The sequence below is a fragment of the Cibotium barometz genome, chromosome 12, assembly GCF_041138505.1.
Source record: "Cibotium barometz isolate CiBa-2024 chromosome 12, ASM4113850v1, whole genome shotgun sequence".
Taxonomy (NCBI): Eukaryota; Viridiplantae; Streptophyta; class Polypodiopsida; order Cyatheales; family Cibotiaceae; genus Cibotium; species Cibotium barometz.
The window spans coordinates 10942950-11015038 of record NC_141057.1 but is presented as its reverse complement, the minus strand read 5'-3'; the positions used below and the strand labels follow the sequence as shown (position 1 = coordinate 11015038).

The window sequence follows — 72089 nt, the reverse complement described above, 5'->3', positions numbered from 1 at the left end:
CTTCATCCGAGGGCTCAAAAGTTACATTGTCAGATGGGCGAGAAGATCTGTGGATGTGTGGAGCCTCATGTAGGGATTTCAACACTGAGAGACTTAAGGATAATCGAAGTGTATCAGACGAGGCATACACTCCACAACCCTTCCCCGAGCATTTAATTGATCCACTAGAATGGAGTCATGTCCTTGCAACGTTATCGACATGTGCTTTACCGAAGCCAATTCAATTTTGTGACTCAGATGGATATGATATTATTCCTATACGAATGGTACAACCACGTGCCCTTCTAGATAATTTGTACCATAGGGATGCATCAACAACAGCTCTGCATGTAGAGGAAGTCTCTGCTAATCCAAGAGCTTTATCATGTCAAAAGGGTGGTGTTTCTACCCTACATAACCCACTTTCAAAATCTACTCTTGAAGCTCCAAAACAAATGATGTGGATAATTGTGATGAGTACTCAAGTGAGGGTCATGGCTGGCATGTTCCAACTAGTCTAGTTGCTGCTCAAAGAAGGCCAGGCAAGAAGGAATTATCAATTTGGCTACCCAAAGATGCGTACAAACTTGTACCATCTAGTCCAGCCGCTAAGCCTCCTAAAAAGCACATCTTTTCCAAGCCTAAACCTCGGATTGTTAATCGATGGGTCCTAAAACATGTTCTCAAAGCACAAGGCTATTATGAGGGTGCAACAGCAATTTGGCTTCCAAAATGCCATGCTTTGCTAGGGGTAAAAAAGTGTTTCAAAAAGATTCCAAAAGCCACCCTTGATTTTCCAAATCAGTGGGTGCAAAAGAAATCAACACAAACTCTTCAAGAAAGGAAAGGTGGCTGTGATAGCACCTACAAATCTACTTGTGTTGATCTTCCTAAAACATGTAATGAATCACCGGTTGTCTCAAATTCTCCTTGTTACACAATTCCACCCTCAACAACTGGTGTACCTAAGACACATCCAACTTCACATGAGTCTCATTTGAGCATAGATTCTAGAACTTCAAAGCCTAAATCCTCTTATCTTGCTCAAATTCCAAGACAATTGATAAAATTCCCACCCAAGAAGGACATACCTAAAACCAAAGATAAGGCATTAACACTACAATTGAAGCTCTTTGGTAGATCAATGTTTACATAGTGTGGTTCCTTATGCTTTAGAGGATTATGTTCTTTTTGAGATAATTTTCACCACCAGCGCAAGGGTAAGTTCAGTGACTCCATAATAAGATCGTCAAGCCAGGGCACTTTTCTCCCACAGGGTTTTTCCCCTCGGCTATATTCGGTGTTTGGCACCAATGGCAAATTTTATTTTTTTTCTTTTCTTTTCTTGTTTGTTAATAAAAATTTTGCAGAGATCTTCGCTAAAACAAGAGCATCAAACACGCCCCACTAGTCCACCTATCATGCACACAAATTAGGAAGGGGGGAGACATGCTACGCTTACAAAGATCAAGGAGGAGTAATCTGCACAAAATCAGCAATGCATCAATGCAAACGAACAACATCAACAGGGCACTACAACAGGTGTATTCAAATCTTAATCTTTACTTCTTTTTGTGCTCTTATCTTTCGAATATATGGTTTGCATGTTCACACAATGTTGGCTGGTTTAAGTTTTTGATTAGTTGTTAAAATATGGTGAGTGAATTCTAGACTCTTAGAAGACTTAGTAAAAGATATTTCTATCTAAAGACAGTGTAGGATATATACCAATGGAATATGCCAAGTTCTTATGCTTTCAAGGTATATTAGTTATACCTAGTGGTAGCTACCTCTTAGATATGAGCTAGGTGCTAGGAGTAATAATAATTTATAAAAAAATTATACCCTAAAAAAATATATATATCCAAAGTAAATTGAGACATGACGTGTCTATAGCCATGAGAAATGCTTGGTAGGACTTGGGGTTGTCTTAGCACCTTGGGGCCGATGCCTTGGTTTCCATGGGGTGAACACTGATGTCTACAAGCTTCAGAAAAAGACCTTTGAGGAATCTATCGCCTTGATGGATGTTGGTAGGACTCTGGGGTACACTATGGGCCCTCGAGACCGATGCCCTCATCTTCATGGGGTACTCCTTAGGTCATAAAAGAAAGAAAAAGGGTCGGTCGCCTTTGAGATACTTAGCGGTCTTTAGATTCTCTTGGCGGAGGTCTCTTGGCCATTGCGTGGGTCTCTTTGGGATAGAACCTTAATCTTTATCACCTTCTACACACATATCAAAAAAAAAAAAGAAAAAAAAGAAAAAAAAAAGAGAGTTCCAATCACCTTTGCTCATATTTAGGAGTAGGTTTGCCACTTAGGAATAACTTACATACTTGTAGGACATTGAGACTGCGGTCATAACCGGCGGTGTACAAAGCACACTTGCCTTTGCATAGCATTATCTACCACTTAAGTCTCACTTTGACTAGTCTTTACTCACCTATTTTAGTACTCATTAAAACTTTAATCAGCCTTGCACTTGTATGCTCACGTGTGAAATTAGTATCTTTGCTGGTTTTTCTTTTCTTTTCTTTTTTTCAATAAAGGACTTTACTTGTATCCATTGTTTTTTTGTTGCAGCTCTTGCTACTACCGCGCTTGAGGACGTGCGTAAAATAGGAAGGGGGGAGTGTTGCATGACAAATGAATATCAATGCAAGGATGCAACAAAAAAGACACTTAGGGCTCTTGAAAAGAGTTCAAAGTTGTAGATGAATGTGGGAGAGGGCTTGACAATAATCCCACATGGGAACTTTTGAGAGTTCTAGAATTTTTGTATAAAAGGTGGCTCATTTGAGAGCATGGACACATTGGGAAAACTCATGTTTGAGCTCTCTTGAGACTAGCTCTCCCTCTTCTTCCATAGAGGTGCAAGCTCTTCTCTCTCCCCATCAACATTGTTGTAAGTTCTATTCTTTTGTTAATTCAATGCAATGAGTTGATATTTGTCTCTCTTCTCATGTCAATTCTCTAGTGTGCATGTTTCTTATTGATAGCTTCAAGGGTTGTGTGCATGCTAGGGAAATGAGTATTTGAGAATGAAGAATGCTTTGATCTTGTGTAAGCAATAGCTAAGCTTTCTTCTTGTTTGGATGTATGGATGAGTGGAATGTGGAGTTGAGTGAGCAATAGCAAGATTGAGCTTGAGTGTGTGTTGAGTCCATGTCAATAGTAGTAGTTTTCTTAGCATTCTCTCCATCAAATGGATAAGCTTTTGTGCACTGGTACGGGTTGAATCCCTAGCTCTGAAAGGGATGCAAATCCCATTGGATTGAGCTAAGTGTGGATCATACTACTCTTGCTACAATTCTTCTCTGTCCATCAATTCTCGTGCTATCTCTGCAATGTGCCCATTTTTCCGCTCAGCAACTCCATTTTGCTGCATAGTGTATCTATATGTAAATTGTCTTTGAATGCCATTCTTTCGCAGAATTCAGAGAACTCATTGGAGAAGTATTCTCCCCCTCCATTCGACCTTAGGCACTTCACATGCTTTCTTGTTTGTTTTTCAGCCATAACTCTGAAATTCTGAAAATTAGTGAACACTTCACTTTTCTCCACCATGAAGTACACTCACACTTTCCTCGTGTGGTCATCAATGAATGTTACATAGTACCTACAACCATCCATAGACATAGTCTTTATAGGACCCCATACATCTGAATGCACAACATCTAGTACATTCCTGCTCACATTTCTGTCATGTGGAAATACATGTTTTGTTTTCTTTCCAAATTGACATGCCTCACAAACTTTATGCATACCTTCAACTTTAAACTTAGGCAGTCCTGTCACAATTTCTTTAGTCTGCATAGATTTCATTCTTTGCACATTTACATGCCCAATTCTCTTATGCCAAATGTATGTATCTACAACAACTCTTGAACCATTTGCAAACATTGCGGCACTCAATTCAAGAATATTTACATTCAATGTAAACACTATGCCCACTCTATTGTCTTTTGCAACCAACCTGCACTTATCTTTAAAGTCTTCTACTACATAACAGCCACCATCAGGGTTAAACTGGACCTGCAAACCCTACTCAATCATTTGGCCAAAAGAAACCAGATTGTTTGTAATGTTTGGAATATGAAGTACATCTGCAAAAGGTACTTCACGTTATCATCCTACATAGACAATGGCACATCTGAAAGGTACTTCACTTTACCATCCTGCATAGACAATGGCACATCTCCAACATGGGCAATCGAATGAGTAGTGTCATCCCCTATTTCAACAACAAAACTTGGTCTTTCAAGAATCTTCATTTCCTTGAACCACTCACCACCATGACTTATGTGGTTCGAGGCACCTTGTAAGATTCCTCCTCAGCCTGAATAATGAATAAGCCTTTACTTCAATCCCTTGTAATCATTCCCTGTTTCTGAATACAAGAAAATATTATTTTTCTTTGTTTTTACCAAGAGAGATAAAAAATTCTAGAGAGTGGTAATTCAATATTGATATATTTTTGGATAAACAAATTCTCCTAATATAAAAAATATGTTTTCCTTATACAGAAAATCAAAATAAAATTTCCAAGGTGAATTAGGAATCAATTAAAAATGATTTAAAAGACCTTAGCCTAAGGGTCAAGATTTTCTGAAATTTTTGGATTATGGTCCAATTAAGGTTCCTATGGGCCAATAAGATTAATCCAAGTGTTGAGATGAGATAAATCCAATGAATAAAATAAAATAACAAAAAATGAGTAAATGACTACATAAGATGAAGAGTTGACTAAGTACAAGTTTTATTAGTTAAAACTATGAGATATTACTAAAAAAAATGAGATATTTTAGAGTAATCATACAATTTTGACACCTTGGTAAGGAAAGGGGGAGACTTCAAGGAGGTGCCTATTTCACACATGTGAATGAGTTTTAAATTCAAAAATATTAAGATATTTTTATCTCTCCTCTCTCTCTCGGATCAAATTGGATAAAAAAGGAAGCTAAACTGGTCCAATTCTTGTCCAAATTCAGCCAAACTAAATTTGGAAAATTCTAAAACTTAGTTGGACTCAGTTAGTGGCCTCCCTCACCTATAAATAGATCCTCATTCTTTTGTATTCTCATCTGTGAACTAGACCATGCCAATATTACATTAGAATAAGCATATTTTCTATTATCTCCTAAAAATCCTTTACAATTTGGAGAGATTGGAGTTTCTCTCTCTCTTCAACCTTCCTGGGAGCTTTCCTCTAAACATACTAACCAATTATTTGGTTGGGGGACTCTTCTGAGAATAGAGAAACAAGTAAAACAAGAGGTAAGTTGTGACTTTATGGTTTTTTCTTTAATCTTCTAAATGTTTTTCACTTCTCAACCCCTCTCAAGCTTGAGAAGTATTCAAATGAATGGTTTTTCAATGCAAATGAAGCCCTCTAATGAATTCTAATGATTAATCATAAAAAGTTTATATTTATGCTTAATTTAGGATATTTTTTAAGTATATCTCTCTCCCCCCCAAAGAATGGCCATTCCTATGACCAATTCTCTATTTAAATGATGCTTCTCATGGAGTAATTCTTAATTCTAAAATCAAACTCTATGCTAGTCAAGCTAGAGGCTAAAGAAATGGTTTTTAATGCTTTTATGTTACATAAATTATGATTTAGATCCATAAATTAGATTTAGATCTATTGATAGTTAATCTATCATAAGTGTATTATGCTTTTCAAAATTATTAAAAATTATTAGTAATAGCAGTGAAGCTATGGAAAACTTTTTAAAAATTAACTCATAAATCATTTTTATGCATAATGTAAAAAGAGGACTTCCTACCATATTCTAGGATTAGTCATCCTATATTAAATGAATAATTCTCATCATATCCATGGAAAATTAATTTTGAATGTTATGCATAAATATTTAATTAGAGAAAAAGAGAAATTTTTAGTAATTTCATTTTTATGAGATAAAAGAGAAAATCCCATTGGAATATTAAAATAATGGATATTTATTTAAAATTAAAGAAGAATTTTAGATAAATTATTTTATGCATGAATAAATTCAAATGATAAAAGAGGAATTCCCATCATATTTGGAATTCAATCATTTAAATGAGAAAAGTGGAATTCTTAGTATAATGGAATTAATGGATATTTTTATTTAATTTTTATGAGAAATTTTAGTTAAAATTATTTTATGCATGTATAAACTTAAATGATGAAAGAGGAATTCCCATCATATTTGGAATTCAATTATTTAAATGGAAAAAGAAGAATTATTGGTATATTTAGAATATTAAATATTTTTATTTAATTTAAAGAGAAATTTTAGATAGATTTATTTTATGATAAAAGAGGAATTCCCATTATATTTGGAATTCAATCATTTAAATGGAAAAAGAGGAATTCTTGGTATATTTGAAATATTGAATATTTTTATTTAATTTAAAGAGAAATATTATGTAGATTTATTTTATGATAAAACAAGAATTCCCATGACATTTGGATTGCACTCATTAAATGAGAAAAAGAGAGATTTCAAGCTTATTAAAAAAAAATAGATATTGGTATTTAGTTAAAAGAAAATTTTTATGATATTTAAGTAAAGAAAGAATTGAAATTAATTTTTGATGTCAAAAGATGAAATTTCACCATAATTCTGCCTAGGGAATTAAGGTTGAGAAATAGAAAGAATATCTTTAGATATTTTATGTGGTTAAATCACTAAATTGGTATTTACCCAAAAATAGATGTTTATCTGAAGAAAATCCTTGTTAGAACTAAATCGAATGATTAGACTACGAGAGGGACGGACAATAAACCTACTTGTCTGTCTCTCGATCTGAATCAAGCAAAAACTTCATGATGATGACCAACTCCAATTCCTAAATACAAAGAATAGACTACCGTTGAACTAAACTAGTTTTCCTTTGACTGAAATCACCAAGAATCTAGTTGGACAATTAGAAAAATGATGGGTAGATTACCCTGATGAGAGATCAAGGATTCTCATTATGAAATTGGGAATTAAGGAAAAAGGGGTTTTGTGAAACCAATCTCAAACTGAGAATTTTAGTTGCATAGAACCTCTGTTTTCATTTAAAGGACTATTTTACGCCAGAATGCTGGAGGAAGCATTTGGCATGTGTTTTACTAAGAGGAGATTTGTTGGCAACAGTTGGCGGGGAGTCATCGAGGGACGTCGCTCGTGGCAAAGCTTGCCGAGGTCTTGACCAGCCTCGATATGATTAAAATGGTGTGCTTTCGATACGATGGATGAGGACTGACAAAGTGGTCCCTGAGTGAGGTGCTAGGACACCTCTAAGGAGGATCCTAGAGGGTTCTGACCAGGTGATGCACGGGCTCGCGGTTGCTAGGACACTCGTGTGTGCATCGAGGAAGATTCGGAGACTAAAAAGAAAGATTTTTGTGAATCAAATTTTGACATTGGATCTCGTTGGTTGGCTAGCTCATCTTGATGACATATTTTGTAACACAATGAACTCAGAATTTTGGAGGATGATGATCAGTAATATCATGATTTCTATTGAAGGATTGTTTTAAAGACAACCGAATCTGTTATGAATGGCAATTTTATATTGGGTGTGTATGTGAATGCCTACCTTAATTTTTGCATGAAACGCCAACTAGGGGGCCTGGAAACTCTTTTCCTCGGGTACCCGGGAAAAATAAAACCAAATCTTTATAAAGGAATCCTACCAATATAGTGGTCGGGTGTGGTTGGCTAACCCATGGGCCAGTTAGGCTGGATCGGAGGATTCCTGCAAAACAATTAAGATACGACAACCTCTCATTATCCTCATTAGTTCTGCTAGAGGATGCATAGCTGTTTTGCTGCACTTTTCCATTTCATATGTCACTCTGCTTCTTATAGCAATTTGCCTACACATGCCCAAGCTTACCACAGAAAAAATAGCCTCGTGTATCATTATGATGCCTTTGCCAATTTTCGTGACCTCGTTGGCTCCCCCTACCTCTAAAGTGGCCTCTTCCATCTATGTGTTGTTGCGAATCTTGGGATTGTTTTTGTTGCTGCTGACCATAATTCTGATTACCTATTCGGCCACCACCTTGGCCACATCCACGACCTTTATCTCGTCCTCTACTTGCACTTGTGTAGAAGGCCTGTTGCTTTGAACTATTTTTGTTTTGTGAAGACTGTTGATCTTCACCCAAGTTCTTCTCTTCAATGATCAACATTGACACCAGATCTATGAAGTTGGGAATGTTCTCCCAAGTCTGAATAGACATCTTGAATGCCTTGTATTGTGGCCCGAGACCACATAGACACACTTCCACCTTATCATCATCATCAACAGAAACACCAATTGATGCAAGGGATTCAACAATGCCCTTGATCTTCAAGGCATAATCATTCAGAGACATATTCTTTTTCTCCATAGTATATGAAACTTATTCTTCAACTGAATCTTTCGTGCCTTGGTGTTAGTTTTATATAGATTCACTAAGGTGTCCCATGATTCCTTAGGTGACTTGGCATCCTATATATGCCCAATCATGGTGTCTTGTATACTAATAGAAAGCTAATTCATGATTTTCCTTGCTCCTTGATTCCAATCCTTAAACTCTTTTACATCATCTCCGATATCTCCGGTGCCTCCTCATGTTCACCTTCAATAATGTAGTCCTAGTAACCTTTTCCCATCAGGAAATTTGTCAGTCTAAACCTCCAAGCATGGAAGTTGTTCTTATCAAGCTTCTTTGCAACAATCTAGTTTATTCCATCATTTGATATCTTTTCTGCAGCACAAATTTACCAAAAATAGCACTCTTGTTTGACTTGCACAAACTGTTGTATTCTTTGCAGCGATACTATACTGCACCCAAACTATCACAACCAGTGACCTCAATTTGCATACATACACCCAATGGCAATTTTGAGACCTCTTTGCAGCACACACACAGTTTCCCTTCCTACAGCTCCAAAAAAAGTGTTCTATAGAGAATCGAAACTTACCCACAGTGCTCGTGAACGCCTCTGCGAATTGAAAAACGGTGGTCAAGATGTGCCCAAAACACGCTTTTAGTCCAAAAAATATAGTCCAATGGACAATATAGTTTCAGCTCTCCTTCCATGTGAAGAAAGCTCCTCAATTAAAGTTCGTTTGTCGGCGCCTCCCGAAGAGCTCCCGACAAGGGTGTAGTAGCCAACACAAAGGGGGAAGAGTAGATGAAGCTCTTACCCTTGTACCGCTTCCTCTGCTTATCTTGCTTGCCGCTCAGCCCTTGGCATGAACCAGGTTCTGATACCATGAAAAGACACAGGGGAGAAGAGATCTTGAGCTCTTGCAAGCACACACATACTCACACAAAAACCCTAGAAGAGAAGGTGAGAGGCTAAAAATTCTTCTTCTTCTTCACACAACAAAAGAGGTCTACAAAGAAGATAAAGTGACTAACACACATAATAGAGTATATACAAGTAATACATAATGTGAACATGCTAAGAGGAGTGGGTAGATGTGGACTAGTCGGTGTAGTCTAGCTGTAGAATCTCTAGCGAAGATATGTCGGTGCCAGCTACCAAACCCGCCACCACTGATGTAAATGTTGAACGGTCATGCAGGCACCTCATGAGTGTCAACTCATGTTGATCTTGACATCTCAACAAGAGTGCCTTGATGTCTCCCATAGCTAGCCACAATCTTTTTCCATGGGAAACATGGGACTCTCTGGGCAAACCATCTCTTAAAACTACCCATGCCGAAATTCGATTGCCTAGTGGTGGACAATGTATACAAAGCCTTAGATCTTTTACAAAAACTGTACATACTATCTCTAACCCCTTGGTTTGTAAGTTTTATGAGGTTCCCATAGGTGAGATAAAAGAAGCAATTGTCCTTGGAAGCTGGGTCCAGAATGCTACAAGTACAATCAACTCCGCTAATAACACAACTACCCTCAAGCTTCATCACGGTAAGGTAACAATGATACTCTGGGATAGGGAGTGCATTGAATTTGATCCTCTGCCCCCACCAAGTGCTTCCATAAAGGGAACTCCCTCACTCCCCACAATAACTGGTAAATCTTCCACTGCCCTTGAACTACCACCAAAACTCAACCTACCACGAATATAGATTGGACTCCCAACCGCATTTAATGGTCTACAACGGTGGTGGCAAGCCCACATATATCCTATGGTCTCCTATTCTTGGAGGCATGGAAACCTCTTGGAAAACCCACACTTACATAAGAAAACACTTACATTAATATTTCACATGAAATGCGTTTCATAAACCCACACTTACATAAGAAAACACTTACATTAATATTTCACATGAAATGCGTTTAATAAACCCACACTTACACAAGAAAACACTTACATTTAGATTTCACATGAAATGCGTTTAATCAGTTTTGGGTATTTCATTCCTAAAATTTCTATAGGAAATAACCAGTTGGAGTGCAGATTTTATGTCATAGATGCAGGAGCACTCCAAGGCCAGATAATCATTGGAAAAGAGTGGATTAATGCCATCAATTGGTGTGAAGAAACGGCCACCATGGAAATTAATGGCAAAAAAGCCACTGTCGTCTTGTGTCCCCAAGAGGAAATCATACACACACCCTCATCCCCAACTGTCCTTCCCCCACACGCCCCATCCTCATCACTCGCAGTCTCCCGTGTGACCACACTCCATGCCTCACCAAAGCTGATCGATTGAGCACTATCGACACCATCCAACAATGATAATCAAACTTCTTCATCAACAATCTCCCTAAACTCTACATCCTCGACCACCCACATAGCAAACACCCCGACCTCTTACCTAAGAATATTCTTGCTGCCCAAGGATTTTACGATGGCTAGAACTATGGATCCCCAAATGGCCATCCCCGTCACCCAAGCATAAGAAGCCAACTAAGCCAATAAAAACCAACCCTAAGCCAAAGCTTCAATGTTGTCTAGTCTCCTACTGTGTGTTTTATGCATCTTTCTATGCATAGAATCAAATTTAATAAGAATAACACTTTTGTAATAATAAAAAAATCCTTTATGCATCTTTTTATGCATAGAATCAAATTTAATAAGAATAACACTTTTATATAAAAAAAATTTCCTTTATGCATCTTTCTATGCATAAAAATTAAATTTAATAAGAATAACACTTTTGTAATAAAAAATTTCCTTTATGCATCTTTCTATGCAAAGAATCAAATTTAATAAGAATAACACTTTTATAATTAAAAGAAAATCCTTTATGCATCTTTCTATGCATAAAAATCAAATTTAATAAGAATAACACTTTTATAATTAAAAAAAATTCCTTTATGCATCTTTCTATGTATAAAAATCAAATTTAATAAGAATAACACTTTTGTAATAAAAAAAATTCCTTTATGCATCTTTCTATGCATAGAGTCAAATTTAATAAGAATAACACTTTTATAATTAAAAAAATTCCTTTATGCATCTTTCTATGCATAAAAATCAAATTTAATAAGAATAACACTTTTGTAATTAAAAAAATTCCTTCATGCATCTTTCTATGCATAGAATCAAATTTAATAAGAATATCACTTTTATAATTAAAAAAACTCCTTTATGCATCTTTCTATGCATGAAAATCAAATTTAATAAGAACAACACTTTTGTAATAAAAAAAATTCATTTATGCATCTTTCTATGCATAAAAATAAATTTTAATAATTAATATCAGTGATATCCATGCATATTCATAGGTGAATATGTACATGGAGTATTTAGAGTATTTCTTTTAGATGAAAAAATGGTGGGAATTACTCTTTTGGAATAACATAAAACAAACTTTCTTTTTCACAAAATTTTAAAATTTTTTACCATAACCTCCTTTGTATGGCTGACCATTTTTCATTTTTATCTTTCTTTACTTAACTTAATTAACCCAATTTAGAATCATAGAACTTTAATTTACATAATAAAATAAAATTCAAGAGAATAAACAATAAGAAGAGTTTAATTAATCACTTAGTTAATCTTCTAGGATTAATAAAGGTTGGAATGTAAAGAAGAGAAGGGGGTGGCCTTTTCATCAAAGGCATAGCATTTGAATTTAATTCAATCGTTTGCAAAACATAAAAATCAAGAAAACCAAACATTTTTCATTAAAATTCATAAACAAAGTAAGAAAATTAGCTTACATGGAGCTTGTAAGCTCTCCTTTGGCTTGAGGGATTAAGGGTTCTACTCTTGTTTGAAGCAAGAGTGGCCACCAATTGGAGAGGATTAGGCCAAAAATAATTGAATTATTAAAAAATTCAATGTAACACCATTAATCTTTTACAAAGGGGGAGGCTTCTTTTTATAGGAAAAAGTGAGCCTCTAACCAAGCAAACTGATTCTAAAATTTTCCAGATCAGTTTGGTCAAATTTTGACCATTTTTAGGTCAGTTCAGCTTATTTTTTGGATCTAGTTTTGAAACAGGAGAGAGGAGAGATGAGAATATCTCATTTTATTGATTAAAAATTGGGGGTAATGATGAGAAAAAGGTGCCTACTTCATGAAGGGAGATCCCCACACACTGAGGTGTCAAAATTCAGTTTTTTAATTCTTTTCTTTGGTCCTTAGTTCACTCTTCATCTTATGTGAGCATTTACTCATTTTTGGGGTTTTTTTTTATTCTTCAATTTATCTCCTCCCTACACTTGGATTGATTCTATTGGCCCCCATAGGAACCTTAATTGGACCATACTCCAAAAATTTCTGAAAATCTAGACCCTTAGGTTAAGGTCCTTTATACCTATTTTCAATTAATTCCAATTGCACATTGGAAAGTTCTTTTTGAATTTTTGTTTTAGGGGAAACCATTTTAGACACTAGGAGGATTTTTATATCTAAAAATATCTCAATTTTGAATTACCTCCCTCTAGACATTTTCTCTCTCCAGGCCAAAATAGGGTAAAACAGGATCTTTCTTTTATTTCAGAGAGGGGAATAATTATAAGATCAGAAGGGGAGGTTCTTACACCTACACACCTCAAAAGCTAGAGGGAGGAATCTTACACATTTCTATGGCCATATTCAATAGATCCGTCCTTGTGGCTATATTTAGATCTACGTGAGGATCTACTATAGGCCTCCAAGGAGCTATTCCCCCCTACCTAGACCTTGTCCTCAACCTGTGTAACTCCATCTATCTAGTTTGGGTCTATTGCTAAGTCTAGAAAATTCCTCATTACCTGGCTCATCTCATTAGCAGCCTCAGCCTGCCTTTGTTGAATTAAGAGTTCGATGCTTTGCAAGAATGTGGGATTATTGATCATTTCATTTTATCTCCTCTCTTGTGTAGAGCCAATCCTCTCCTCCAACAGATGCCCTAGGTAGATTGTCCACTTCTTCTTGCAATTCGAGGTCTTCGTCAGCCTTGGGCTCCTCATTTATGGGTTCTAGGGCTGGTATCCCTCCTTCTGCCAGTTCGATGCTTTGCAAGAATGTGGGATTATTGATCATTTCATTTTATCTCCTCTCTTGTGTAGAGCCAATCCTCTCCTCCAATAGATGACCTAGGTAGATTGTCCACTTCTTCTTGCAATTCGAGGTCTTCGTCAGCCTTGGGCTCCTCATTTATGGGTTCTAGGGCTGGTATCCCTCCTTCTGCCATTCCCATCCCCATGTTATCCATGGCTTCTCTAGATGTTTCTATTTCCTCGCCATGTGGTCGTAACAGATTCAAATTCCCAATTTTTCTCTATTCTGCCATCATTCTTCACATATCAAGCTCTTGCCTCTGTAAGCTCAGAAGGCACAATTGACGCTTTGCTTCTGCCATCTTTATGTCAACTTCTAATTCCTCATATGTGGGGAAGAATATTTGACTCGTCTTGGCAGCATTTTCCTTTTCCCGCCTAACCCTAAGAGTCATTGCATTAAGTCTCAAAGGGTTAGTGTTCTTGGGTCCAGATGTTAGGGTTGTATGTGTTGGTAAGTTTAGTTTTAGATGATGTCCCGCACTCATTTGGACAGGCCCATGCTCGCAAATTGCACTTTATCTTATGTACCATGTTGGAGACCAAAAAATCCCCTAGATATATCAAAGATTCCACTGGACTTCACAAGAGAAGCTGGTTTCCCTTCCTCTCTCCAAGTCCGTAGAACCTTAATCCTTCTTCCATGGATTCTTCGCTTTACTAGTTTCTATAGTGGTCAGATTTCTCCAAGTTGCTACACTCAATTGAGTACTCACCTTTGTAACCCGAACCAACACTTTTGTTGTAGGAAGAACCTGGGTGATTAGATGCACTGTCGTCAGGGGTAAGGTCATCTCCAATAAGTTTCCCTAACCTCAAGTTCATGATAATATGATTCAACAGGCTAACTCACTACTTCAACTGTTATGCTCGAATTTATGTCGGACTAACAATTCATGTCGTGAAATAGTTGAAATAGGAGACTACGTTTTACATTGTGAAATGGTAGGCTCTGCGTTTCACATCGTGAAATGGTTCTCATGTCGTGAATAACTTGTGTTTCACACTTTGAATTTTTGGTTTGGAATCACATTAATCCAAGTTGGAGATACTCCTATAGTGCACTTATGACCCTCTCTTACCTCTAGTCTGACAATCCTTTACTCCGTGAACAACCCTTTTCACGTCGTGCAATAGTAGGTCTCCGTGAAATAGTAGGTCTCCGTGAAATAGCAGGTCTCCGTGAAATAGCAGACTATGTTTCACGTCGTGAAATAGCAGGTCTCCGTGAAATAGTAGACTATGTTTCACGTCATGAAATTGCAGACTGTGTTTCACATCGTTAAATGCAATGCATTTCATGTCGTGAAATGTTTCGTTACACTTTCACGAGATAAGACTTATCCATCTTGTTATGTTAGTCATGTCAGGAGGATAAGGCACACTAACTTTAGTAAGGCAATCTTGAAATTTTCAACGCTAATGGCGGGCAATGTTTCACATCATGAAATGCAATGTGTTTCACGCCATGAAATACTTTCCTAAACTTTGACATCGTGAAATGCTTTCCTGCACTTTCACTCATTGCCAAAAGTCGAGTCAACAAAATGATGTTTTGATTAATTTAGACTATGATTTCCTTGCCCAAAACATCAAGAAAGGTTGTGCCTAGAAAAAGGAATGTAATGCAAGTCACCAGCATAGCCAATGGGTTCTTGTTTTTGTGATTTAAAAAAAAACACAAAAAAAGAGTGCTACCAATTGCTATCTCGTGATAGCAAAATTGGTAACAAAATCAAAAGCAAATCCAAGTGTAGCTTTTCTCTAGGCAATACCAAGTACTCACCCACACTTCCACACACACAATTTTCCACAACTACTCTGATTTCTTCCCTTTCTTCACACAAACCTTATCTACATAGTTTTTCACAATGCACTTTTAGAATGCAAAGGCAATAGTAAATCTTGCATAATGGGAGCTAGAGCTTTAAGAAGATGGAAGAAACAATGATTGTTTCTCTAGTAGGGGCACTAAAAATGTTATGGCCTACTGCACCTCCCAAGAGAACTCCACACATTCACAAATGGAAGAAGCAATAGACAATAACCATCGTAGGGTACTTACCAATGTTTTGAGCTCACATCCCTTGAGGCTCTCCAAGATTGCTTGTAGAATCCAATCCTCTAATATCCACCTCCACTCTATCACCGCGGAGTCGCTCACACCACAATGCAAGGCAATCATCCTCTCACTCTCCCACACACAAACATGAAAGAGGCACATGCACTAGAATACTCTCTCTCTCTCTCTCTCTCTCTCTCTCTCTCATACACAAGACAAGACAAGAGCTCTCATAGCACAAAGGGGGATTGTGTCTTTCCATTATGAGAAATTTCCTTATATACAATTGGCCCTTATTTACACTTGGGCACCCAAAACTTACTAATAACTAAAGCCTTGGCTAGCCAGTATCTCATAATGTACAACCTTTATAGTGCCATTACATAACACTTATTAATGTCCTCAAATGGAGGATCATCTTTGTTAATCCAAAGTGGGATTAACAAACATGGCCGGTGCATTGGTTAGACCGAATGGCATAACTCTGTAAGCATATACACCATGCTCAATGACAAAGGCTGTTTTGGCTTGGTCCTTAGGTGCAATCAAAATTTGATTATAGCTTGAGTATCCATCCAAAAAGCTATAAGCCTCCTTGCGTGCAACTCATTTGAGCACATGTTCTCAATATGGAAAGGGGTAGTGATCCCTACACGTGGTAGCATTCACTTTCTTGAGATCAACACACACTCTAAGTTTTTCATTCTTCTTGGGCACAACCACAATGGGTGAGACCCATTCTGAGTGTTTAATATCATAGATGAATCCACACTCAATGAGTTTATCGATGTCTTCCTGAACAATGCTTGCATATTTGGTTTTCATTGGTGGATAGGGTAACTATTGGATTGGTTTAACTTTGGGTACCATGGGGATGGTGTGTTGTACCACTTCTACAGGAACTCCTTTCATATCATGGTATGTCCATGCAAACAAATCCCTATACTCCTTGAGGAGAGCTACAAGTTCAACCTCCTTGGCCTTATTTAAGTCCTTGGCTATGTAAACAAGCTTAGGATCTTCTCATGTTTTAGCCAAGTCTACTTCCTTGACCTATGCAGGCCCGTCATAGACTCCTCTACTTTCACTTATGGGGTTACGTTTGGCATTATCAAACCCTAACTTGCATTCCCCTATGGTGTATTACTTGTAATGCTCAGGTGTTGTGGATGTAAATCGGGCTCATTTTCCTTTCCTTACCAGCTGCTTTAGCTACAAACTTAGCCTCTCATTCCTTCTATGCAAGTTCACAATTTTGTTTCCTTCTAGAGTGGAAGAACTTGGTTTTGGTTCATCAGAGACTTCCACCATAGCTATATCAATTGGGGGTGGTCTACAATACTAGACCTTTTGTAACCCTTCTCCTCAATCGTCTAAAATTTTGATGTAAGCCATTGGGTGGTAGTGGCTCTTTCTTGCAACCTTTTATGATGATTCATTGCATAGCATTTACATCTCTTCCATCTTTGAAGATGCTCCCTGAAGTTTGGAGATTTCTTCATCCCTTTCTTTCAGATTTGGAGATACTCCCTGAAGTTTCTTTGAATGTTATGAGCTCTATTTTTCTTGTGGGTGACTGAGGAGTTGGTGTTACTTTCAGTCTCAATTTTATACCCCTCATCACTATTGGTGCTTGAGCTTGATTCATCCCAAGTGGACTCAAGTTTACTATAACCTATCCCCTCAGTATTGGAAGGTAGATCATGAATCGTTCATAGGGGCATGACCTTAGGGAGCTCCTCACACATCAAGTGTAACCCATGTAGATCATCTAGCTCCCTAACCACCAATTGTAGCCCAAAATAAGTGACCCGAGGCACCCAAAACATAGTTACAAGGATTTTCTCTATGGTTTGGCCAATTGACCAAGATCCTCTTGTGTCTGCCCTTTAAAGCTCAATTCTTGGGAGCGTCTTTAGGGAATTTCCCTCATCAAATGATGGGATTTACAATATATAGTGCTAGCATCCATTACATAAGTGTGCGGACATAGTTTTCATAGAAATATGTTAACTAATATGTGGTTAACATACTCCCCTTCCTAAATTCGATCGCGTCCTTGTGATCGGTAAGAGGTTGTTGAGGCACGTGGGGAAGTGTCGCACTTGGTTGGTTCTCCTATCTCTCTGGAAATGACAGGGGGTGGGGGAGTTAGTAATATGAAAAGAAGTTAGTGGAGTACTATCAATTAAGTATTCAGCTAGTCTGATGGGCTCTACGAGTTTGCATTCTTGGTTGTGCCTAGTAGTACTCTTTATTTTGTTTTTGGTGTTTTTCTTTTCTTTTTTTGCCTTTGCGGTGGGACATCCTCATTAGAGGAGTCAAAGTACTTGAATGAGTAGACTAGCACGGAATACTTGATGACCAATATCCAAGTGGTAGGTGGTATTATTAAGGAGGGGCTAGTAATACAATGGTGTTAGTAAGCAATTGGTGGCGAGAAGAGAATTCCGAGGGGACAATATCCAATATCCAAGTGGTAGGTGGTATTATTAAGGAGGGGCTAGTAATACAATGGTGTTAGTAAGCAATTGGTGGCGAGAAGAGAATTCCGAGGGGACAAGGAGGCAACACGCATGGAGACTGCTTGCGCTCTGAGATGCTATATGTCGATGGCGGAGATGTACATGAAGCTCTAGCATCTTTATCAAGACATTGTATTGGGTATCTTGGCTCCCATGGAGGTATCGGTTTGTGGTGTTCTCTCTTTTTCTTTTGGTGCTTTGTCTTCTTCTATCATCGGAGCTTTGGGATCTGGTGTTAATAGGAGTGGTAATCGATGGCAAGGATCCATAGTTGTTGAACCGAAGAAGAAGTTATGGGTTGGATGGATTAGTTAGAAGCACAATTATCAGGGTGAAGTAGTGGGGTGATTAAGAAGATCCAAGTGATAGGTCATACCATTGACCAGCCTTGTGCCCACCATGGTCCCCCCATCTAGAGATGTACCTATATGGCTGTCGATGATGAGTCTTGGTGCAGTGTTGTGCCCATGATCCTAATCACCTAGAGACTCTTTTTCTTTTACATGTGTTTATTGGTCAGCACCCCTAAAGAGGTTTTTTACTGAGTGACCCATTTGGTGAGATTTTTTAGCTTACCTTTGAGTGTATCTTTGAGTGGTTGGATAAGCTCTACCATTTCTAGCATTGCCCCTTCGGTGGGTGACGAAGTCGAGGAGCAAAGTGGGGGCATCATGGGTCAAGGCTCCATTAGGGAAAAGGGCTGGGTGAATTAAGCTTTTGAGTGGCCATGAGTTGGGTCCAGGAAAGTTTGTAGGATTTAGTTGAGGAAGAGGGGACTTTCTTGCCTGTTGGTCTCACCAAACCACCGTCGTTGAGATTGGACAGGTATTGGCTTGCTTGTTGGTGTGGTTTGTGGGTGAAATGTTGAGGGTTAAGACGTGGGAGCCAAATGATGGAGTTCTCATTGTGGAATTCTTGGATAGTTAATAGGCACGTGGGCACCCATCATTGCCAAGTGATGAAGGTCCGTGGGGTTAACGAGGCTACTTGGTTTTTGGTCGACGAGGCTTTGAGCTAGCTGTAGGTTATCCCGATGTTGAGGATAGGATTTTGATGGTGGCTTGGGGAGCCACATGTGTGTGTTTTCTTCATGGAAGCCTTGATCTTTAAGCACATTGGTATGCACCTAACATTGTTGGCTTTGTTGTGCTTGGGGTGGCGGTCGTGGGGCCTTTTGTCGTAGCTAAATTTTTTTATTACAAAAGTGTTATTCTTATTAAATTTGGTTTCTATGCATAGAAAGAAGCATCAAGGATTTTTTTAAATTACAAAAGTGTTATTCCTAATAAATTTGATTTTATGCATAAAAGGATTTTTTTAATAAAGTGTTATTCCCATTGAAGTTGATTTTTATGCATAAATAGATGCATAAAGAATTTTTATATCAAAATTAGAATTCTCTTAAACTCTATGAGTATTTGATAAATGAATAATTAAATACTCTAAGAGAGAAATTTCTATCGTTTTATATTTACACAGATTGTAAAAAGAAAATTCAAGAAATCTATCGAGAGCGAAATATTCAAATAAATGATTAATCTATTCCTCATTGGAATTCGTAACTAATTTAGAAATCAGTTAAGTGAAAATTCAAAGAAAGAAATTCAGTAAAATAGTAATTGAATTATCAAACCTTTTTGAGAAAGATAATTCAAGAAAAATCTTATCTGACTCCAACCTTGAATCAGACTATGACCAAGACTAAACTCTTTCTTCATTAGTTTCGAGGAAAGAAGGTGTGACCAGTTTAGAAAAATATACTCTAAACTCCCGCCAAATCTAAAACTAAGTTTGAGACCCTTCGAATTGATTTGTGGATCAAGGTTATAGAATTCAAGGAATTATGGTATAAAATTTAAAATTTCGATCAAGAAGTTTTGGGGATACTGATTCAAGAAATACTCCTTGTATTCAAAAGAAAATCATACTGAAAACTTGCATAGAAACCCTATTTTCTTAAAGGACTGTCTTACGCCAGAATGTTGGAGAGAGCATTTGGTATATGTTTTTCTAAGGGAAGTTCGATTGCAATCAGCTGGCGGGGAGTGTTAAAAGGACGGCTCACGCGGCAAAGCAGCCTGCCCAGGTCTTGACCAGCCTCGATATGGTTAAAAAATGGCAAGCTCCGGTATGATGGACGAGGGCTGACGAAACGGTCCCTAAGTGAATAGATGTGATGAGAATGTAATGTGATGTGAATCGGGAGGTGAACAAATGAGATGTGGTGAGATGTCATGTGAATCAGATAGATGTGAATGAATGGGTGGATGGGATGTGATGTGAATCAGATAGATGTGAATGAATGGATGGATGGGATTTGATGTGAATAAATGTGATGAGATGTGATGTGAATCAGATAGATGTGAATGAATGGATGAGATGTAATGTGATGTGAATGAATGAATGAGATGTGATGACATGTGAATCAGATAGATGTGAATGAATGGATGAGATGCAATGTGATGTGAAACGGGATGTGAATGAATGAGATGTGATGTCATGTGAATCGGGATGTAAATGAATGATATGGGATGTGAATGGATGATATGTGATGTGAATGAATGTGATGTGATGTGAAACAGGATAGATGTGAATGAATGAGATGTGATGTGAATGGATGAGGTGTGATGAGATGTGAATATGGGTAGATGCGAGTGGATGAGATGTGCTAAGGATAAATGAGGAAAGATGTGATGAGATGGAAAATGATGTGATTGGATGAGAATGGGAATACATATGAATTGGATGTGGATTAAGTAATGTGGATTGATGTGGAACAATGTGGAAAGATGAGAGTTCATTATAGAAACTCTATTTATGACCTTTTTTTTTTAAATGACTGTTTTATGTCAATAATGCTAGGGAAGCATTTTGACCATCTTGTGAATGAGGTCGTGGAGACTTATCTGTTAAATTTGCAAACAGTTGACGGAGAGTCAAAGGAGGATGTCTCGCGTAGCAAGGTCAGCCGAGGTCTTGACCAGTCTTGGTTCGATTTAAATGGTGAGCTTCTGGTACGGTGGATGAGGGACTAAGGAAGCGGCCTATGAGTGAAGCGCTAGGTAACTTGCGAAGGATCCTAGAGGGTGCTGACCATACGGTGCTCGGGCTCTGGGTTGCCCAAAGATACCCACACGTGCGTCGTGGAAGATATTGGAACAAGGAGTAAGAGTTGTTTTCTGAATTCGGGCATGGATCTGGTTGATTGACCTTGCTGGTCCTCAACGGATGAGTCCATGGCTCTTTTATATGGATCTGTTGGTTGATCTTGTTGATCTTCAATGGAGATTCCATTTTAAATTTTATAAGTGAATATATTATCGTGTACTATGAGCTAGGAACTATCGGCCCCAAGTGGACAGGTGGTGAGCATTCTGGTGCCAATGATGCCATAGGTACACCGAAGAAGGAAAAATTAGAAATTAGGATTCAAATGGATATTTTGGAGGATTATGATCAGTGATACTATAGTTTCATTAAAAGATTGTTTTAAAGACAGTTGAATCTGTGAAAAAAGGCAATTTCATATTGGGTGTGTAAGTGGTGTGACTAGTTTTAAGTTTGCATGAATATCCGGTTAGGGGGCCTTGGAACTCTTTTCCCTGGTACCCGGGACAAAACCTAACCAAATTTTTGATTTTTATCTTTCTTTATTTAACCTAATTAACCCAATTTAGAATTATAGAACTCTAATCTACACAATTTCCTAAATTCAAGAGAGTGAACAATAAGAAGAGTTTAATTAATAACTTAATTAATCTTTCTAGGATTAAGAAAGGTTGGAATGTAAAGAAGAGAAGGGGGTGGCCTTTCATCAAAGGCATAGCATTTGAATTTAATTCAATCATTTGCAAAACCTAAAAATTAAGAAAACCATAGATTTTTCATTAAAATTTGTAAACAAAGTAAAAAAATTAGCTTACATGGAGCTTGTAAGCTCTCCTTTGGCTTGTGGAAAAAAAAAACAATTTCCATTATGCATCTTTTTATGCATAGAAATTAAATTTAATGAGAATAACACTTTTATAATTTTTTTTCCATTATGCATCTTTCTATGCATAGAAATTAAATTTAATGAGAATAACACTTTTATAATAAAAAAATTTCCATTATGCATCTTTCTATGCATAGAAATTAAATTTAATGAGAATAACACTTTTATAATAAAAAAAATTCCATTATGCATCTTTATATGAATAGAAATTAAATTTAATAAGAATAACACTTTTATAATAAAAAAATTTCCATTATGCATCTTTCTATGCATAAAAATCAAATTTAATAACTAATATCAGTGATATCCATGCATATTCATAGGTGAATATGTACATGGAGTAATTAGAATATTTCTTTAGATGCAAAAATGGTGGGAATTACTCTTTTGGAATAACATAAAAACAAACTTTCTTTTCCACAAATATTTGGAAAATTTTGCCATAACCTCCTTTGTATGGTTGACCATTTCTCATTTTTATCATTCTATTTTTAACTTAAATTAACCCAAATTAGACTCATAGAACTCTAATCTACATAATTTTCTAAACTCAAGAGAGTAAACAATAAGAAGAGTTTAATTAATCTCTTAGTTTATCTTTCTAGGATTAAGGAAGACTGGAATGTAAAGAAGAGAAGGGGGTGGCCTTTTCATCAAAGGCATAGCATTTGAATTTAATTCAATTAATTGCAAAACATAAAAATCAAGAAAACCATAGATTTAAAATTTGTAAATAAGTAAGAAAATTAGCTTACATGAAGCTTGTAAGCTCTCCTTTGGCTTGAGGGATTGAGGGTTCTACTCTTGTTTGAAGCAAGAGTGGCCACCAAATCACTTTGGAGAGGATTAGGCCAAAAACAATTGAATTATTAAGAAATTCAATGTAGATGGCTCAGGATAGGAGTAGAGTAACAGTGCATAAACACCATTAAGCTTTTACAAAGGGGGAGGCTTCTATTTATAGGAAAAAGTGAGCCTCTAACCAAGCAAACTGATTCTAGAATTTTCCAGATCAGTTTGGTCAATTTTTGACCATTTTTGGGTCAGTTCAACTTACTTTTTGGATCTAGTTTTGAAATAGGAGAGATCAAATATCTCATTTTATTGATTAAAAATTGGGGGTAATGATGAGAAAAAAGGCGCCTCCTTCATGAGGGGAGATCCCCACTCTGAGGTGTCAAAATTCAGTTTTTAATTGTTTTCTTTGGTCCTTAGTCCACTCTTCATCTTATGTGAGTATTTACTCATTTTTTTTGGGGGGGGGGGGTTCTTTTATTCTTCAATTTATCTCTTTCCTACATTTGGATTAATCTTATTGGTCCATAAGAACCTTAGTCCAAAATTTTCAGAAAATCTAGACCCTTAGGCTAAGGTCTTTTGTGCACATTATAATTTATTTCTAATGCACCTTAGGAATTTCTTTTTAAACTTCTGTTTCGAGGGAATTTATTTTAATAAGAAGGGAAAATTTTCCATCCAAAGATATATAAAAACTGAATTACCTCTCTCTAGAACATTCTCTCTCTCTAGGTTAAAACAGGTAGAAACAAGATCTTTTATTATTCTGAAAAGGGGATTGATTATAGGGGAAGAAACTAGACATCTTGAGGGCAGGGGAGGAATCTTACATCCTCTCCCACTTGAAAAACGTGAGATGTCCTCATCTCACAAACTGGGGGTGATCCCGCATCAGTTCGGCTTTTTCTCCTAGGTGGCATCTTCAAAAGGATAGAACTTCCATTTGACTAATAATTCTCTCAGAATTCTGTTCCTGAGAACCTTCTCTCGAATATCAAGGAGTTCTTCAGGTTGGAGTTCCATCTGTCCTTGGTTTGAAGAAGTTAAGAATTCAACATTAAGCATATGATTCGAGCTCGGTACATACTTCTTAAGTAGGCTGACATGAAATACATTATGTACTTTGAGATGAGGAGGTAGAAGAAGTTCATAGGCTAAGTCACCTACTTTCTTTGTATCTGGGGGATAACTTCTTATACTTCCCAAGAGATAGAGAACTTCTTTTTTGCTGCTCCATGTCGCATTAGGGAAAATTTGGACTCACTTTTGGGCCTTTTAAGCTCTTTGAGATTCTAGGGAATATTCCATAAGGACCACGGAGGGTGAGGCTTCTGTTACAGAACTTTTGAGGTTACTTTTTGGTGGGGAGGCCATAACTTGAGCACAAAAACTCCAAATTTGTCGGAGGTCGGTGTGTTAGAATCCTCTCATCAAGATCTTTCCAATGATATGTTACATGATATAGTTTTGAGGTACTATGGATAGAGTTATCTAATCCCCCTTTTCGTAATAGAATGATGACTTGGCATTTCTTAGAGGGCCCAAAAATGAGTCCACAAATGTTTTCACTTGTTAAGATTATGTTTAAAATGAACTTCATAAATTGAAAACTCATAAATTGAACTGGATTTTTAGATGGATACCCCAAATCTGTCTAGCATTCCTGGACTCTCCCAGAGTCAGGATATGATCGCTTTTGCCTTTGAAAATCTCATCAACTCCGCTACAACCCGAGAAAGCAGAGTGAGACTCGCTCGTCACTTTGAGGATCTATACTTTCCCGATCCAATAGAGCAACGTCAACATATGTGGTTCTCTGGAGGGCGAAGTATTCGCGTCAATACCAATCAACAACAGAGACTCAGGCAGAATATCTCGCTAGCCATGATCTTGATAAGGCTAGGAGTTATTCATTATGTACAACTCTATAATCACTCACCCCGAAATTTTAGAAATTTTTGCCGTATTTTTAGACTTCTTAGCTGCTTTATTCCTAGGAGAAGAATTATAGAACCATTATCAGTGATGAATTGTGTATATCATAGCATGTCTTCATCGCAGTATCGCCTTTTTATGCGTACGCGATTGAGGCAGTGACTTTTGGAGCCAAGACGCTCTATGTATATATCAAAAACTTTTGATCATAAATGATGTTTTGCAAAAGATTCCAAATTGTTTTTGTGGTTGTGCATATTAGTTAACAAAATTATAAGAGTGAATCTTGTTTTCAAGAATTATGATGGAATATTTATTTGTTTAAGAAATAAATTTCAAAAATTAAAGTCATAAATCTGTTGACAAAGTTAAGTTGACAAAAATACTATTTTGTCAGAATCATGAGGCGCATGGCCTGTGCTAGGCAGCCGGATCCCCTTACCGATGATAAAGAGTTAGATCCGGACGTTCGTAAAGCCCTACATCGATCCCAACTGGTCCCTTCAAGGGTGAAGCAGAACAGTTAGGAGAAGAAGTGGAAAAATGGATTGAGGCAATGTAAGAGTATTTTGATGTAACCCCAGTTATAACGAGAAGAGCAAGATGGCTCTCGCCAGATTGAAAATTGTGGAAACGGCCAGGGTTGCATGGAGGAACCATTGCGAGACAAACCGTCTCAACCGAAATACCCAGACGTGGTCAGATCTTAAGGCTTACCTCAGGAAGAGGTTTTGTCCTCCGGGCTTCCTGCAAACCAAAATGAATGAGTTCTTGGAACTGAAGCAGGATAGCCGGATGATTGAAGAATACCATCAGGCATTTGCCCTTCTCCTCAAATATTCTCCACTTTTGGATGAAGAGGCCAGATTCATTCAAGGGATGAATGAGCCATTGGACACTGTAGTGAAAAATGCCAAACTAGTCTCAATGGTGGCAGAAGCTGTCAGAATAGGACTTTGCTAAAGCGTTTGTTGTTAAGGTCCCGCCGAAGCCTCCACCCTCAAACTTTAAAAGATTCCAAACCCCGGGAAGTGCTTCAAACTTTCCACCCCCAAAGAGGCAGCAAGGCCCGAATCAGAATCAAGATGCTGGGAAATGGAGAAGTGAAGGAAGACCCTTCCCTCAGAACACTTTCTCAGGAGCCCCACCTCTTTCAAGGATTCAGAGGGATGAGCTTAGAAGTGAGAACAGGTGTTTTGGGTGTCAGGGTTTCGGTTCACCAGCTTAAAGACTACCCGACTCCTACCATGTCAAGAGGATAGGGAAGTCAAGGACCCAGAGTGCAGAGACCAGCCCCTTCATATATCAGTCAAATCACGGTCTCCGTCTCGCCAAAATCAGGGCAATCCTCAACCATCTACCTTTGTTCCAGAGTAGTCTCAGAACTCCCTCCTAGAACTGGGGTAACCAAAGAGAAAGAGTTCCGTCCCAATCTGTAGCAGCCAGAGCAGTTATGATGGCAGAAGTAGTGGAAGAGGAAAAAGGACAGATTTATGCCACAATTGAAAACCAAGGGCCAAATCGTCAATTCTCTGTCATCCATACTCCAGCTCAGTATAAGGGTAAGCCATTCAAGCTTTTGATTGATTCAGGCAGTACGCATTCATTTATTTCCCCAGGATGCTTGCAGAAGCTAGTCTTAGATCAAAAATCAGGGAAACCTATGCAAGTTGAATTGGCCAATGGGAAGATTCTTTTCACTCACCATGAGACAGATAGTATTCAGTTTAATCTAGATGGGAATGTAACTGAGTGGCGGTTCAGAGTCTTACCTATGGGAGTTTTTGACGGAATCCTTGGAATGGATTAGCTCCACAAAAATCAAGCTGACATTCACTGTCACAATGGAACCATTTCCTTTCGTGACCTTCACGGGAACAAAGTTCAAGGAAACTGGAATTTTTGGATCCCCAAATCTACAATTAGTAAAAGCTTCTAGGTTACTGAAAGGACTTAGAGAAGCAATTCATTTATGTTGTCAAATGAATCTGGTAGACACAAAGTTAAAGGCTAAAGAACTAGAATGGTTAAGTGAGTATGATGACTTATTCCCAGCAGAGCTAACTGAGATGCCTCCGATTCGAGAAGTAGATCATGAGATAGAATTGATCCCCGCCAGTAGCCCAGCGCACGTACAAAATTCCAGTCCCTGAAGCCATTGAACTCAAGGAACAGCTTAGGCAAAACTGTTAGAACAAGGGTTTGTAAGACCTAGTGTTTCACCTTGGGGAGCGCCATTTCTCTTTCAGAAAAAGAAGGATGGAACATTAAGGCTCTGTGTGGATTACAAAGGTCTCAATCAGCTGACAGTTAAGAATAAGTATCCTATCCCAAGAATTGATGAGCTTCTGGACAGGCTAAATGGAGCCCAGATCTTCACAAAGATAGATCTCAAATCAGGGTATTACCAGATCAGGATTAATGAGCAAGATATCCCGAAGACAGCCATCAATACTCGCCATTGGCACTATGAATTTACTGTCATGCCGTTTGGATTGACAAATGCCCTAGCTACATTCAATCGCTTAATGCAGGACATTCTCAGAGAATACTTGGATGATTTTGTTCTTGTTTTCTTTGATGATATTCTGATTTACTCAAAGGATACAGCTGACCATGAAGCTCATGTCCGTAAAGTTCTTGAGATTCTAAGGAAGCACCAACTCTTTGCAAAAAAGAGCAAATGCACTTTCTCTGTCGACCATGTTAAATACTTGGGCTTTCTTACGAATTTTCTAACGGGTTCAAGAGATTAAACTATCCTTCACTTGATTAAACCAGATAGAAGGAAAACTATCACTGACTAAATTTGAAGAAATCAATGCTTTTTCCTAACCAATATCAGGCATAGCCGTTGATCTAAACATCTGAGGAAATCAACGCTTTTTTTCCTAACCAAAATGCAGAGCCGTTGATCTACTCATTTGAGAAATTCTTCAGGTTTTTTTTAAAACTACTCAAATTCTAAGCATATTCCTATTATTTCAATTTAATTATTAAAACTCCACTGATTCCAGCCTAACCCCATCCGGCCCATGGGTTAGCCACCACCCAACCACTGGAATCGGTAGAATTAGACAATTACTCACCCACCCATAATTGAATGCCTTTCTTAACTTTTGCTTTCGAATACAGATATGCACACACTCCTCTTTAAAACTTTAACATATAAAATAATCCATTGACAAACAGTTATTAGTTACAGATATCATAACTCAAAATTTCCATCCAAACCCTTGTTTCTCAAAAAACAGTATCACTCTGGACTCTCCGTTTTGAGACCCACTGGTCAGCACAATGAGATCCAGTAATAACAGATTAAAATAATCATTTCATCCATCATACATACCTTCCACGACATACGCATGGGTGTCCTAGGCACCGCGAGCCTGTGCATCGCCTAGTCAGAACCCTCGAGGATCCTCCTTAGGTGTCCTGGCACTTCACTCACGGCCGCTTCGTCGGCCCTCACCCATCGTACTGAAAGCACACCATTTTTCAACCATACCGAGGCTGGTCAAGACCTGGGCAGGATTTGCCGCGTGAGCCGTCCTTTAAACACTCCCCACCAGCTGTTGCAACCAAACTTCCCTTAGAAAAACATATACCAAAAGCTCCCTCCAACATTCTGGCGTAGGATAGTCCTTTAAGAAAACAGGGTTTCTATGCAAGTTTTTAGTTTGATTTTCTTTTGAATACAATGAGTATTTCTTGAATAAGTATCCCCAAAATGGAATTATGAATTTCATACCAAAATTCCTCGAATTCAGTAACCTTGATCCACAAATTAATTCGAAGGGTCTCAAACTTAGTTTCAGATTTGGCGGGAGTTTTGAGAGTATTTTTCTAAACTGGTCACATCTTCTTTCCTCGAAACTGACGAAAGAGTTTGGTCTTGGTCATAGTCTGATTCAAGATTCGAGTCAGATAAGATTTTTCTTGAACTATCTTTCTCGAAAAGGTTTGATAATTAAGTTAATATTTTACTGAATTTCTTTCTTTGAATATTGACTTAACTGATTTCTAAATTAGTTATGAATTCTAATGAGGAATAAATTAATCATTTATCTGAATATTTTGATCTCAATAGATTTCTTGAATTTTCTTTTTACAATCCGAGAGAATATAAAACGATAGAAATTTCTCTCTTAGAGTATTTAATTATTCATTTATCAATTACTCATAGAATTTAAACATAGAATTTAAGAGAATTCTAATTTTGATATAAAAATTCTTTATGCATAAAAATCAACTTCAATGAGAATAACACTTTTATTAAAAAATCCTTTTATGCATCTATTTATGCATAGAAATTAAATTTAATAAGAATAACACTTTTATAATAAAAATTTTTCTTTATGCATCTTTCTATGCATAAAAATCAATTTTAATAAGAATAACACTTTTGTAATAAAAAAATTCCTTTATGCATCTTTCTATGCATAAAAATTAAATTTAGTGAGAATAACACCTTAATAATTAAAAAAATTCCTTTATGCATATTTCTATGCATAAAAATCAATTTTAATAAGAATAACACTTTTGTAATAAAACAAACTCCTTTATGCATCTTTCTATGCATGAAAATCAATTTTCATAAGAATAACGCTTTTATAACTAAAAAAATTCCATTATGCATCTTTCTATGCATAGAAATTAAATTCAATAAGAATAACACTTTTATAATAAAAAATTTCCATTATGCATCTTTCTATGCATAAAATCAAATTTAATGAGAATAACACTTTTATAATAAAAAATTTCCGATATGCATCGTTCTATGCATAGAAATTAAATTTAATGAGAATAACACTTTAAATTTCCATTATGCATCTTTCTATGCATAGAAATTAAATTTAATGAGAATAATACTTTTATAAAAAAAATTCTATTATGCATCTTTTTATGCATAAAAATTAAATTTAATGTGAATAACACTTTTATAATAAAAAAATTTCATTATGCATCTTTCTATGCATTGAAATTAAATTTAATGAGAATAACTTCTTTATAATAAAAAAATTCCATTATGCATCTTTCTATGCATAGAAATTAAATTTAATAAGAATAACACTTTATAATAAAAAAACTTCCATTATGCATCTTTCTATGCATAAAAATCAAATTTAATAATAAATATCAGTGATATCCATGCATATTCATAGGTGGGAATTACTCTTTGAATAACATAAAAACAAAATTTCTTTTCCACAAAATTTTAGAAAATTTTGCCATAACCTCCTTTGTATGGATGACCATTTCTCATTTTTATCATTCTATTTTTAACTTAAATTAACTCAAATTAGACTCATAGAACTCTAATCTACACAATTTTCTAAACTCAAGAGAGTAAACAATAAGAAGAGTTTAATTAATCTCTTAGTTAATCTTTCTAAGATTAAGAAAGGCTGGAATGTAAAGAAGAGAAGGGGGTGGCCTTTTAATCAAGGCATAGCATTTGAATTTAATTCAATTAACTACAAAACATAAAAATCAAGAAAACCATAGATTTAAAATTTATAAATAAGTAAGAAAATTAGCTTACATGAAGCTTGTAAGCTCTCCTTTGGCTTGAGGGATTGAGGGTTCTACTGTAAGCTCTTCTTTGGCTTGAGGGATTGAGGGTTCTACTCTTGTTTGAAGCAAGAGTGGCCACCAAATCACTTTGGAGAGGATTAGGCCAAAAACAATTGAATTATTAAGAAATTCAATGTAGATGGCTCAAGACAGGAGTAGAGTAATAGTGCATAAACACCATTAAGCTTTTACATAGTGGGTTGCTTCGAAAAGTGAGCCTCTAACCAAGCAAACTGATTCTAAAATTTTCCAGATCAGTTTGGTCAATTTTTGACCATTTTTGGGTCAGTTCAGCTTACTTTTGGATCTAGTTTTGAAATAGGAGAGAGGAGAGATGAAATATCTCATTTTATTGATTAAAAATTGGGGATAATGGATGAGAAAAAAGGTGCCTCCTTCATGAGGGGAGATCCCCACTCTGAGGTGTCAAAATTTAATTTTTAATTGTTTTCTTTGGTCCTTAGTCCACTCTTCATCTTATGTGAGCATTTACTCATTTTTTTTTTGGGGGGGGTTTCTTTTATTCTTCAATTTATCTCTTCCCTACATTTGGATTAATCTTTTTGGTCTATAAGAACCTTAATAAAAAATTTTCAAAAAATTTGGACCCTTACGCTAAGGTCTTTTATGCACATTATAATTTATTTCTAATGCACCTTAGGAATTTCTTTTTAAACTTCTATTTTGGGGAAATTTATTTTATTTAATAAGAAGAAAAATTTTTCCATCCAAAGATATCTAAAAACTGAATCACCTCTCTCTAGAACATTCTCTCTCTCTAGGCTAAAATAGCTAGACACAAGATCTTTTATTATTCTGAAAAGGGGATTGATTACAGGGATAGAAAATGGACATCTTGAGGGCTGGGGAGGAATCTTACATATGAGGTCGGGGTGCTTGCAGTGTGGGTGGTTAAGGTTATAGAGTTGATGGGAAATATCAACGACGAGGAGGCTTGATTGTCATTGGTGGGATGGTGTCAACAATGGCCGGTTGACTGGTTTTGGTGAGTTATGGGGTGTGGGAACATGGGAGACTAGGGGTGAGGGTGTGTGTATGATTTCCTCTTGGGGACACAAGAAGACTGTGGCCTTGTTGTTGCCATTGATTTCCATGGTGGCCGTTTCTTCACGCCAATTGATTTGGCATAGTGAGTGGCATTAATCCACTCTTTTCCAATAATAATCCATCCTTGGAGTGCACCTATATCTATGATGTGAAATCTGTACTCTAACTGGTTATTGTCGATAGAAATTTTAGGAATGAAATACCCAACACTCATTAAATGCATTTCATGTGAAATTTGAATATAATTGTTGTATTTTGTTAGTTGTAGATTTTCCAAGAGCTTTCCACGCCTCCAAGAATATGAGATTGGTGCAGACCATAGGATAGAGGTGGACTTGCCACACCATTGGAGACCATTCTTGGTTGGGAGTCCAATCCATATTCTTGAGGGTTGAGTTTTGGTAGTAGTTCACGGGCAATGGAAGACATACCAGTTATTATGGGGGGTGAGGGAGTATCCTCTGTGGAAGCAGTGGTGGGGACAAAGGGTTGGATTTGATGCACTCCCTGTCCCGAGAGGATTGTTACCTTGCCCTGTGGAAGCTTGAGGGTAGATGTGTTGTCAGCTTGGTTGATTGTACTTGTTGATCTGCTACTCGTCACAACATGATATTTGTGGGCTCTAAACCCTTTAGGCCCAACTCTTCCATTGTGTATTCAGTCATGAGATTCACCACAGCTCCTCCATCTAGCTGTACCCCCATGACCTGATGATGTCCAATTTCTACCGTAATAGTTGGAGCCTCAGAATCCATAAACATATCAATTACTTGCACTCCTGTTTCCAAAGGTTCTTTAGGGGTCACTTCTTTTCTCACCCACGAACGTCGACGTGCAAGTCGTTGATACATCTGCTTTCGACAAATTGGAGAGATCTCCGCTAATGTAGGTAGACTAATAGACACCTCACACCGTTCCAATATATCCCATAAATCAAATTGAGGTTTTGGATCAACTTTAGCACCTATCCCGACCTTCTTAGCACGTGGTACTTTTAATCTACCAGGGAAAGGTGTTACACCAAGTTGGAAATGAGGGCCTTATGGGAGGTTGATCAGACGATTGCTCATCCGTCATCACTGGCTCTTGACTCTCTGCAACTTCCTCTAAAGATGCCTCCTTAAGCATGCTTACTTTTCCTCCTAATTGGGTTGATTTCGGCAAGCTTTCCGCAGTCCTTTGCACTTTCCCCTGGGATCTAGTGACAACTCCCACCATTGGATGATTATGAGAAAATGTCACCTTTCTAGATTTTCTGTCTGCCGATTCTTTCCTAGAACCTACTATAGGGACTACTTCCACTAAATTTGCTGAAGTACTTGGACCCTCATCTACAATTTGCTTCCCTTTGTCCCCTATTAATTTTGCATTACTTTTAGGGCAATCTTTCTCCTCGTGGCCCTCCTCACTACATTGCTTGCATAAAGGAACATAATCTTGGTGTGCCCTTGCATTCGGGCAATATGCAGCAATGTGGCCTTCTTGGTGGCAGTTCCAACAAATCACTGTTCCTTGGGTAATTGTATTAGGACTTCCATATCCTTGGTAACCCCGGCCAAAATATGGCCGATATGGTGACCCTGGCCTTTGTCCCCTCATTCCACCTTGCCCTCGCCCTCGTGGAAATGGAGGTCGGGCTTGTGCGGGTAATCCTTGCTGCAATTGTTGCTTATAGGGTTCTGGGATTCCTCTTTGCATGAAAGGTCGAGGTGGAGGTCCAATTTCATAAGTAATATTATTCTTATCCATGCAATTAAAATTAGTGTCCATCCCCTGCGCTTGCCTTCTCTCATGTGCTTGCTTAATGAAGCAATTTTCCTCTGTATGATTGTTTTTCAAACAATAAGTACAAAACAAGATTCGTGGTTTATCAGGTACGACTCGAGATACAGTAGGACACTCTGTAGCCAAGTGGCCATAGCCATGACATTTCCCACACCATATATTCGATCGGAGTGGACTTTGCGCACTGGCTTGCATAGTAGGCAGCTGTGGCTCTATAGCCATAACGTCCCTTACTGGAGCTCGCACAGCACTTAAGATCTCCTCTTTAAATTTTCCCAACACACTTGTCACAATGTTCCCCATCCTTGCCTCGCTCACTAAAGGTGGTGGTGGTGTTCCGGTTTGAAGCATGTATGCCGGTGTAGTCATATATGGGTTTGGAGGCATGTATGATGCTGGATTTGTATTAACAACCACTTGTGGTTGTGAGGGACCGGCAATTGTTGAGACCTCCTGGGGTCTCATAGAGCTAACCATAGGTGATGTCCCCATAGGGCCATAAAGTAATTCCCTCTGTCGTTGCTGTCCCAGCTGTACCTCTTCCTAGTTTCTAGCTTCTTGTTTGGCCGCGTTCAAATCAACAGGCCGACAAAGCCCAACATACTTCTGAGCCTCTGGATCCCTTAGACCATCAATCAAATGACGCTTTTGTGTGTCATCATTAGGGGCTGCTACTCCCATCTTCCTCACAATGGTCTCCATGCGTTGTATGTAATGGTCAATGCTCTCGTTCACTCCTTGCAACAAGTAGTCTAATTGTTGGGCTAATCTATCTTGAAAACCTTGCCTTCTAAATTTGGCCAAAAAAGATGTTGATAGATTTTGGTACGTGGCCTTGGAGGCTGCATCCAAGTTGCCATACCAACTTGCTGCTTCGTCTTTAAAAGTTGCCGGAAAGATATGCAGCTTTTGATCTTGATCAATTATCTCGTTAGCAACACATGTCACCTCAAACTTTTGTAAATGCGCATCAAGATCCTCATCCCAAAGTCCTGCAAATTGCACAAAGTCGGCTAACCAGATTGTTGCTCTTTGTGCTGGAATAGCCATTTGGAAAAATGGTAATACCTCAAAAGTTGGATCGTCCCAAAAATTTAAAGCTCTAGGTCTTACCCTAGGTAATTGCGGATAGCTTCTAAGTCCTCTAGGCACACTACCGCTAGTGCCTGCAATAGTCTCTCTTTCTTCTCTTGTTAGGCTATCAACTTGTACAGGTCGATTGCTGACTCCTAAATCCCTTATTGTTTGGTCATCACACAAAAGATCTTCCCCACTTAGACTAGAAGGAACGTTAACCTAAAATTGTCCGCTATACAAGGATCTTCCTTGTGTCACGTTCGGTTCTTGCTCTCTTGACAATAGGTTCACTAACTCTAATTGCGCAGCGAGACGGATTTCAGCTCGTTCAGCCCTCCTTTTCCTCCTTTCTTCCCTTGCTTGTCTTGGGTCAATTGTTCGACCCTGAGTAGACTCACTCATGCACTTCTTACTTCCTGAGGTTCTTCGTGATTCTCTGGATTATCTAGCTTGATGGACCTTAAGATTGCCTTGATAAACCACTTCCACCAGATTGGTGCATGGAACAAACCAAAGGGCTCTATGGATCTAAGATAATCCTTGCAGTATGTGGCCTTGATCTTACGTATCACATCACTGGGAAACCGTGGGTAATATTCTTGAATGAATATGTCCTCCCACTCTTGTCGTTCTTCTTCGTACAGAACCCAGTTAGCAAAACTCTCCAAAAAATCACATGTGTTTACCAATGCCCCTCTCTCGGCCACTCCTAAGTCCTTCTGATCCTAGGAGTCGTGCCGTTTTTTTTTATATTTCTTTTTTGTTTTTTTGAACTCCTAAACCCTGGTTCTCACACGCAAAATATATGCGCCGAGATATCCCGTAACTACTAACTAGCTAGTGATCTCCCGACGAACGCACCAAAAATGACTGGCCTTCCTACTCTCTAGTCCAACACACTAAATACCCACTAAAATAGTGAATGCGTCCTAAATAACAACCACACATAGCCTAAATCCTAGAAACACACACCGAAAAGACATCTTTTTGTATAAAATAATTTACAATGTTTTATTTACACACACCCACATAGACACACAAATGGAAAAGAACAAACTACTATGACCCCACAGATCATCAAGACACAACTTCACTATTCTAAACTGAATAAAGAAATTTAATGTCAAAATGGTTTTGTGTAAATTGTTTCCAAGAATTTAATGAAAAATAACCGATATTTCCAACACTTCCACGTTTCAGTCAATCTGCAACAGCATCACTGCATTCAACATTTGGCTAATCTTCACTTCACTCCACTCTTCACTCTCTCTCTTTCACACTTCAAAACTCTTTCTTTCTTTCTTCTCTCTCTCTACTCATTATTCTCGTGAACTCTCTTCTTCTTCTTCTTCTTTCTTTCTCTTCCTCCTCCTGAAACACAAACACAAGAATAATGCACACAATCTAATACATTCTCTCACACTCTCATGCTTTTACTTTTAAATATGCACCATGTCAAAGTGATCAAATCTCTTTCTCTCTCTTTCCTATTTTGCATGTACACATATAACGTAGCCATATTACCCTCTCTCTTCTTTCCTTCTTCTTTCCTTCTCTTCTTTCTCTATTTTTCATTCTCTGTGTCCTCTCCAAACATCTGCAAAGTCTTTGTTCTTTCATCTCTACTTGGATTACCCTATTTATACCCACCCTTTTGGCTTGCTTTCACTATGGTCCCTCTATGGACCTCTTCTTATGCATCTCACCTTGGCCACTTTCATGGTGAGCCTTGGCTTTCATGTGCATGCAATAAGGCTATGCCTCTCTCCTAATCTATGGCCTACCCAAAAGTAACATCTTCAATGTTTTGCTACCTATGCTCTCCTGGTTGTGCGAGGTAGCCCGTAAGACCCTTCCCCTACATCATGTGCTCACGACAAGCCTATAATCCCAAATGCTAAGGCGGCAACGCATAGGTGTTCTCAATGAGCCCATTGAGATTGGTGTAAGTTGGGCGTTCGATGTCCAGGGAGCGCCTGCATATGTCGTAGATGGCCTCGTTGTCTAGCATGACGGCCACATCTGTGTGTTCAAGCAGGGAGTGGGTGGACAAGACGCTATTGTAGGGCTCAACCACGGCGTTGGAAACCTGAGGGGAGGGGTAGACAGTGAAGCAGAGTTTGGATTTCTTCCCATAGTCCACAGAGAGGCGCTCCAGCAGGAGGGAGCCCAGGCCGAAGCCCGTGCCGCCCCCCACTGCATGGAAAACCAGAAAGCCTTGAAGCCCAGTGCAGTTGTCCACCAACTTCCTAATGCGGTCCAGGCACAGGTCCACGATCTCCTTCCCAATGGTGTAATGGCCTCTTGCGAAGTTGTTGGCTGCGTCCTCTTTGCCCGCTGATGAGCTGCTCTGGGTGGAAGAGCTGCCGGTATGTGCCGGTCCTCACTTCGTCTATCACTGTCGGTTCCAGGTCAAGAAACACGGCACGCGGCACGTGCTTGCCGGCCCCCGTCTCGCTGAAGAACGTGTTGAAGGCATCGTTGCCTCCGCCCACGGTCTTATCACTAGGCATTTGGCCATCGGGCTGGATTCCATGCTCTAGGCAGTACAATTCCCAGCAGGCGTTGCCCATCTGGATGCCAGCTTGGCCGATGTGGATGGAGATGCACTCTCATGTTGACGATTGGCTTAAACAGGAGGAAAACGAGGACGACAAAGGTCGAGGCCTGCTTTCAAAGGCTGGGTCTCTCTCTCTCTGTTCGACTATGCAGCGCTGGCAGCAGCGGCAACAAGCTCTTACACACACACACATTAATCAACAAACAAAAAAAACAGGCTTACCTCCTCCTCCTCCTCCTCGTGTTCTCCACGCCAACTAGAGAGAGAAACGTTTTCTCTCTCTCTCTCTCTCTTCTATTCTCTCAAGAAGTTGGTGGGTACCAACGGTTGCTACCCACCCCTCCATTTTTTATTTGCACCTTTTCATTTCTAAGCACATTAAGGTCTCCAAACTTACGTTCCCACCTAACCATACTAACCCTCGTTCTCTTCCCCTCGATCTCTCTCTTCTCTCTACCCACTTACATACAACCTCCTCTTTATGTACAAAATAATATTAATCGTCACTATTCCCATGCAATTGCTTACACCAATGGACAACATCGACAATCATGATGCAGGTAAATACCATGACATTCCACACACATGCACCTAAAATGACCATAATTGACCCTCGTTCTCTTCCCCTCGATCTCTCTCTTCTCTCTACCCACTTACATACAACCTCCTCTTTATGTACAAAATAATATTAATCGTCACTATTCCCATGCAATTGCTTACACCAATGGACAACATCGACAATCATGATGCAGGCAAATACCATGACATTCCACACACATATGCTTTCAAATACCATGAAAATGCACCTAAAATGACCATAATTGACCCTATTTAAACCCTAAAAATTGCTAAAAATGGCTTCGATCCAGGGGTCATCAGCAATCAACCTAGCTTCGTATTTTTCAAGTGAGCCATTAGCATTATACTTGTTTTTATAAACCCATTTGGTACCAATTACCTTTTTGTTTAGTGGTTGGTCAACTAGCTCCCATGTGTTGTTCTTTATGATGCATCACAGCTTTCCACTTTGGATGTGCTAAGGCCCCTTCGTTGTTCCCATTATCTCAGCCACCATCAAGGCCATGTTGTCAATGACATCAAATACTCTTATCTTCTCCTCTATTCTCCTTGATCTACACGGTCCATATGCTAGCATCTCAAGTACTGGGTTACACTCATCAAAGAGCTGATATGCCCATTTTGGAAGTGGCTATTTGTGTGGTGTAGTAGTAGGCTAGTGTGATGTGTGAGAGTATTTATCCTATAAGAACTCCTCCTCCTTAAGAGGAAATCTGACTGATGGGTTGGGCTCATGGTGGATTATTTCTTTGGTTGATGATAGAGTGGATGGACTTGTCTCCTCCCCCCCTGAGTGTGGCTGCTCCACAAACACCACATCTCGGCTGGTGATTATCTTCTTCACCACCTGTAGATTATAGAGTCAATAAGCCTTTGACTCTTGACTATATCCAAGAAAGATACACTTCTTTATTTTAGCATATCAATCTTCTTCCTGAATGCATTTGGTATATGTAAATAACATTCAAGCCAAATGTTCTAAAATCTCGGGGGGGTCACTCGTAAATGTGTAAGCGTAGCACATGGGTTCAACAAAAGGAGTTTTTAAATTCCTATTTTTACACATTTTTTTACATACAAAAGTGTACCATTTAAAGAGGGTATTTACAGATTAAATAGACAAAGGGTGTGTTTTATTCATGCAAAATTTACAGATAAGTGGTTTTTTAATTAGGCCTTGAATGCATGTGATATACAGGATTTACTAGTATAGTGAACCCCCCGATTCTAAAATGAGACCCTGAAGGTTTCTTACTAGAGTAGGCCTCTTGTGGTGTGATACCCTTAAGTGTGTTTATGTGCCTCCAATTGAGGATGTAAATTGTTGTGCTTATACTACTTTAGCCCAGAAGGTGTCTTTTAACCTTTTCCCTTTTAGTATGCATCAAACCATCTTCACAACAGTTTGATTACAACATTCTATAACACCATTTTACTAAGGTGTGTGAGTAGTTATGAGTTGGCTCTTGATTCCATTCTCCTTATAGTATCATATAGTTGCAAAAGTCTAACTAAATGTTGGATGAAACATTTAGTATCATATAGTTGCAAAAGTCTAACTAAATGTTGGATGAAACATCTCTTCACAACAGTTTGATTACAACATTCTATAACACCATTTTACTAAGGTGTGTGAGTAGTTATGAGTTGGCTCTTGATTCCATTCTCCTTATAGTATCATATAGTTGCAAAAGTCTAACTAAATGTTGGATGAAACATCTCTTTTATGAGAAATGGGATATAAAGAGAACTTATTAAAAGGATATTGTTGTTTTTTTAGTTTTAAAATCTTATGTCACATTACAATAATAACTTGGTTTATGTGATTGTAACCTATATTTTTGAGTTAGTATTATTGACATATCAAGCTCAACTAATGGTATGGGCATTGATGACCCATCTAGGTGATAGCTTCTAACTTACACCACTGGCATGGTTAGTGAGATTATATGTGATATATTGAGAGTGGTTTAAAAGTTGTGTGTGACAGTAACCACTTTGGTGTACTAGGTTATGGCGTAGTCATAAAACCTTCTCATGTATTTGGGTTCACACTGTGAATTGAACTTTATCTGTTAAAGTAGGAGAGTACATTCCCTTATAGTATGTACTATTATCTCTTTATAAAAATCAGTCATCCATCTCTCTTTTGTGTCTTACTATCTCTTTTGTGTGTGTAAGTGAAAAAAAGTTTTCTTGCAAGGATCTTAAGCTCTCCCTCTCCCCCACATTCTTCTCATGGTATCACAGCTCCAGTTTATGTGAGACATAAGGAGGAAAGCAAGAGGAAGCAATACACGGGTAAGGGTGATTCCGTCTCTTTCTCTCTTTGATTTTGGAGTAACACCTTTGGGTAGCTTTTATGAGAGCTACATGTAGATAGGGAAGTCATTGTCTTAGACTGAGGCATCCTCCCTAGGTGAAGGAAGAAGACCCTGTTATGTTTAGTTTACTTTTTTAGCTCAATGGGAAGCCCTTGCACTATAGAAAGAGTGCAAGAACTTGCCAATGTCGTGGGGCTTTACCTCACCACACTCGAGAGCATAAAACAGCTCAAACTGAGAAGTTAATCTACCATAACCTAGCCCACAATTGTATAAACAAGATATGTCACTCACCTAGGCTGAATGCTTGTGCTTGGATTCTCAGAAAAGGTGATGTTGCCATGTAGTCACACTCCAAGCTCCACTCCGCCACACTCTAATATGGAAGCTTGATCCTCCTCTCTCACTCAATCACACACACTCACTCTCTCACATACGTGCAAGCAAGCACACAAGATCTGAAACAAGGAAGAGGCACGCAAGAAATAAATAGCATAAGAGAGTAGAGAAGAGGAGAACTCTATTAAATTAGCATAAAGGATTCAATGGTGAGAATACACCATGACCCTTATCTTGGCCCCCCTAGCCTTTACACCTTGGGAAGCCATACTTAAAAAATAGGTCCATGTCTATCCATGGCCACCTAGGCTTATGCAAACACTTAATCTAAGAATACAATCTCTATTATTAATCATGTGGAATGCCTTTCATATACAAGCCATGATCGCATATAGGTAAAATATACAATGATGCTAAATGATGCTAGAGAGGTGTCCCCAATGAGGGTTAACATCCCCCCCTTCTCCTGATGCAGATTCTGTCCTCTCAGAATATGTCAATGAAGATTGGTCGAGGCTGTTTTCTGGATGCATGAAATGTCGAAGGTCATGGAAGGTTTACAAGGCAACATGGTACCACGAGTAAGGTGCATTTAAGCATAATCTAAGCACTAATCAACTAATGAGAGGAATGATATTTATGTCTAGTCAAATTTTCTAGTTAAGACAAGGCTAATATTAAGGTTGATCCAAATTCGATCTAAACTAATAAGGAGCAAAAAGCATGCCTCCGGTTATGACCTTAGTCTCAACACACTATCATTTGGTGAAACCATCTCTAGCTGTTATCTAACCTCATAAAGGAAACTGCTATAGGTGATTATTATAAGGTTTCATTTTGATTCTAAAAATAGAAAACTAGGGCACCACCGTGCAAAGACCCAAGTAATGGTTTAGAGACCTCATATAAGAGTATCTAAGAACCGCTAAGTAACGATGGTTTTTTTTAATCCTTTGTTAATAGATTTTTAGCCACACAAAGTCCCATCCCATGGATACCAAGGCTACCATCCCAAGGCTCTATCACTAAGAGCCAAAAGTCCTACCTAAATCGCACATAGAGATGGTTATCTTCTTGTGGGTTTTTTTGGTATTTTTGTTTTGTTTTTTATTTTTTATTTTGTTTTTTTTAATAAACTAGTTTCACTTTCACAATTCACCTAGGAGGCTCTATTCTAACTAAAGAGGTAACACTAATGAAGGTGGAGTACTTGGAATACTCCTTTGGCATACTCTAAGGTCGATCTTAGGGAAGATTGAACTAGGAAAAAGTCTAAATGTTACCTAAGTAATAACTAGAAAATTGATAGACCAGATACCTAACCATGCAAACATGCACTCAAACCAACAGTAAATGGAGAATCAAAAAAATATTGAAATAATTGCAAAAGGTGAGGATGGGCTATAATGCACTTGGACAATGAGGAAAATCCTATCCATATCGAGGTTGCGCGTCCACCGCATGTTGTAATTCTAGATCTGGTCTACATGATGGCACCTCAATAACCTATAAATCATACTCATCTAGCAAGCTCATTATTAGATAACCATAGTTCATAATCATGCTCCAATTATTTATTATTTTGACTTTCCCCCGCACTCAGGTGTGCTCCATATATATATGCATCCTCTAGTCTATGAGGTAATGGTCTGAGTGCATCCTCACTATGATATGGCATGGGTACTATAGGTAAGTCAGCTAAGTAGCTACCGTGAGCTAATCTATCTAGGAAATCACCCATTATACCCCAAAAGGAACAAGGAAGTGGAAACATATATGCCATAATTGATGGTGTAAGTCCATAAGTACTTGCCCTCCTCCACTGCTCTACAAGTTGTTCTTATGCAGTTCTATCTTGCTGGGGTCCTCCCACTAGGTAACATACACTCTCATGATCGTGTCATTGTGGTGTCTCTCTCCTACCATGGACTGCGATAGTCTTGCCCCATAGCACTTAAAATAAGTTCTACACTACCAACATAAGTAGTACGCTGCGTACAACACGTGATGCCTATAGGTAAGGCATGGTGCAAGGGTATGGAACTGTAGTTAGGTAGAACAAGTCCACAAAGGTGGCTCCACAACATCTCTCTCCTAGTGATGCATAAAAATAGCATGAGTGGGTCTGGAAAGGGGGAATACTTAGCTACCCTCCACAATACCATTCCTGGCAATCTGAATCCAAGATAGGTTAACACATTCCTATGACAACTATGTCCGCACACTTATGTAATGGACGCCCGTGCTATACTATAAATCACGTCATTTGATGAGGGAAACACCCTAAATATGCTCCCAAGTATTGAGCTTCGAAGAATAGACATGAGAATCTTGGTCAATTGGCTAATATCCATAGACAAAAGCCTTGTAACTATGTTTTGGGCGCCACGGGTCACTTACTCCTAGGCGGCCTCCTAGTGGGAAAAGGCTTAGAATATCGAGTCACGAAAAATGCTCACAAAATCACGCAAACGTTCACTTAGCTCCATTTTTGGGAAAAAAATAAAAAAATGTACCTTTTTTCAAATTTATGGAGACAAAAAACATACTTTCATGTCAAACGTTTTTTAAAAAACCACTACTTTTGTGGAAAAAATTGCATAAAACATTACTTACATTTTACTCTAAACCCAAAAACGTCCAATTTGAAAAAAGAATTAGAAAAGAGAAGAAACTCTTCCAATCAACTAGAGTCATTGGACCTTCTACTTTGAAATATCAATTGTTTTCTGGCGTAAGTGTTCATAATTTTTTAACTTAAATCCATACACAAGAATTTCTATATCATACAAATTAGGCATGTCCACTGTTGAGGGTTAACTCAGCACCAGCTAATCTTTACATTAATTCTTCCTGTCATTTCAAGTATTCTGTCTTCTGCACAATCTGAATATTTACAACACTTCATTCATTGGTAATTCCTAAGCATACATTGATATCTTTTCAATTGAAGGCAAACACATTAGGAACTCAATGGAGTCTTCTTGGGCCCTTTAATTTGGACGTTTAGTGAAATGCTTAAAATGCTAATCCATCTTTGACCAAGCCTAGAAGCCTAGTCCTAAAAGCATATATTTGATTTTTCACAAAAACAAAAAAAAATAAAAGAAAGGAGATATTCCTAGATCTGGCCACCTAGGTGACTTTAAAGCTTTGTAATGGGCTGTCAGTCAGTAATCATAGCCTGCAGCAACCTTTTCGAACTCCAAACATTCCAAAATTTTGTCACTTTCTTCCCCCCTTTTTTGTGTGTACACCAGATCTCTTTCTCTCTCTAAATCTTCTCTCTAAAACGCCCTGCACTCCTTCTCCATGGAAAAAAGCATCTTTCTCTACTCCAAAAGCCATAGCTAACAGATCTGTACTCCTAAATGAGCCTTCTCTCTCCAAACCCACAGTAGTAGCCATGGCTTGCAGGGAAGAAGCTTACCATGAGCATTCTCTCTACAGTACTTGGTCCTCTCTCCATAGCTAGCAGGTCTGTACTCCTAAATGAGCCTTCTCTCTCCAAACCCACAATAGTAGCCATGGCTTGCAAGGAAGAAGCTTACCAGGAGCATTCTTTCTACAATACTTGGTTCTCTCTCCAAACCCACAGTAGTAGCACAGAAGAACCTTTTCATGAAGTATTCTCTCTCTATATTGCTTAGCAGCCATAGCTTGCACTAAAGAAGCTTCCCATGATGCATTGTCTCCTTTGCATTTTCGTCTCACCATTGCCAACCCTCTCTATGTTTCTTTGGCTCCCTTTCTGGCTTCTTTCTCTATCCACAATGTAGCTCTAGAGAAGCAACCCTCATCTCCATTCTTCCCATTATTTTTTGATACCATATCCTGCTCCTTCCACTCCTATTCAACCCAAGCTTACAAGCCTACTTTCTTGTAGATGGCACTACAAGACATCACCAATAAGCCTTCTAAGATCCGCCTTCAGGTTGATTTGGAGACAGAATATGCAACCCTACGCAGTAGGCATGTTGCACCCAATATTTCATACGATCAGCTTCGAATGCAAGGAGCAAAGGCCATTGATCTTTGGATTGATGGAAATATTTATCCAGCAGATCCAATATCTGGTGCCCCTCCACCATTCAAAAGCATTACAAGTTTTCTTATGTTTGTTGGTGATGGTTTCAATGGGCTTCTTGGCTATTGTAGGAGATTACACATGTTGTGGCTAGATGAGGCAGCTGAAAAGAGGCAAACACAATTTGTCTTCGACCAGCTTCAAGCGGCATCGACTAAGCAGATCAATGGTTTGATGCAGAGGAATAAAGAGCTCTCAGAGGAGCTTGAGGTGCAGAAGAATAATCTAGCGGATCGTGTGCGCACAATAAATCAATTTATCGATAATTATGTTCGTCTTCAACACTCCACTCGTAATCTTCGGCGTCGTGTTCACCATTTCACTCATCTTCCCATGGGATATCACGCAAGGCAAAGAAAACGTAAAGCTGTTGGGTTGCTTTCAAAGACAGCAGGCGCATGCAAGAGGCGTAAACAAACAACCAGGTAAAAATTTTTGTAGGAATTATAGCATCTTTGAGAAGCAATTAATGAATAAAGCATCTCTCATGGTTGACCATTGTGATTGTAGGGCTTGTGCAACAGCTATACTAGGATGTAACAACGCTGAGGACAATGTTAATGCCCCCCTTCTTCAGCATGTCCTTCAGGAGAAGGATATTATGGAAATGATAACAGGTTCTGGTAATGATAAGCTGCGGGAGACCCTTCGTCAACATTTCTTGAAGGAAATCAAAGAAATTGTCACCCCCAAAGAGATGCTTGATATATGTGACTCAGCAGGTATTAGCCAGAAAGGTTACAGAGCAATGTACAGGTCAATCACTTTAGGGTTGCGAGCAAAGGGAGTTACGCAATCCTTGCTTCCAACACTTTATAGCTTACAGATGGCAAAGAAGTGTGCTAATGGTGATATTGCATCCATGTTCGAGGGTGGGTACAAGTGGGTGGAGGATATTATGCCAATGCCAACAATCAAACCCTTTGAATACAATGCATATAACAATGTCTACATTGACATGGAAGTGCTACAAAAAGCAATGATTCAGTACTATGGCCTCACACTTGAAGAGACAGGTGGAAATGCCGTGTTTGTCTTGAAGCTGGATGAATGTCAAGTGGTTAAAGGTCAAAGACTGGAGCGTGTTAGTTTAACCTTGATGAGCCGAGCACTTAGAGGAAGGCCTTTAGAGACCCAAGAGTTGGATGCAACTGAAGACAGCAACAATAGGGGTCAAGGGCATAAGCAAGACTACTACGGCATTCAATCAGAGAAGAACATCTGGTGGCAAGCAGCATGGGTCCTCCCAAAAGAGAACCATGATACCTTGAGGTGGTATTTTGAACGGTCTGGCATTCAACATGTCGTCTCTTGTCAGGTCAATGGTCAGAAGCTTGATGTTCCCGGAATAGGCTGCTTTAACGTTAAATGGCACTTGGGTGGCGATCTAAAAACCTTAAAGTATATGTTGGGTTGTAAAACAGGTGCGAATACTATATTCTCATGTGTTTACTGTTGTCATTCCAAGACAGCAGTAGACTCAAGAGTAAAAGGGAAACAACCTAGCAAAGGCAAAAGTCAAAAACAGGTGGGTGCAAAAAAAGCAATCGTTTTTGATGCTGAACAGAGGAAAGGATCAAAGGTATGGCATAATGGCATATTAAGTTGTGACCAGAGCAAGCCACCTAGTCGTGACCAGGAGGACAATGCTTGGAACCCAATCTTGGAAATTCCACTATGTCAAGTGCATGTGTGCACATTACATGCAAGACTGAGGATTTTGGATAAGCTATTGATGCTCCACATAAACTATGTCTGGAACATGGAGCCCGAAGATCGACGAGAAGAGTCAATACGTGCACTAGAGGGTGTACTTTCCTCTATGGGATTACATGCTGGAGCAGTGGTCTTGACAAAGGACAGAAAATCAAACCCTACACAAGACAACCCTAATAAAATTTGCATGGGTGGATCAAAGGCAAGACACTTGCTATCAAACCACTTGGGTTCTCATAGCCACACTGACTTTGAAATTTGGAAGAAGATATGTGATGTCACAACATATCGAGGAAATGATGCCAGGCTTGGCCTAAAACGTGCACATGTATGGGAGGTGTGTAATACAATGGTCGATCTTCTAGAGCGACCTCACCTGGATGACCATGGTATTGAGGCACTTAAACAAGCCACTTGTAGATTCACAGAAGAAATGGTCGAGGCATGGGGAGAAACACACATTACTCACTACATGGTAATGTTGTATTTATTGTGTCCTTGTAGTATGTTCTTCATACTGTTTGTTGACTTTTTGTAATTTTCTATGCAGCATATATTGTATGCACATGGGCCATACTTTCTCGATAGATATGGCTCTTTAGCACTTTGGAGCAATCAAGGCATAGAGGAATCACATTACCAAGCAAAGGCCGTGTATTTTAAGGGCACTCGCCATGATGGTGGCAAAGTCAAGAGTAATGCACTCCATGAAATGTTCAACTGGTTCTATCGCGTTCTGGTTGGCAAAAAAAGGCAGAAAAGTCGCGGTAATTTGTCTCTTAGGCGTCAAATAATGAAAACTGTTAATGCAAGAAGAACTGAAGGATACAACAGATCAAATGCTAGGGAGAGACTACGGCAGTGGGTAGCAAGCAAGCGTCGGTGTGGTTCCTCATGGGCTTAAACTCTCTGATTATAATCTTTTTGTGTTTTTAAATTTTCTAAAAGTTTTAAAAAATTATATTTATAGACATATTTAAGTCATTTTTCATTTATAGAAACCACATTTCAATTTCTTCTTTGTGCTCTACTCTCTCTTGCCCTCCCACTATCTCTTGCACTCGTAAATACCTAGGCCATGCCAGTAGAACAGGAGCAAGACTTGCGGTTTTTCGATCAACTCGGCCCACTACCTGCTAGAGCAAAAAGGACAAGTCTACCTATCGTAACAGAGCAAGTGGCAAAGGAGATGAGAGAAGAAGAGCGCAGGAAGGAGGCCGAAGAAGCACAACGCAGGAAGGAAGCTGAAGAAGCAGGGCCTAGTAGAGAAGCAGAAGAAGAGCGGCGTCGAAAAGAAGCCAAGGAAGGTCAAGGGCAGCCACCGGAGATTGTTATTGAGGCCGACACCCTAGAACAGCTAGAGGTTATCTTACAGAACAGGGAGGTCGAGCTCTTGTCCTACGGCATCACGAAAGATACCATTGACAAAGAGTTTGCTCTTGTGAGGGCAGCTTGGGAGACAGAAATGCAAAAGAGACAGCAGCCCAAAGAGGACGCAAGGAGGGCAAGCCAAGCACAGCCCACAGGCAGCCACAACATCCAGGCGGCCAGTCAAGAAGTGTGGTAAAAGAATGGAGGGCAAGTTTCGGGACCAACAAGAAGAGGAAGAGCGTGCACAAAAGAAAAAGAAGTTCAGGTCTGAACGACCACCGTGGGAGAATCAAAGACCACCACCGCCTCCACCAGTTACAAAGAAGAAGAGAAAATGGAGGCCAGGGACAGTCGCGCTACGAGAGATTAGGAAATATCAGAAAAGCACAGATCTTCTCATCCCCAAGGCACCATTCTCTCGACTGGTGAGAGAAACAATGGAAAAATATTCTGACAGGGTTGACCGCATACAGAGCACAGCTCTTGAAGCTCTTCAAGAAGCTGCTGAAGATATTGTAGTTTCTGTTTTTGAAGACTCAGTGCTGGCTATGGTACATGCCAAGAGAGTTACTTTGAAGCCTGTAGATATGTCCCTAGCCCTACGTCTACGTTTAGAGCGTAGCCTTCTACCTCAATAGGCTAACCCATTTTGTAATTCTCCCTACAAAATTTTGTAATGTTCCCAGATTCCTTTGTAGCTTTTTCACACATTAATGAAAACTTTGTGAGTTGTGTTACATTCTTTGTTGAGTCCATTTTTTTTGTATGCTCAGTGCCAATGAACATTTCATTTAAACATTATAAAAGCACTATACACACAGGAAAAAACACACACAAACACACACACACACACACACACACATATATATATACACACACAAACATATATACACACATATATATACATATACAAATATATATACATATGCACATATATATATATATATATATATATATATATATATATATATATATATATATATATATATATATATATATATATATGTACACACACACACACATATATATGAATATTTATATATACAAAAAATGTAGATCCTATAAAGTCAACTAGAGAAACTTATAGAGTGCCTTATGAGCCTCAAGGCAAAAAAAATAAAAAAAAATAAAAAAAAATGCCATGTGCGCTACGGCGCGTTAATCTCTAGTTTGACCAGGTCAAAATGGAGATTTATGCGCCGTAGCGTACATGGCATTTTTTTTATTTATTTTTTGATATCTATGGTCTGGTGAGGCTCATATGACCATTATAAATGCACCTAGAGACCCTTATAGAGTGCCTTATGAGCCTCAAGGTCAAAAAAATAAAAAAAATAAAAAAAATTTACCATGTGCGCTACGGCGCGTTAATCGGCACTTTGACCAGGTCAAAATGTCGATTTACGCGCCGTAGTGCACATGGTATTTTTTTTATTTTTTATTTATATCACATGGTCTGGTGAGGCTCATAAGACCCTTTAGGTGTCCTAACAGCCCTAAAATCTTATATATTTATATAAAATATTATATATATGTATATATATATCTGATAATAGCCTTAAAATCTTATACACACACACATATACACACACACATATATACACACACATATATATATGTATATATATACATATATGTACATATATATATACATATATGTGAGTGTGTTTACATCTATAAATACAATATTTTTTCATACCGCTCTAACCCAATCTCGATTACTTTTTTTAATCACGATCACAATTAAAAAAAATCCTAAACAATTTTTCCTATGAACACATGAACAAAATCTTAAAATTGCGAGGCTTGAAATGGTATATCACAAGTACGCCAGGAAAAATCACAACTTACAATGCACAACAAAATTTTTTATTAAACTTGGAAGAGAAGTTTGCATTACATCTTTTTAATAAGCTCTTGGAAGAGCTCAGGAGAGAGAGTTCTAGAGGCTGGTTTCTGGCCTAAGCTTTGGAATACATCACTCGGCTCATTGATTCCTTGAGCCTGAGAAAGGGCACAATGGCCTAAAACTGAGCCGGGATGGTTGCCCGTGAAGCAATACAAGGCAGCTTCCCTAGCTACCAAAATACATTTATTTATGTTCGAGGCTAGGGGGTTCTCCGACAAGACTGCACTAAGTGCTTTACATTTTAGGAGCTCGGTATAGGCGATCTCTGCATATTCTAAATGAAAAACCCGCACTATGTCGGCCCTGAGGGCAGGTATGTAAGGGATGCATCTCGACCCTCTGGCTTTGGCCGCGTTCCTCCTACGTGCATAGCAAACTTGTCCACTTCAAAAGCAGTCTGTCAACATGTCAATATAGAAGTTAGGAAGCGTGAAATGATACAAAAAATAATTTGCTTTACAACTAAGAAGTAAGGACATACCTCAGTTGCATCGTCACTTGCAACTAGTTGCTCATTCGTCAGGTTTATGCTTCCTTGGTCTTGAGCATCGCCAGCAACCAAGGGCATGTGTGGTTCAAAGGCAGCTACGCTCTCATAGAATTGCACTTCTTGCTTTATTTCAACGAGCGCTTTGGCCACTACAACTTCCAAGGTACTGCTACCAATATCATATGCAAGCGCTTTTGTGAGGTTGTCATCTTCAAAAGAAATTTTCACTTTTCCTTTGTCTTGACCCCCAGCATTCACGGCAATAATAGAAAGTGCCTCATCCTCACGAAACCCGAGTGTCTTGGCAATGTCATCCAAAAACAAAAACTCTTTCCCATCAATAATGATTGGATGCAAAGACATGATAACAAGGTCTGGGACCTCCTCGAGTACTTCATCACCCTCTAGAACTAGGTCCGGAACCTCCTCGGGGACATTATCTTGTAGAGCCACCAATGCCATTGAGGCCTCCCATTGTTCTATAACATTCTCTTCCTCAGCATGGGCCTCTTGGACCTGCTCCATTAGCTTTACTTTGTCCTTTTCTTTTTCCTTGCCACTTTCTTTCGCCACACCCTCTTGTAACAGAAGGACCAAAACCATGTCCCAGCTTAGGAAAGAAGTGCCGATGTTGCCCATTTGTAGTTCCAGGAGTAAGTCTTCCTCCTCATTTCTGTAGTCCTTTTCTATGAGGGATTTTAAAAACCTGGATAGGCGAAATCTAAAATTCTTCTCTTCCCTGAATATGTACTTGAATATGTACTTGATGAGGTCAACTGGAACCCATAAGCCCTCATCACCCTCAAACATGATGGAGTACGTGCTGATGTGTTCATCCATATACTGAATGACATCTGTAAAAGCATCCGCGTGTAGATGCATTGTTGCACGTACATCAATTGCTCCCTCAAACATAGGGATGATCTCATCAACCCTATGAAGTAACTCAAGCTTTTCTAGCTGTGCAATAAGTGCATCAAGTAGAGGTGCCATGCTATGAGTGATTGGAGGAAATAGAGAGTGTGTGATACAGAAAGGTGTGCAAAATTGAGAGCAAGTGTTAGGAGAGAACGATAATTGTCAATTGATGTAAATGAGTAAAGTATCGTTTATATATGGGCGACCTTGTTATAAAATTTTTAAAAACTTTTAAAATTTGTAAGTACCAAAAAATTTTTAAAAAATGGTATGCGAAAGCAAGAACGTATCCTTCCATCGCAAGGTCATTTCCAATTTACTAGTGGCTCACGCCACAGATGCTTCTGTGACCAACCTTACACTATCACAAAAAAATAAAACTGCACAAGACAATTGAAAAACCTTAATAAGACAGTGAGGCAAAAAAATTGAAATTGTATTTACTTCAATTCAAGATTACATATCCAGTGGTTATCTGATAGCTACACAGCCAGGGAAAGTAATTTCTCTACAAAGAAAAGATCGTTCCTGCCTTTTGCGCACTACTCTACCATTGATTATCAAAGCAAAATCACCACTGAGTGAGAATCGAAGAACTAAGTAGTCACGTAAGTTGGCAAGGGACCAGTCATCATTCACAGTAACATCTTCTACATCCCCACCTTGCATGGATATATGTAGCACACCCTGTTCTGTAGAGGTTGTGTCGGAGTCTAACGCCTCCCATTCTCCATTTGTAAGCTTCCATCGCCTGTAAGGAAACGCAATGGACAACTGTTGCTTGGTAATATGATAGCGCATCACAACCTTCTCAACAATTACTCCGCATCTGATGGTGTCTCCATTGTGTTGAACAACTTTTTTATCCCATGCAGGTGATAAGAAACAAGTCAGAGCTCTCTCCCCCTTTGCAATCCATAAAGTTGGGGTACGATGTGTGTCACTTGTACGGAACAGGTACACAAAGAGGTGTAGAGGTATGAAGCAGGTTATGGTTGCTTTGTGAGATCCATATGTGCACTTCATAGCATTTTGCACCTTGCTTTCGATCTGCAAACAAGCCATGGCCACTGAAGCATTGTCTGGAATTGGCCATTCAATAGATGTGAGAGTTGGCGTAGGTTTTGGAACTAATTTTCCAGTACCATTTGCTGTCGTGGGAACCACATATGTATCCTCATAGAAGAAGATGTTTCGTGCAAGAAGTTGTGCAGCTGGACACCCTCCAAAGATTAAACTACCAAGCTCCACATGGTATGCTTCAAAGGTTCCTAAAATTGCCTCCATAGGCTCCCATTCACTATAGTTTGAGGGAAAAATATCTACGCACAGGAACCCAAGAACAATCAAAGCAGTGCTCAGTATACCATTATTAGCACACAATTGATTTAAAAACAAGAATATAAAGTGGTGAAATAACTTACAATTTGCAGGAAATCGTTGACGTTGGTCATGGTCTGCTAGTTTCAGCTCTGTTGCCTTGTAAACATGTTGGACCTTGGCTAGCTTTTTTCCATCACGATTTTGTTTGAGCTCCAATATCCGCCCTTTCCAATGGTGACTTTGTATATCAACGTATCGCTTTGACACCTTGTGGCTTCCTCTTGTACTAGGCTGCATCGTAATCCAGTTCCACTTCTCGTACTGTTTGATGTTCCAGTGCCCATCCTCATCTTGACCACTGCTACAAGAGAGAGATTGAATACTGATCGGAGGCCTTCGAGCTCTAGAAGAAGACATCAGATGTATATATTAGAGAGATTATAAACCTTGATGGCAAAGAAAAATAGAATGGTGAGAAAAAAACTTAGACTAGGGAGATGTAAAAAAGAGAAGGAGTTGTAGAGCAAGTTCCAAGGGCTTGGCTGTGCTATTACTACACTTTGAAAGAGGATATTGGAGGGGATGAGAGGAGACAATGAGTAAGATTATGAGAGCCAAAGCATTTGCAACTCAAGCTTCCATAGCTTGGCTCCACTGTTACACTCTGTAAAAGGAGGTTGGACAAGGTAGAAGGATGTAAGTGAGGATCAAACTTCCCTAGCTTCTGAGAGGAGGTTGCAGATCAAGCTTCCATAGCTAAGCTCTGCTGTTACACTCTGTAAAAGGAGGTTGGACAAGGAAGATGGATGAAGTAAGGAAATGTAAGTGAGGATCAAACTTCTATAGCCTCTGAGAGGAGGTTGCAGATCAAGCTTCCCATAGCTAAGCTCTGCTGTTACACTCTGTAAAAGGAGGTTGGACAAGGAAGAAGGATGAAGGAAGGAAATGTAAGTGAGGATCAAGCTTCCATAGCTTCTAAGAGGAGGTTGCAGATCAGAGGATCAAGCTTCCATAGCTTCTAAGAGGAGGTTGCAGATCAAGCTTCCATAGCTATAGATCTGGGTTTCTGAGTGAAGAGAGAGGTAGATCAAGAGGTAGATAGCTAAAAGAAGTAGTCTAGAGAGTGAAAAACGCCTTGCTATGAGAAAGGGGGAAGAGAGAGCATTTTGGAGGGAACGTGGGAGAGAGGGATAGTGGAAAGTGAAGGGGAATGTGCATTGAATGCATGGGAACTCGTTTTTGGGCCTCTATCACTTTGGAGGCCTTAGTTAATGATGGCTGCAGGCTGCTGGCAGGCTGCAGCTATCCTTTTCTATATAAAATAGGGAAAAAATGCATATACGTTTTGAATTTTTGAGTTTTAGTTGATTTTGAAAATTTAAAAAGAGCCTATTTAGCCTATTATTCTAAGTTTGACCACTACCTTCTAGGCTCTTACAAACCATTGGTGTCAGTCCACATGTAATCTCCCTATTTGTCTATTTCTTAATCACCTCCATTAGGCAATGGCAAATTAAAGGGCCCAAAAAGACTCCATTGAGTTCCTAATGATGTCGGACATAACACAAACCTTCCAAGATAACAGATGTTTTTCCAATAGCTACACACATTTCTATATCTACGCACGGCATTCGAAGCTTAACCGCCTTCACCATGAAGATCCCAAGAGACATAACATGACACGACTCTTCAACTCATGACTCAATCTCTGGTAAAGGTTTAAAACCTAATAATACTTAATACTATCCTGTAAAACCCTAGGTTTTACACCTGGTGATCACGGTGGACACAAATTTTCCCAAAATTTTACTAGTCTGAACCCACTTTAACATGTCCACTTGATCTTTCAAGTACAGCTCTTAACAAACTCAGATATTCCCTCTGTATCTTTAGCAAGATCCTTTCTTGTATCTTTATCTGATTCCTTTTCCACTAACTGATCTTGCATATCAGCAATCTCCTGAACCACCTCAGCCAACATTTTTGCATGTGGATCAGAAACAAGGCCTCTGGTTTGGACTGGTACTGTGTCACCACCATCAGTAATCTTCAAGCTTTCCACTTCCAGATCATCTTGTTCTTCAACAACTTTGTTCAAACCTGCAAAACCAGAAACAAATTTAAAGGATCTTTGGCTTCTATTGATAGCACTTCATCAAGCTCCTTGTACTCTTTGAAGTCGTCCAGGCTCACAAAGCTTCTGTGCATGCTGGACATCTCTCCTTGCCGACCACATGTGAGGGCATCTTTTCAAACAAGACGTTGGCAATTATAAGCTTGGCTTGTGTAACAACTCATGTCAAGTGACTCCATTTGCACATGTCCGTCCCTTTTTATAGATGCATGTTGATCTTGACCAACTGCCATGATGAGTCGAGCAGCTATAACATTATGAGTCGGGTGTGGCCTAAAATACTTTTTGAGTCGAAACCCATTGACAGGTTTACCAAACTGATTCCCTGATAAATCAGATAACAGGACATGCCTTGTCCCATAACTTGTTTTATTAAGAAGGGGCCCACATATTGAAGTTTCAGCTTCCCTGGATGTTTTCCTAGCCTTGAATTATAGAACATCACTGAATCACCTTCTCTGAACAGCTTAAACTTTATATTTCTATTAACCCATGGTTGTCTCCTCTACTGAATGACCTCTGAAATATAAGCTGACTAAATTTTGTCCTGCTCCAACTCCATCAATTTTTCCAATCTGTAATCCAAGGATTTCTCATGGGCTACTGCAATTCTCAGACCAGGGACCAGGAACTCAATTGGTACAAGTGCTTCCAACCCATAAACTAACTTGAATGGTGTAAGTCGTATTGTGACCTAACCAAGATTTTGTTAGAGCTCTCTGCCTAACCATTAGCTTGAGGATAATACAATGTTGATTTTTTGTGAATAATCAGGTGAACTCTGGTCATCTTCTTGATGACCTCATTCAGGAAATGGCCCCCCTGATCTGAAACTAGTTCTATTGGGCACCCATACCTGGTCATGATGTTCTTATACAAAAACTTGGCCACATTAGAGGCTTTATTGTCTCTCAAAGCTACTGCCTCTACCCATTTTGCACAATAATCAGTTTGCAATAAGGACATACCTATTTGTTGTAAACCTTGCAGCTGGTTTGAATGGTCCTACAAAATCCATCCCCCATTTTTGAAATGGTTCCAAGGGTAATACAGGTTGATGAGGCATTCTGTCTGTTTGAGTTGGCCTGCCATCTCTTTGACACTGGATACATTGTTTTGAGAATTCATGGGCATCTTTAATCACAGTGGGCCACCATAGCCGTGCCTCAAATATCTTTCTCCCTGTTATCTCACCAGAGAAGTGTCCTCTTGCTATTCCCTAATGTGCCTCCTTAATCAGAGCTGATTGTTCAAATTCAGGGACACACCTCCTGATTACTTGATCTATGCCCCTCTTGTAAAGTACCCCTGCAATAACAAGGAAGGATTTGCTGTTCAAAGCTAACTTCTTCCTCCTGTCCATGCTCATTAATTCAAGAAATAATCCATCTGTAAGGAACATCAACATCTGGTCATACCAATTTTCTGGTTCAACTGACTGAGTCTGAAAAATCTTAGAGTCAAGGAAATCATCCGAAATTTCCTCTGGCTTCTCTCCTGTTTCTATTCTGCTGCTAAGATAGTCTGCTACCACATGACTTCTTCGTGGTGTATGGATAACTATATAATCAAACTCTTATAATAACAATACCCATCTAGCCATCGTCCTTGACACATATAAAGAAGAGCCTGGTGATCTACATGAAAAACCACCCTGTTGGCCAAAAGATAATGTCTGAACTTCTTGAGAGCATATATCATGCCTAATGCTTCTCTTTCTGTAACTGAATAATTCCTTTCTATAGTAGCACGAACTCTACTTGCATAATATATTGGTCTAAACTCCAAATTCCAGTCAGGTGGCTGAAGAATTGGTGCCACCACCAACATCTTCTTTAATAATTTGAAAGCTCTATCTTGTTCTTCACCCCAAATAAAAGCTATCTTCTTCTTTGTCAGTTTTTTCAAAGGATGGCACACATGAGATAAATATCTCAAAAACCTGTTATGCCATTTCGCCTGTCCTATGAACCTTACCAATTGCTTGACATTCTTAGGTTGTACAGCTTCTTGGATTGCAGAGACTTTCCTGCTCTCAATATGCATTCCCTCTTTAGAAATAACATATCCAAGTAGAATGCCTCTATTTACAACACAAAAGCACACTTTGAGGGGTTAAGTGCTAAACCCACCATCCTGCATCTCTCAAAGCAAAGCCTGAGGTGTTTTAAATGATCAACCATTTTCCCAAACATACTAAAATCATCTAGAAAGACTTTCATGAATGATGTTAAAAATGGTTCAAACACTTCTTGTACCCACTTTTGAAATGTTGGGGGAGCATTTTTCAATCCAAAATTCATCACATTACTTGCAAATACTCCCCATTCTGTTATAAATGTTGTTTTGTCCATATCTTCTAGTGCCATCAGTATTTAATTATAGCCACTAAATCCATCAAGAAAGCTATATACTTCATGACCTGCTATACTGTATCAAGGACGGTATCACAGAAGGGTAAAGGGAATGGATCTGAAATAGTAGCTGCATTAAGTTTCCTATAATCAACACATACCCTGATTTTCCCATTCTTCTTAGGTACAATTGCAAATTGCAATGGGAGATAACCAAGTTACCTCATGTACAGGGTAGATAAACCCCACCTTCAGGACTTTATCAATTTCTTCTTTCACATGCTTTGCAAAGTTAGGGTTCATCCTATATCTCTGCTGCACTACAGGTCTGGCATCCTTCTTTAGGTTGATCTTATGCTGGTAGAACCTTGGATCAACTCCTTTCATATCAGTGTAATGCCAAGCAAAAATATCTTTGAATTCCCATAACAGACCTGCCAAGTCCTCTTTGAACTGTCCTTTCAGATTAATACTGATTCTAACATTCCTTGGCTCCTCCTGTGTCCCTAAGTTCAAATCTTGAAGTTCATCTTCTTTAACCCTAGATGTCTTGGACATATATTCCTCAAAAGCTCTTTCTGCCTGGATAACTGCATGCATCGCTTCTTTTGTGTTCTCCATTATTTCTTCATCCTCTCCTTCTGTAATTTCCTTCTGCATTTTCAGGTCTAATTCTTGATCTGTTTTGATGGCATGCTGGTCCATCTTAAAATCCTTTTGAAAAGCATATTGTTGGACAATATTTTCTACATCCAACTCAAAGACAGGGATAATTGAAGGATTTCTCCTCAAAAACTCTTCTTCTTCATCCTCTTGCAATTCTGGTACCATATTGATTGCTTCTACCATCAATGGCCGGAAAGCTTTAGGAATGTCCTCTTGGACCCCATATCCATTTTGACCACCTTTTTTCCCCTTCTGATCACTATTTGGTCAACTCCCCAATCCTACTTCACTTTGGCAGTTCTCAACCAAGGCCTTCCCAAGATAATTCGATAAGGGTTTTCTGACTCTTCAAGTTTCAGCACAACAAAATTTACTGCTGGAAAGTTGAGTCCTACCACCTGTAAAATTTTTCCTCTAACTATTCCTAGTGGCTGCACTCTCCTCTGGTCTGCCATCTTGAGCCATCTTAACTTGGAATGGTGCATTGTCAAACTCAGTAATACCTAATTGTTCTGCAAATGAATTCTGGTAAGATGTTGACTCCTAAGCCTCCATCCAGTAAAGCCCCTTTGATATTACAATTTGCAAATACTACATCTAAAATGGGTACCTTGTAATCCACATCATCCACATGTGATGGCTTTTCTTGTTGTGGTTCTGGGAAAATCTTTTGAACTGTGAGGACGTTACCAATTGCCCATTTTTTCATTAATTTCTCTTTAAATGATGGCACCAAATTCAGTACTTGTTCCAAAAAGTCAGAGGCTAAGCCTAGATTGCATCAAATCCTGTAACAGTCCATCTTCTCTTGAACTCATGTCCTGTTTTTCTGCCAACCCATCTCTATGATAAATTGGTAAGATTTTGACATCTTCAGAGGGTGTTATTGGTATGACAGGTTCTTCCACCTGTTCCCCTTGTAACTTTTGAGTTCCTTTAAAACTCCTGTTCTTATTTCCTTCTGAGCTTCCCAAACAATAGGTTCATCTTTTTCTCCTGAACTTTCAATTGGCTTTTTGCCACCCTGATTTTTGGATCTTGTAACAGCCAATACATCATGAACATCCTCAACTTCTTCCACCTTCATACATTGAGTACAATCACAATTCCATTCTACTCCTTTACTATTTTTTGTTTGTTTCAGTGATATTTCAGGTTCTTGAATTGTTTCCTCCAACATTACCACATTCAATTGGGCAGGAGGTTGAGTTTGTTGATTTTGATTTTCTTCTAGTGTATCATTATATCTGATGATAGGAATTCCTCTCTCATTCCTATGCTTGCACCATAATTTACAAGATGGTCCTTGTCTATGTCCCTGCACACCATAGTAATTGTAGGTATTATTGTTGTTAAATCCCCTGTTCTGATTATAATTCCTCTGCTGCCCCCCCCCATTGGTTCATATTTGGATTCATGGGTTGGAATTGGTTTTGATTGAAATTCTGATTTCTCCTAAGAGGACCTGTGGCTCTCATGTTTTGTTCCACCCCAACCTGATTGGCTTGTGGGTTTACAGGTTGACTCATTGACACAATATGTGGAGGTAATCTCCCCCTATACTGTGGATTATACCAACAGTTGGCTGCAACATGCCCCAATTTTTCACATATCTCACAAGATGGGCTGGCTGACTCCACCATAGGTGCCATGCCCATATTCTTGATTTTATAAAAAATCATCTTTTCCAAATCATCTTCTTTGTTTACCTTAATCTTTTTCTTTTCTTTACATTTGCTTTCCTCTTTTTTCTTTGTCTTCTTTGTTTTCTTTTTCTTCTTTTTCTCTACCCACTCTTCTTCATCTGAATTATCAGATTCAGTGTCCTCTTCTTCTAAGTCACTATCATCCTCTTCATTAGAATCTTCCTCATCATCATATCAAAATCTTTTGATTTCTTCTTGCCTTTAGAGCTCATTCTCCTTTCAGCTCTCAGTGCTATATTCACTATGTCAATGAAATTAGCATCATTCTGAATGTCCCTACCAGCAAAACAGAGCTCTGTAGGTTTTTTGTGAGGCCTTTACAGAAATAATCTCCCAAATGTTCAGGTGTTGGTCTCTGATTTACCAACAACCTGTTATAGAGGGTTCTGAATCTCTATGCATGATCCTCTACTCCAAGTTTTTTTTTTGTTTTAACTCTCTAAGCTTCTTGCGCACATCCACAGGTGGTGTTTTCTCTTTTCTAAACTTGGCCAAGAATGCTGCTTTGAGAGCTGCATAATCTGCAAAATTTACTAATCCATATTGAGAGAACCAACTCACGACCTTCCAATGTAGCTACAAAATGCTCCTTCTTCACAGCATCCGCCATAACCACTAGCCTGCCATCTGGTTTCAAACTGACCAACATGGCTGTCAGCATTTGCTTTCTTTGAGCCACTGAACTTGCTGGGCCAACCTTTGCATTTATTGGGGGACCGGGAAGTGGAGGATTCAAAGCCATTACTGGTTGGGGTCTTCTTGTGACAGGTACTCTGGGCAATGGGTTAAAAGTTAAAGGTCTCCTTACTCTCACCAATGCTCTTAAGTCAATGAGATTTGAAATTCTTCTATAATCTTCAGCATTAGTTGTTGATGTCTCTGCTGTCCCTCATCAAAGTCAGGTGCAAGTGACTCTGCCTATCCTTCTGCAAAGTCAAGTGTAGATAACTCTGCCTGTCCTTCTGCAAAGTCAGTGCAAAGTTAGGTGAAGGTGCTTCTTCATCTGAATTGTCATTTTCAGGGGTATGTGGTGGGTAATTGCTGGGTGGATATTTTTTGCATCTAATGCAAACCTTTCTTCTAATCTACCCCTTAATCTCGTATCATACCCATGAGTAGGTCTTCTGAGATTGTAATCTTCCCCACTCATTCACTGCTTCATGCACTACTGTAATATACACACCTATGGCCAAAGCGCTAGTACACACAGTCTCGTACTACCCTTCTTGATTGATTTGGACCCTTCACATTCCCAAATGGAAATAACTATTTTATCCTATATCTCCAAACCTTATCATCACTGATCAGGCACAGGATATCTACAAGCAAATTGGGAAAGAAACCTGTCAGAAATTTGTCTGCATAAGCCTGGCATTTCTCTTCCTCTGTTGTCCAGTTCCCAAATTGTTGAAGCCAATCATCCATTTCTCTCAGCCCAAGAAAAAGCTCTTACTATTGCACGTCACTGCCATGGATAAGCGCTCCTAGGTGTGCGAAACAGCAAGCAGGATCGCCAAAAGTGTTGAGGGTTAACTCAGCACCAGCTAATCTTTACATTAATTCTTCCTGTCATTGCAAGTATTCTGTCTTCTGCACAATGTGAACATTTACAACACTTCATTCATTGGTAATTCCTAAGCATACATTGATATCTTTTTAATTAAAGGCAAACATGTTGGACATAACACAATAGTAAAAATAGTAAAAAACTCCTTTCAAGATAACAAATGTTTTTTCAGTAGGTACACACATTTCTATATCTGGGCACGACATTCGAAGCTTAACCACCTTCACCCCATGAAGATCCCAAGAGACATAACATGACACGACTCTTTAACTCATGACTCCTGACATCTCCGGTAAAGGTTTAAAACCTAATAATACTTAAACTATCCTGTAAAACCCTAGGTTTTACATCCACATATTGACGAATTACACTTTTTTTTCTTTTTTGGCTTTGTTTAGGCATCTCTAGATCATACTTTCTCTTGAGCAGCACAGATAAGTTTTGTGCCAATACACGTTTCTAGACTGTGTGTTGTATGTAGCATGTTATCTACAAACTAATAGGTGGTAAAGTTGACGTTACTTTTAGACCCAATATAATTTGATGAAAAACTCTTACATGGAACTTTTAAGAAAATAAATTTTCTTTGTATACAAAGTTGATCCAGTGGTTGAATTTAAGCATATTTTGGTATTAAGGTAGGTAGGTATATGGAGTCCATGGCCATAGAAGATGTTTATTGAAGGCAAAGCTGTCTCTAGATTTAGATAGAAATCCAACGATCCAAACGGTCAAATTTTAGACGATAGTGAGTACTACAATTTATCACTTTACTTTATTTTGATCTAATAGTTCAATTATGAGTTATAGTCTTTGCAAAAACACAGTTTTTAGTTTATAACAGTTAAATTTTAAGCCATGAAAATGACAATAGTTATTAATTTAAAAACTTGATAAAAATTTAGATTCTAGAATCCACTTTGTTGATTCTTGAATCCAAAATTTCGTGACAAAATGGCGTTTCTATCATGATAGTGAAATTTTCATCCAAAAAAAGAGAAATTTTGGTCCATAATAATTTTACTTTTATTAGACGAAAAATTTAGTCTGTCAGTGGAAAACATTTAAGTCGACGGAATTTTTTCCGTTGATGAGAATTTGGATTCCAAAATCCACTTGGACTCTGGAATCCGAATTTCCGTATGGTTTGATATTTTTATTCGACAAAATTTTTTTCCGTCAAAAATTTCGTTAACGAAAAAATTTCGTATACGAAAATATTTTCGTAAAAAATTCCATCAATGGAAAAAAATTTCGTCAAAAGTTCCGTTCAGGGAATCCAAATTCTCATCAACAAAAAAAAAATTTGTCAAAAATTCCTTCAACAAAAAAAAATCCATCGACGAAAGACGAACAGAAAAAAATTTGTTGATGAAAATTTAATCTACAACAAACTGAATTTTATGTCGTCGGATTGAAATTTTCGTCGAAAATTTGGATTCCAGAATCCAAATGAATTCTGGAATCTAAATTCTAATCGACGGATTTTTTTTCCCATCGACGGCTTTTTTTCATCAACGAAATTTTTTTTCGTTTGACGAACTAAATTTTTCGTCTTATAGAAGTGAATTTTTTGTTCATTATGGACCAAAATTTCTCTTTTTTGGATGAAAATTTAACTGTCATGATAGAAACGTCAGTCTTTTGGATTCCAAAATCTGCTTTGTTAACAAAGTGGATTCTAGGAATCAAATTTCCATCAATTTTTCAAAATGACAACTGTTGTCATTTTCATGGTTCAAAATCTAAATGTTATAAACTAAAATTTATGTTTTTGCAAAGACTATAACTCTAAATCGAACTACTAGATCAAAATAAAGTAAACTAATATATTGCAGTACTCACTACCATCTAAAATTTGACCATTTGGATCGTTGGTTTTCTATCTGAATCTAGATAAATCGTTTCTTTCAATAAGCCTCTTCTATGGCCATGGACTCCATATACCTTCTTATCTTAATATCAAATATATGCATGCTCTAATTCAATGATTGAGATAAAGTGCAATGATTGGGATGAAGTTAGTTAAATTCTTGTAGAAGAAAAAACATATTTTTGTAATTCTAAGTAAAGAATGTATTATAGATTGCATAGACATGCGTGAATTATGAATAGTTTTAAAGAATATTAGATCTTATCATTGACCTTGCTTTTTTCATTCTGTTATTTGACATGAAAAGTGAAAAACAAATCACCTTTAAATTAGCAATATGTAAAATTTTTAAAAAAGAAGTTTGAAACTATGCTTATTTTGTAAAAGTTATAAAAAAAAGTTCTCTTTAATGTCTCTAAAAGATTGTAAAATTGATCAATATTTAGGACTAGTGAAAATCAAGATAGCTTGTTGCAAATGACTACTCACGACTAGTGAACATTTTTCATGACTCGCTGTTTTATAACTATAAAAGCCAATTTCTCTTATTTGTAACTCAGTCTCCCATTTGTGCAATAGAAGTGGAGTGTTCTCTCTCTCTCCCTCTCTTACAACTCTAATCTAGCATGTGTGGTGTGCTTAGGGTTAGGGTTTGAGAGTGATTAGTGGTGCTAATAACTTATTCCCTTGCTTACTCTCTCTCTCTCTCTCTCTCTCTCTCTCTCTCTCTCTCTCTCCTGAGTGATTAGACTAACCAACGTGATCCTCTTCCGCGGAGATCCCACACAATCTTTACGAGAGAGATTACATCCCCCATAGGATTAGAGAAACCGTCTTGATGTGACGATGAGTGTAGGAGGACGGTGGTGATGAGTGGCTATGATGAGTGTAGGAGGACGGTGGTGATGAGTGGCTACGATGGAGCTCTTGAGCCATGCTCGAGCTTAGCGGCGGATAGGCAACTTCCCACGACACGTTAGGGCAGGGTTTCCTTAACATCTTTGGCACTGCTCTACTGGGGAGCGCCATTCGCTACTTGTCTACACCATCCTTGATTCAAATCCAAAGGAGCCTCCATAGCCCGATGCCACAGGTAGGATCTTTGGCATGCGATTTTTTTATTTTTTCATGTATTTTGATGTTTTGCTTGGTTTTTGTTGTTGTTTTTGTTATGATTCATGTATAGCTTTGTATTTAGAGTAGGATTACTACTTGTTTGAGTGAAAAAACTTGAGATTTGGGTGATTAGAGAGCCTAATCAAGAGGTTTTTGCTTAAACCTAGACCATTGTTCTTAATTTTTAGTTTACTCTTTTTATTTTGCTTAATCCCTTAGCATAGGTAGGTTAGCATTACTAGATAGAACACTAATCAAACAAAAAACCTTAAAAGACCATAAACTATCTCTTAGTTTTTATTAATTATCTCTAATCTACTGGTTAGTGTGATTAGTGGACTTAAAGAGAGTAAAAAACTAAAAAAAGGAGCCTACTTGTAATTAGACTAATTGGAGTGAAATTAGTGTTCTAAACACTTGCCTTGACCCAAATCTATGTTTATTCCAATTAGGCCTTAATTAGCATTAATTTGATCTATTTTGTCTAATTTTTCTTCTTTTGAGTGGATTAATTAGAGAACTAATTAGTGAAATCATTTAGGGATAATTATATCTTTAGATTAGCATAAACATTACTAATCCACCTATCAAATATCCATGCTTAAACTCCTCATCAATTAGGAGTAATTAGAGGGCAAAGAAGAGGGTTAAGAAGTGATTAATAGTGGAATTAAGAAAATTAATCGTTACTTAAGTTAGAGCGCCTCTAAACTAATCAAAATCCACTAATTTAGAGTAGCCTCTAACTTTAGCCTTCTCCCACTCACTTCCCTCCAATTAAAAAATCAAATTCAAATTCCAACTTGCCACCCACATAGCCATTCCACATTTGCCACGCCATACCAACCTAAAGCCACGGGCATACGCTTGTAAAAGTGTAAAACCATACCAAAAAAATAGAAATTTTGCTATGGCCATTCCATATTAAAGACATGGGCATACGCTTTTAAGTGTACGAATGTACCAAACAAAAAACCTTTTTTTCAAAAAAAACATTTGCCATAGCCATTCCACACTTGCCATAGCGTTCCATTCTAAAGCCACGGGTGTATAGCCGTACCAAACCTGAAAGCGTACGCTTGTAAGCGTATGATTGTAGGAAACCCAAAAATTTAAAAAAATTAAAAAATTAAAAATTACCACATTCATTCCATACTAAAGCCATGGGCATATGCTTGTAAGCATACGGCCATAGCAAACCCGAAAAAACATTTAAAAATTTACCACGGCCATTCCTTACTAAAGCCACGAGCATACGCTTGTAAGCATACAGTCGTACCAAATCCATCTTTTTTATATACGGTGGTTTTACACTTGCCCCATGACCATTCCACACTAAAGCCACTGGGTGTACGCTTGTAAGCGTATGGCCATACCAAACCCCAAAAAAAAAAACTTTTTTTTGCCATGGCCATTCCACACTTGCCACGGCCATTCCATACTAAAGCCACGGGCATATGCTTGTAAGCGTACAACCGCACCAAACCAAAAAAATAAAAATTTTAAAAAACTTTCCAAATTTTTTTCTAAAATTTCTAAATCTTTAGAGGTGCTTTTTGTCTACCTCCCCAACTCACTAGGGTCATTTTTACACGCATAAAACACCTTAAAAGATCATTTTAAACCTTAAGGATGCATTCACGCGAAAGGCACAAGTGAGCTAAAGCTCTTATTTTGGGCCCGTGCGTGCACCATTGAAGATTTTCTAAGCTTCCCTGCACACCATGGACAACTTTCGGCCATGGTTGCATGCCCCCAGAGCTTCCATTCCATTCAGCGGCACAATGGCCTCAATTGCACATTCACATTGCCATGCCACACATGTTTGGCCAGGAGGGCGAAACGATCTTTGAAGAGCCCTCATCTAGTGGGTCCCCTCCATATATGCACCCTGGCATGGATAGTCCCCCTGCGCATAATCACATACCTCCTTCTCTATCCACCACGGACCTATTCCCACCCCCCACCCTTGCACCACCCCCCCTTGTGCCACAACTTGACATTCCAAGCCTAGCACAAGGTCTAGGAAGGGGAGTGTCACAACACTTGCACCCATAAACATCCCATACAAAACCTATGTGGGTGAAATTTTTTAAACTTGTGCCAAAATTACACGTAGTTGGAGGCCCTGTATTCCACATCAAGGTTTTTAACCCAATCTGTCAAGCATTTGAAATTTTTGAAGATGCAACCAAAGTCCATCTATAGGAAAGGCCATGCAATGGTTCCAATCCTTAGACCCTCGCCACAAAGGCGCTTTCAACAGTGTGAGAGAGGCCTTCAAAACTTGGATTTGCACCCTACGGGCCCAAATGGAACCCCATCATTCAACTGTTCCAATTGGAACACAAGCCTGATGAAACATTACACAACTACATAGCACACATCAAGTACCTTGATTTATGTTTCAAAGCAAGGGAAAAATTGAGTGATAAGCAATTAATGGACTGTTTCCTCTTGGGCTTGGACAATCCAAGGCTTCATGAGGTGATCACATGTTGGTCAAGGCTTTCACCTTTGATCAGGCCTAGAAATGGGCGATCTTTCTTGATAACATGCAAGAAAGCTATTCCATGCAATTGGCCACCATGCCAATAACAACCCAAAGCTCATTTGTCACATTACCTTCCTCTCCTCTCGGGCCCCAAGCCTTACTAGTGACACCACCCCAAACCAACTACTCACACAATGGGCCACCACAACCTTCTCCACTACCAAACTTTCCATCCCAACCGTTGCCTATCCAGGTAAACCCTATTGCACATGGAAATATTCCAACCAGGTCCATTGCTAAACGTGTGGAGCCCATACACTTCGCCATCCTCGAGGCACCCCTAAAACCTCATCTCCCTTTTTTGGTGCCTCACATGGACCCTAAACCACTTGTGCACACTATAAATGTACCCCACAGGGAAACCACCTCTTCTCTGTTTCCTTTGTCATGGACCCCATTGAGTGGTAGAATTCCCTCAAAAGAAACGTCTGCCAATACAACCACAATGTCATGGATTTGGAATTGACCATTACTATAAAGGATTTCCCTTTGCAATTAGTTTCTCATTCCACAGTCAAAGACATGCCATCCCTCAACGTGTTGAGCATTCAACATGGGAAGATATCCACTGTCCCATTGAATGTCATCACACGGTTACATGCCAAGCTTAAGAAGCAACATTCCAAAAGAAACAACGCTCTAAGCACATTGGCCATGGAGACAATCAGGTTAGCATCCGCACGGGCTCAACCAAGACCACATCCTCCTCCTCCAAGAGTGATGATCGTGCCGAACTGCCACTCCCCCATGTAGCAGCCACCAAAAACTCACCAAACGAGAAAAATGGCTAGCTACATATCCCAATGCCACCCTTGAGAATCCAAATGCCCATTGTTGGAACCTTGTAACCTTGTTAAAAGGTAGTCCAAATTTATGGAATGACCTTCGGGATTGTATGGAACACAAACTACAAGCTTCTGTAGAGGAGGAAGCTCCCTCAAATTCCTCGGACGAATATGTGCCCCACATATGGACTTACTCCATCACCACCACCCCAAAGGCACACCAACAATTCGTGTCAATGCACTGGGAACAATACTTTGAAGGTGATGACACAAACGTAGCATTGCCCATTTCCTATAATGGACATGTGGTCAAAAGCATCCTAGATGGAGGTGCTGGTGTAAGCATCCTAACACAAACATGTTGGGAAAACTAGGGCCCACCACATTGGTCAAGCTTGCAAATGGGAATTTTACAAAACCCATGCGCCTAATGCATGACCTTGAGGTTAAAGTCTGTGACATGACATTCCACCTAACATTTTTAGTCATGGTCTTTTGTAATGCTGCCTATGATGCCATCTTGGGTCAACCCTTCATGAGACAAACCCGATTGAGCCATGATTGGGACATGCATCATGCATCATGTCTACCTCCTGTTAAAACCCTAAGATCTTTAGATAATTGTTATGCATAAACATGTATCAATCAGGCATAAACTCATCCACCCGACCACCCCCAAGCCCAAGGGATGCACACATGAATTATAAATGAAATACATCATACCTCTACCTTGATGTCCCATACCATCAAGAGTTATAACTCCAATCCAATAGCATGTAGCTATATTGTGAAATGGTAGGTGAGTAGATATGGCCCTCTACACAAGAGACCATAGCCTAAGCCTCCAAGCCCTCAAGCCTCCATTGAGTGTGCCCCATGCCCCTATTATATAGGAGGGTCCTCAAGTGACCCTCCTATTATATAGGAGGGTCCTCAAGTGACTCTTGACTCTCCATTTACCATGTGTGACCCTTGGAGGCCTTACCCTAACCTTAACCCTTAAGGTTAGTCCTAACCCATGCTCCACTAGAGCTTGTTCCCATGCTCCCCTGCTCACAAGCCTAATGTGGGTTAGCCTCCTAGTATATGCACACATTATGTGTATATAACATACTTCCCCTCTCTCAAAACATTGCACTCTTGCAAAAATGAAAAGAAGGAGAACTGCACTAAACAATATCAACCGACTCCCAAGTCAAATCCTCTATTTTTTAATCTTTCCACCTAATTTTAACCTCAGGGATTAGTCAACTAGAAAGTTTCTTTTCCATGAATTTCAAGTACCTTATCAAGTTCATGTGGAACATAAAATAAATCTTCGACTTCAACGAGTTCCTGAGGAGTAACTGTGTTTTCCTAACCTCCCAGTTTTCCTTTCAATCTATCGATATGAAAGACTGGATGAACTCTAAACAATTGTAGGTAGTTCTAGTTCATACGCAAAAACCGTGCCAATCCAATGTATAAATCAAAATGGACCACAATATCTAGGAGATAAACATTTTCCTTTTGACAAAGTCTGAGAATCTTTAGAAACTTTTAAATAAACCAACGCTCCTGGTTCAAAAGACCAAATTGAGCGTCCTCTATCAGCATAGAACCGTGCCCTATCCTGAGCACTCCTGATAGAATCCCGAGCTTCGTTTAGCATTTCCTAGATATCACGCAAGAAATCCCTCGATGCATCAAGCTCAATGTCCTTAAGACCAACATCAATAGGTTCCCTGAGTTAATAACCATACATAAGCTTGAACGGACTAAAACCGATAGCCGTATGTTTAAAACTATTATAGGCAAATTCCATCATTGGAAGATATTTTTTCCAATTTGATGCTTTTCCAGAGACATATGCATGAAGCATATCCTCTACAATATGATTCATACGCTCTGTTTGCCCATCAGACTGTGGATGATCAAAGGAATTCATACTCAAAGTAATTTCCTCGTTGTAAACCATTCGGAATAAAGTAGGAAAACATGGCATTATAACAGCAGGAACGAGGGATTCATCGGTGCCCTGACGTAACCACATCTGCACATGGAATTATCGGTGTCCTGAGTTACCCATATGAACATAGAGAGGCATCAACGTCTCGATGAGTCACATATGTACATCCGTAAACCATCAGGTGGACTGTATAAATCACCTAAAATACGAAACTAAAGAAAGAAATTCCAACAAAAGAAAAATCCAAATTTTCTTAATCTGAGCACAACAAGATAAACTTGTTGAACTCTAAAGAAAGAGATTTCAGTGAGAATGCCGACGAGATTACACTCATCAAAACATGCAGGCTATAGATAAAAGAAGTTTATCTAGAGAATTCCCACACTATAACTTTAAATGAATTCAAAAAATGAGATTGTCTTTGAATGTTGAGGTCAACATGCTAAGTGATGTAAGCAAAACAACAATCTTGAGCCCAAATTATCCCATAAGATAAAATATGTGAGGGATCGCTAGCGTCCCATACCACCATGATACCACCCATACATACCTTATTAATTTGAAACTCCCTAGTATTCCATCTAGGAAATATGAATAAAATCCTATATAAAAGGAATAAGATGGCCTTATCCTAGACTTTCACATACTAAACTTGTGTGTGTGTGTGTGTGTGTGTATGTGGGTGTGTTCGTGCGGGCAGCCGCCCACTGTCGCAATGCGCGGCAGAACCTGTCTCTATATTCCTGAGACCATATCAAGGAATAACTCTTTCTGAGTATATCATTAGAAAAGAAATTGAATTATTGGTGCCTTTCTGGGAGCATGGGAACAAGCTCTAGTGGAGCATGGGTTAGGACTAACCTTAAAGGTTAAAGTTAGGGTCAGGCATCCAAGGGTCACACATGGGAAATGGAGAGTCAAGAGTCACTTGAGGGTCCTCCTATATAATAGGGGCATGGGGCACACTCAAGGGAGGCTTAGGCTATGGTCTCTTGTGTAGAGGGCCATATCTACTCACCTACCATTTAACAATATAGCTACATGCTATTGGATTGGAGTTATACCTCTTGATGGTATGGGACATCAAGATAGAGGTATGATGTATTTCATTTATAATTCATGTGTGCATCCCTTGGGCTCGAGGGTGGTCGGGTGGATGAGTTTATGCCTCATTGATGCATGTTTATGCATAACAATTATCTAGAGAGATCTTAGGGATTTAACAAAAGTATCAGAGCAATCTCTAGTTAATTGTTTGTTGATTTTTTCTTATTGCAATTTTTGGTATTTTTTTGAAGTAAATTTTAATATTTACTAATAAAAAATATTATCTTATTGATTTGTGTTGATGATTTACATGTGAATTGTTGATATGGTGATTTGAATGCGTGTTACTACTATTCAATGGACGAATCGACGTTGCGGGAGAATTCTGTGAGTTTAATGCTATTTTTCTCTATTTTTTGTAGTTTAAAATAAGCATTAATGGAAATTTTTACAAAAATACCACATATTTTACTGTGGATATTTTTGGTAGAATGGATTCCCTAAATTTCTAAAAATTTTAGGAATTTTTTCCTAGTTTTTAAGAAACTTTTAGAGCATTTTTGTGGTTAAAAATGTATTTTTTATACATTTTTGCGGGTTTTCCCGCGGGTATGCGATCAAATTCAGTAGGGGACAGCATGTTGATGCCTTTTTTACATTTTTGCGGGTTTTCCCGCGGGTATGCGATCAAATTTCTGTCGATTTTTTATTGAAATTCAGTAGGGGACAGCATGTTGATAATGGAGTGCTCTCCCGTGTGTGTGGGATCCTCTTCGTCTCTCAATTTCAAATTTTTCTCTCGCGTGTATAAACCTCTCTTTGAAAAAAACATATTAATCATAATTATGATTCAATTATTATTAAAAGGTTAATTAAAAATTAATCAAATGTTAATCCTCCCCTCTGATTTATAGAGGAGGGGGTGGAGAGGAGCCATGGAAATGGTGTGAAGGAGAGAGGAGAGTGGAGAGGGAAGAGAGAGATCCCTCTCTCTCTATTCTACGCACAGGCGCGGGGGGGGTGGGGGGGCATTGCACCCAAAACGATCCCCCCTTAAAAAAATTTTTACATAAGCTTTTCACTAAAGCTTATTAATGTTGCTTTTTTTGTTAAAAAAAAAGAGTTTTGTAATTTACAAAAAAAAAGTTTTTGAAATTATTTAAAAAAAAAGCTTCGAAAAGCCTAACAATTAGAGAAAAAATGAAATCTGAGAAAAAAAAAATTCCCTAAAAATTTTTGGAAATTTTTTCTTGGTGCCTTTTGGGCTTTTTATCTTTTGGGAAACCTTTTGGCTTTCCACATTCCGGAAAATCTTTTGATCTTTCGGATTCCACAAACTTTTGACCTTTCACATTTTGATTTTTTTTTGTCTTTTCATTTTCCCGAAACTGTTGGCTTTCCGTATTCCGAGAAGACCATTGAGATTCCGAAATTTTTTAACCGTTCGTATTCTAAATGCGTTCGAGGTAAATTAAAAATTTCAAAAAAATCTTGAAAATTAGAAAAAAAATTAGACAAATATTATTTTAAATTTTGGGAAAATGTGGGGTTGGTGTTTGGCATGTGGTGTGTCCATTTGGGTGCCCAGAACCATTCAAATTCCTTTAAAAATATATATTTTTGACCAAAAAATTTAGAAAATCCATTAAAATTATAAATTTTCATTGGATTTGAGAATTGTTGGGCAGAATTGGAAATTTCATGAATGATGGGATTCTCAAGAAAAATTAGGAATATTCTAGAAATTATTTTTAGAAATCCTAAAATTTGGTATTTATAAAATATCAATGGTATTTTGGCAAATCTAATTGCTAAAAATTTTCTGGAAAAATATAGGTTTGGAATGCCATAAGATAGGTTGGTGGAATTCAAAATTATCATATTTTGAGGCCCTATAAAATTAGGGAAAATTAGAAAAAAAATCATGATAATTCTTTTTCTCAAGAATTTAATATTTTTGAGGATTATTTAATGTTGAAGTACGTTTTCTCGTGCTGACATTAGATAGATGCAAGTTATTCGCATATTATTAATATGATTGTACCTCGTATTTATAGTTATTTCTATTTGGATTAATTCTAAACGATGTTTTCATGATTTTTTACCATTGTTTAGCCATTCCTTTTGGACATGTTCCTTAATTTCTTTTGATGGCTATAATTTTGCATTCAAAGTGTGTTTCACTTTTAACACTTTTCCATGATAATTTATTTTGCACTTATATAAGTGTGGTCTATGCTAAGACAAATTCTATCATGGGTCAGTTGATCGGTTTGTTTTGGTGGATTTTATTGGATGTTTTTCAAGTTTTATATGGACTCATCAGGTTTTGCCTAGATCACTTGTGTATAGGGGTTTTTTATTGAGTATTACACACGTGTTTCACTTGCTTACTTTGGAGTTTTGCTTGAACAACAACATGTTCACATATTTCGCATTGATTTTTATGATCAACTATGGTTTTTATGGATTCGA

General features: G+C 38.5%; 1 pseudogene; it reads right to left on the bottom strand.

Moving 5' to 3' along the window:
* Positions 1–36145: 36145 nt before the first annotated feature.
* On the bottom strand, positions 36146–52323 carry LOC147633050 (tubulin alpha chain pseudogene; annotated as a pseudogene).
* Positions 52324–72089: the final 19766 nt, after the last annotated feature.